The sequence below is a fragment of the Coregonus clupeaformis genome, chromosome 19 (genome assembly GCF_020615455.1).
Source record: "Coregonus clupeaformis isolate EN_2021a chromosome 19, ASM2061545v1, whole genome shotgun sequence".
NCBI classification, from domain to species: domain Eukaryota; kingdom Metazoa; phylum Chordata; class Actinopteri; order Salmoniformes; family Salmonidae; genus Coregonus; species Coregonus clupeaformis.
Genome location: NC_059210.1, coordinates 9,373,020 through 9,445,108, shown reverse-complemented (window position 1 = coordinate 9,445,108; position 72,089 = coordinate 9,373,020). Strand labels below are relative to the sequence as shown.

The 72,089-nt window shown below is 43.6% G+C and overlaps 3 protein-coding genes across 12 annotated transcripts in view; all 3 read left to right on the top strand.

The window, feature by feature from the left end:
• Window positions 1-7,714, top strand: part of LOC121531608 (CUGBP Elav-like family member 2) — a 53,542-nt gene extending 45,828 nt beyond the window's left edge. For 5 of the 10 annotated variants that reach the window (XM_041836905.2, XM_041836904.2, XM_041836914.2 and 2 more), the window contains exons 11-15: window positions 177-359; window positions 780-797; window positions 1,224-1,367; window positions 1,617-1,795; window positions 3,169-7,714. In XM_041836905.2, coding sequence (XP_041692839.1) covers window positions 177-359; window positions 780-797; window positions 1,224-1,367; window positions 1,617-1,744 — 473 coding nt within the window. In that variant the 3' untranslated portion in view covers window positions 1,745-1,795; window positions 3,169-7,714. The remainder of the gene's footprint in view (window positions 1-176; window positions 360-779; window positions 798-1,223; window positions 1,368-1,616; window positions 1,796-3,168) is intronic. The other 5 variants (XM_041836908.2, XM_041836906.2, XM_041836911.2 and 2 more) reach the window with 3 other exon arrangements.
• Window positions 7,715-20,016: 12,302 nt separating this feature from the next.
• On the top strand, window positions 20,017-62,763 carry LOC121531607 (probable 2-oxoglutarate dehydrogenase E1 component DHKTD1, mitochondrial). Its single transcript, XM_041836903.2, has 18 exons — window positions 20,017-20,320; window positions 21,978-22,130; window positions 23,574-23,785; window positions 24,206-24,400; window positions 24,649-24,918; window positions 26,302-26,473; window positions 31,425-31,623; window positions 36,443-36,602; window positions 43,466-43,618; window positions 46,062-46,146; window positions 46,468-46,607; window positions 47,114-47,264; window positions 47,873-47,979; window positions 48,266-48,430; window positions 48,633-48,715; window positions 60,654-60,820; window positions 61,627-61,712; window positions 62,117-62,763. Exons 1-18 carry the CDS (start codon window positions 20,134-20,136, stop codon window positions 62,219-62,221), a joined length of 2,790 nt encoding a protein of 929 aa, XP_041692837.2. The 5' UTR covers window positions 20,017-20,133; the 3' UTR covers window positions 62,222-62,763.
• Window positions 62,764-65,596: 2,833 nt separating this feature from the next.
• The window catches only part of LOC121531606 (calcium/calmodulin-dependent protein kinase type 1D), an 88,869-nt gene continuing 82,376 nt past the window's right edge, over window positions 65,597-72,089 (top strand). Inside the window, exon 1 of the mRNA XM_041836902.2 lies at window positions 65,597-66,152. Within this exon, the coding sequence (XP_041692836.2) occupies window positions 66,055-66,152 (98 nt within the window). The 5' untranslated portion in view covers window positions 65,597-66,054. The remainder of the gene's footprint in view (window positions 66,153-72,089) is intronic.

Here is a 72,089-nt window from a genome sequence, read left to right as displayed (position 1 = left end):
TTTTGTTTGCTTGCCACAATACTAATAATGAGTATCGCGATACTGGTATCGTCCCGGCCCTACTGTACGGTAGAAAGGACTAGGTGTCAAAGCCTGTCTGGCTGTTGTATCCACTTGCGTGGATATAATCTCTATTTTTGAATTGTCAAAAATAAATTCTATGTTTCCGTCTACTGTGTTAGGTATGGCTGCTATGAATGGGGGTCTGGGGGCCTCGATGGCCAACGGCTCTGGGGCGAGCTCCATGGATGCCCTGACCCAGGCCTACTCAGGGATGCAGCAGTACACTGCCTCCGCCCTGCCTTCCCTCTACAGCCAGTCCTTACTGCAGGGAGCAGCCGGCGGGAGCCAGAAGGAGGGTGGGTTTCAGGCCACACCATTTACCAATTATTGTTTTGTGTTGTAGTCATTTAGCAGACGCTCTTATCCAGAGCGACTTATAGTAGTGAGTGCATACATTTTCATACTTTTTTTTTCGTACTGGTTCCCCCGTGGGAATCGAACATATGTGGACCGTACATACAATTTCAAGCTTGTCTAGGATAACACAAAGTAAATTACTTATTTCCATTGGGATCCCTTTAAATTGACGTGTGTGTTTCCGAGTGCCCTGTAAGCCCATATGCGCTGGGCACCTAAAAAGGTGTATGACATTTAAAGAAGATAATTGATTAACCGAAGGGCACAGAGTCGCATGTTTACTGAGTACCACATCATTCTCTCTTTCAAAAAAAATTAAACTTTAAAAAACTGCGTCCTCTCCTTCATTGCTCCTTTAGCCAGGAGCCAGAAGGAGGGTGAGTCAGTCCACAGTCACACTAACCACACCTGGGTTCAGGTAGTATTGGCTTTCTTTCAAATACTTTGAGCATTTCCTTGAGCCTGCCACGAGTATGGTAAGTTAACCCCTAAACTTTAATCTTGGGTCAGTTTTGCTTTTACCCCACTAATGGTTACGGTTAGGTTTGGGGGAGGGTAAACTGGTCCTAGATCTGTACCTATGGGAGATTTTACCAGGGAGCCCTTGAGTGCCAGTTGGGCAGGCTTTGCACTTTTGGGACTATTCCATTGCGCTAGGCGAGCTCGATTTAAGTATTGGAAAGATTTCAAATACTGTTTTGAACCCAGGTCAGTCTGATGGCCGTAGGTGTGCTTTGGTGTTTCTTGATCTGTCAAAATGTTTCCTCCATTGACCTTAGTCTCTCTCTCCTCTCTTCCCACAGGTCCTGAGGGGGCTAACCTGTTCATATATCACCTGCCCCAGGAGTTTGGAGACCAGGATGTCCTTCAGATGTTCATGCCTTTTGGAAACGTCGTCTCTGCCAAAGTCTTCATTGACAAACAGACCAATCTGAGCAAGTGCTTCGGTACGTATGGTCGTCTTCGACCCCCTAAACATGAGCATAGAGATAGATGGATGGATAGATACAGGCCATCGTAAAATTCCAGAAGTGTTCTCTTTTTGTTGCTCCAATTCTAAAATGCATAGATCAATGTTTTATTGCTTACATAAGAGTTTAGTTTACCACAGACACAGCTCTCTCGCTAACTTGCATGCTTAATATAACTTTAATAGCTGTTTACTAGTATTTACCTTTCCCTCGTCCATTCCTCAGGGTTCGTCAGCTACGACAATCCGGTGTCTGCGCAGGCCGCCATCCAGGCCATGAACGGCTTCCAGATCGGCATGAAGAGGCTCAAGGTGCAGCTGAAGCGCTCCAAGAACGACAGCAAACCCTACTGATCGTACCCAGGGCAGGGGCCTTCCCCCTGGCTCTGTGTTAGCAATGCTAGGGTAAGTCTAAGTCTACCCAACCAGCTAGCCAACCCACGACTAGAGCCGAGGCCACCCGATCGCCACAGCAGAGACTTATTTCACTGGGGTATGGTGGAAAGGGGCTGTGGGTGTCATACCAACTCTCACCACAGGGGGGTCGTCGACGATTATTCTCTTAACGTTACGATCTTATCTCTCTACAATGTTTATTATTACACCCATCCATTCCTTTCACAGTTTCATCGTGTCATTTTTGAGTCGTATAAAGTGTTATAATTTATATGATTATTTATAGCTATCGATGGAGCCAATGTTCAAGGGAGTATTTTTGTGTCGTGTGATATAAAAGAGGGATCATACGGTTTCATTACCTCTACAAGGTTTAAAATACAGGTTGACTAAGGATCAGACACACAGGCTTGATTCTGTCAGATTTTCTGAGCTTTTGGTCTTCAGTCTGTCGCATTGATCTCTATGTGAAGCTCCTGTTTACTTTCTCTCTCTGCTTCCACCTTTTTCTCGCATTCTTTCTCTCTTAATCTAAGCCATGTCAAGCTGCTGGGGCTACCTCTGCTCTCATCGCTCTTTCTTAATTAACTTCTTCCAATCATTCCATCCATCTGTCCAAGTCTTCCCTAAAGGGACTGACTGGAGATGGATCAGTGTATGTCTGAGTCTCTCTACCATACATCTAGTGATGTCATTTCCTAATCTGGTGATGTCATTTCCTGTGTCAAACCTGTGTATTGTTTTGTGTGTGGGGAAAGATCATCCCCGATTTGCAGTTAATGCTATGTGTGGTGACTGGCAGTTGTTGGTTGATTGTGCCTCATGGTTGAAAGGTTCTTGTGCTGTGGCTCTGTCTAACTTATCTCTCTCTCTACACCTCTCTCTCTCTCTCTCTCTCTCTACATCTCTCTCTCTCTCTCTCTCTCTCTCTACATCTCTCTCTCTCTCTCTCTACATCTCTCTCTCTACACCTCTCTCTCTCTCTCTCTCTCTCTCTACATCTCTCTCTCTACATCTCTCTCTCTCTACATCTCTCTCTCTCTCTACACCTCTCTCTCTCTCTCTCTCTCTCTCTCTCTCTACATCTCTCTCTCTACATCTCTCTCTCTCTACATCTCTCTCTCTCTACATCTCTCTCTCTCTCTCTACATCTCTCTGTCTCTCTCTCTACATCTCTCTCTCTCTACATCTCTCTCTCTACATCTCTCTCTCTACATCTCTCTCTCTACATCTCTCGCTCTACATCTCTCTCTCTTGCTCATCTCTCTCTCGCTCTCATCTCTCTCTCGCTCTACATCTCTCTCTCTCTCTCTCTCTCTACATCTCTCTCTCTACATCTCTCTCTACATCTCTCTCCGTGTTTTTTCTTCCCTTTTTTTTAGAACAAATCTTCATGCCTGTTTGCTCATCGTTAGCCTAGCATGTCCTCATGGTGTTGAAAGCCAACTCCAAACTCCTCTTCCTCCCGGCTACTCCTCATCATCCTCCCACCATTGGCTCTTTGATGCCGCTCTAAAGCTCACCTGACCAATAGGCTACCTGGCCACACACCCCGCTGACCTTTTGACCTATGACATTTGACCTTAGCTCAACATGATTGGGTGCGTCCAAAATGGCACCCAGTTACCTATACAATGCACTACTTCTGGCCAGAGCCTTTTTGACCAGTGCAAATTACTGCACTATATAGGGAATATGCTGTCATTTTGGATACAGTCCTGATTTTTTTGCATGTAACTTTTTGTTTGTTTTTTCCTGTATCAAATGTGAGGGGAGGTCGGTCAAGCAAAATCAATGTGAAATCTTACCTGCGGTCATTTCATTTAAAATACTTTGAATTTGTAAAAAAAAACTTGCGAATGCAAAAAAAAAAAAAACTTGTTTTAAAAGCCTGTGGGATTGTTTTTTTTTAATTATTTTGTAATTTGCTTGTTTCTGTTGCTTGTTTCTTTTTACCTCTTCTCTCTCAGTATAAAGTTCACTTGAAAGTTTGAATACAGGGACTAGCACAGTGCTGTGCTGCTTTGTGCCATTAGCAATATGTCTGCTTCTGAAACAACAAAATAATGCTGTGTCCAAAATCGCACCCCATCTCCAATGTAGCGCACCACTTTTGACCCGGGCCCTGGGCTCTAGTCAAAAGTAGTGCACTATGTAGGGAATAGGGTTCCATTTCAGACGCGCACCCTAAGACCACTTGACTCGCAACACTTTTAAAAACAAGTCTGATTATCAACCAGAATGCCCCTCAGTGCTCTGTTTAGGTTTTTCACATTTTCCATTTTGTCACCAAGGCTGTTTTAAAAAGAGACTCTTGGCTTTCATTAACGAAAATATGTGTATTTACCTATTTTGCTTTATTTTTTCAAAAATATTGACGGCACAATAGAGGTAGATTTGCTCTTGATTACTAGGGGAAATGACTACCTACATGAGTCTGAACTTTTTTAGAACTGATTCACAAATAGACAATCTGTGGTTTAAATGCACACTTAGATTACCTATATTTTATACCATTGAATCTATAGAAGTTTAAAGCTAAGTAAAACAGAAACCCAGGTTAACTTTGGGGTTCTTTTGTAGATTATGTTGTAACGTCATCTAGGGTCTTTAAGTGTATTCCATTTTTAAGTGGAACAACAACAAAAAAAAATCTGTTTGCTCGATCAACACAACACAGCCTTTCAAAAAAAATTACTAATTTACTAGTGGTGATGTTACTTACATGTGTTGTCAGAATTCCTTTCTGGGTTATTTGCTATTTTAACCTCTGCAAAAATGTATTTTTTGGGGGGGTGGACACATCAGTTAAGTAGATTGTCATTGTCTCATCTTGGGGAATATATTGACTACATTTTGATTTTCATTTTTTTTCCTACATTAAAAGAAAATAGTTTAAATTTAGTGTTAAATTCTTAAGGTCTTGAGAATTTTTTGTGAATTTCTTGTTGAGAATTAATTTCAGAAATTGATGTTTTTGTCTAGTATGGATGCCTCATATTGCAAGATAATGTCCATTACCACAGAAGACAGACGAGGCGTTTTTGTTTAAAGTGCCCATGTGTCAAACTCAGTGTTTTTTAAGTTCTTACAATATGCTTTCATGTGAGTGCCCAATTTTCCTCAAACACACACTTTGTTCTGTGACAGTAAGAACACTGGGAGCCCCTGAACGTGAAATCGCACACAGGGGAATGTTTATTCGATCTCTCTCTCTCTCTCTCACACACACACACACACACACACAAAAATGTATTTGTTGGTGATAAGATAGTTGAAATCACACGTTTAAGAAGAAAAAAAGTAATTTTCTATTCAAAACGGTCACACAGTATCTATGTGTTAACACTGCTGAACCTACCCCCCCCCCACCAAAAGTGTTGGTTTACAAAAGCATTCCATGTTTCGGCATAAAGTTTACTACTCAGATCAGAAGTGTCTTTTATTGGATGATAATGGACTAGCCTACTTTCTGTCAGTTGTACTGAAAAGATGATGGGACAGCTCAAATAATTTACATCCAGCCCCTGCATCTCGATCACCGCCCCCAAAGAAAGGTTCCCCAAAAACATGCGTACTTGGTCCCATATTCACAAAGCGTCTAGGATCAGGTCCCCCCTGTTCATGTAATCTTATTCATTTATATGATACAAAGTCGAAAACTGATCCTAGTTCAGTACTCCTACTCTGATACGCTTTATGAATACGACCCAGAAGGCGCTAAACAAGGGTTGTCAACTCAGGGTCCTTTGTGTTTGAGATTCAGCTGTGTGTGGAAGATGCAAGCACTGCCTACCGTGTCTTTCTCAACAGATTTGGGATTAACAAGCCACAAAATGCATATTTTTTTTTTGCCGTTTTTGTTTAGTTTTTTTAAAACTTACAAATCACCCAAGATGGCACCCGTTTTATCTAGGAGGTTCTAGCAGCACCTGAGGAGTTTTGAAGTGTCTGTTGAATGGGAGTGATTTTTGATTTTGTCCGTTATATAATATTGGGGGAAATGTACATTTTTTTGCTAATCTGTTTGTTTTTGAAGCATGGGTTGGTGGCACTTCCCAGAACTACCAAGGTACCACTAATAAACAATATTTTATGTTGACTATGATGGAGAATGTGCTTTCTGCAGTGCGTTTTTCTATCCAAATGCAATACAAAACTCAGTGCCATATGTCTAGAAACTGCCTATCCAGATGCTAGTAGGCCTTGGTTTAAGGACTAGAGATATGCTGCAGTTAGGAACGCTCAGTTTGCTTTTGTTATAATATAGATACCAGTGTGTCATGAAGGCTAAGTCACCCGCTGATGTGTTGTTTTCCACTTTGTGTCGCGTTATTGGTTCAAATGGTACGTGATTTACTGAATTTTAACACATTGGCAAGTAATTTGTGAATATTATTATTGTACAATAAACACCCTAAACCTTTTGAAGACAAATCCCCCTGTTAGTGAGTGGACAAAGTTGAGTGCTTTGCGGTACGGTCACAGACAGTGTATTGATATAATATGAATGCCTAGTTGTCAGGTAAAATGGTAATGTTATTGTATATTGATTTGATTTATTGATTATAGAATAGTAATATCCTTTTTCACATCAACCAAAACCTGGGAAGTGTGGCATGTTATTAAAATTAACTATAAGACCGTTTGTAAAACAATTTGTTATGTAGGCTACAACGAACTGTTAACAAATGTTAGTAAATATTTAATTGATTATAATGGGTAGTTATACAACTGTATTGTAAAGTGTTACCGTAAATGTTGAAATATAAGCACAATATAAAATCACACATGGGTCAGGGTATAGGAGCTAGAAACTCACTTCGGGGGCTTCCGTCACAACATTCATTTTTAATTACTCATTCCAAATGGCACCGTATTTCCCTACATAGTGCACTACTTTTGACCAGGACCTATGAATCTGTTCAAAAGTAGTGCACTATGCAGGGAAATACGGTGCCACTTGGGACTTCACTCAGTATCTCTATCACTGGTCACGGTTTTTCTGTTCTCTCATACTCTGAAGTGCTAAGTGAGTGGTAGCTTTGCTTCTCTTAGATGTTGTCTTGGTCAAACATCTCTGTCCTCTTTCTGTACCATTTGTCTTATCTGATGATTCATAATTGATAGGACGACTTTGTTCATGTTCTTCTCCACATAAATTATTTGATAGATGTTTGTGTTGTCTTGAGAAAAGCCAAAGTCGTGGTGCATCTTCATGTTGATCTTATCTGTAAAACATTATTACAGTAGTGATTTTCTGTTTTTAATTAAACCTTTGAAACTTGGGTGGGATTTGAAAAAAACGAAATGACGAAAAAAACTGGCTCTTTCCAATTTCTACAATACTGGCTGTGCATATGTATTTTGTACCAGTGAAGCTTTTTTTTTTATATTGGAAATAATTAAAGAAAAAAATATATATTGGAAAAAAAATGTCTGTCCTCTCTAAGGCCTTGAATGTGATAGTGTTGAGTTTGGCTTCTTGATGGTCGTCAATGATAACATTTCTGGTAGTACGTTTTTGTTTCTTAAATAAATAACCTTCATTTTGATTTCATTAACTTGCTTTCTACACGTTCCTCACTACTTTATTCAGTTTCTACTTTTGGGGGTGGGGATCCTCTAAAACCTTGGTCAGTTTCATGTTAGTGCTGTGCTCGCAGTCCACGTGGTTATTAAAAACGACCATCTGGGCTTATTATAGACAACTTGTATGGATAGATAAATGTCTTAGTTTAATAGAAAGTTAATTATTTGTTTTAGTTTCTGGGCTTTTTCCTTTTTACCCGTCGGTAGATATTTCTATTTTTCCCATAGAAGCAGTGGTGTGTAGTTGGAAATCAGAGTGTTTTATTTGGTAAATGTTTGTTCATGTGTGGTGTTTCTTTGCCTCTGTCTCCAAAATTAAACCATTTCCCCCTAATATTCAATGTGTCTGTGTGTTGTGTAGTCCCAGTGCCTGTCCAGTGTTGTGACAACATTTACAAACTCCCCAGTGTCTGTCTCCCTAACTTGTTTCTCTCCATTGTCCTTCTCTTTGCTTATTTATTTTGTTTCCAAGCGTTTGCTGATTTATAATTTGAGTAATAATATACCAGTAAACTAATATACAGTAGCCTATGGATGTAACATATTTGGGGGCCATGAGTGATTTGTGTGTTCTGTTTGTTCAAAAGAAGCCCCACAGGTAAAGTACTCCGTCGTCTGAGGATGCCACCAAATACCTTGGTATCTACTAACGACTGAACTGCAAGAACATCAGCGTTAGCACTACTGAATAAGGGCCATGAACAACTGGAAGTACCCATTGCCACACTATGGGACAAGGCTATTGTGTTTATACATCATTGGACTCTGCTCAGAAAGACCGAGGCCGGCACGTGCAGTGTACCATGGATGACAACCACGTGACTATTTTAAAAACAAGTCATTCTAGATGACAAGTGGCCACTTCACAGGGCCGAAAGAGTAAAGGACTAGACCAAATCGGGGTAATATTTGTCTAAAAGTACACATTTCAAAAACAATTATTACATTCCGATGTATTCGGTTACTAATAGGTTATATAGTATCAGGAACACAGCCTGCTATGGAAATAAGTTGGCTGCCCAGAGGTGGAGCTGGCTACTAAATGAACATTAAGAAGCAAAGTAAGGTTTAAAATGCAGGTTGTTTTGCCCAATGCACTGTGTAGACCGCACTAGGCTACATGCTATGTTGGAATAATTATTTCAAACTATAGGCTAATACACAGTCGACCTGTAGCTACTCAATTTCCTTTCTAATGATTGGTATCACTGTGGCGCTCTAATGGCTACTTAAAATAAAATGTGTATTTACACAATGTAGGCAAGTAGGTAATTCATTAATTGTCTCTGGTCTGGACATTGAACGCCACACTGTCACAGTCGGTGAGAGAGCATGTTCTGACAGACAGTTGGTCTAACACCATTCATCAAAATGTTATATTTTCTCAGCAGTGGGTTCCATCTGTAGTCTTTTTCCCTTTCATGAAAGTCAATTTGGATTTGTTTGTGAACTTTATCCCCTCTTTGTACTTGTTTACTCCAAGTTTCTCGAATGAGATTCCCTTCAACTTTACTGAAGAAAGAGACAGACAGTCAATATTACACCTGTACTATAAACCAGACACGATCAAGCTTATTATACTATAAACCAGACACGATCAAGCTTATTATACTATAAACCAGACACGATCAAGCTTATTATACTATAAACCAGACACGATCAAGCTTATTATACTATAAACCAGACACGATCAAGCTTATTATACTATAAACCAGACACGATCAAGCTTATTATACTATAAACCAGACACGATCAAGCTTATTATACTATAAACCAGACACGATCAAGCATTATACTATAAACCTATACTATAAACCAGACACGATCAAGCTTATTATACTATAAACCAGACACGATCAAGCTTATTATACTATAAACCAGACACGATCAAGCTTATTATACTATAAACCAGACACGATCAAGCTTATTATACTATAAACCAGACACGATCAAGCTTATTATTCTATAAACCAGACACGATCAAGCTTATTATACTATAAACCAGACACGATCAGGCTTATTATACTATAAACCAGACACGATCAAGCTTATTATACTATAAACCAGACACGATCAAGCTTATTATACTATAAACCAGAAAAGATCAAGCTTATTATACTATAAACCAGACACGATCAAGCTTATTATACTATAAACCAGAAAAGATCAAGCTTATTATACTATAAACCAGACACGATCAAGCTTATTATACTATAAACCAGAAAAGATCAAGCTTATTATACTATAAACCAGACACGATCAAGCTTATTATACTATAAACCAGAAAAGATCAAGCTTATTATACTATAAACCAGACACGATCAAGCTTATTATACTATAAACCAGACACGATCAAGCTTATTATACTATAAACCAGACACGATCAAGCTTATTATCCTATAAACCAGACACGATCAAGCTTATTATACTATAAACCAGACAAGATCAAGCTTATTATACTATAAACCAGACACGATCAAGCTTATTATACTATAAACCAGAAAAGATCAAGCTTATTATACTATAAACCAGACACGATCAAGCTTTATTATACTATAAACCAGAAAAGATCAAGCTTATTATACTATAAACCAGACACGATCAAGCTTATTATACTATAAACCAGAAAAGATCAAGCTTATTATACTATAAACCAGACACGATCAAGCTTATTATACTATAAACCAGAAAAGATCAAGCTTATTATACTATAAACCAGACACGATCAAGCTTATTATACTATAAACCAGACACGATCAAGCTTATTATACTATAAACCAGACACGATCAAGCTTATTATCCTATAAACCAGACACGATCAAGCTTATTATACTATAAACCAGACACGATCAAGCTTATTATACTATAAACCAGACAAGATCAAGCTTATTATACTATAAACCAGACACGATCAAGCTTATTATACTATAAACCAGACAAGATCAAGCTTATTATACTATAAACCAGACACGATCAGGCTTATTATACTATAAACCAGACACGATCAAGCTTATTATACTATAAACCAGACACGATCAAGCTTATTTTACTATAAACCAGACAAGATCAAGCTTATTATACTATAAACCAGACACGATCAAGCTTTTATACTATAAACCAGACACGATCAAGCTTATTATACTATAAACCAGACAAGATCAAGCTTATTATACTATAAACCAGACACGATCAAGCTTATTATACTATAAACCAGACACGATCAAGCTTATTGTACTATAAACCAGACACGATCAAGCTTATTGTACTATAAACCAGACACGATCAAGCTTATTATACTATAAACCAGACACGATCAAGCTTATTTTACTATAAACCAGACAAGATCAAGCTTATTATACTATAAACCAGACAAGATCAAGCTTATTGTACTATAAACCAGACACGATCAAGCTTATTATACTATAAACCAGACACGATCAAGCTTATTGTACTATAAACCAGACACGATCAAGCTTATTATACTATAAACCAGACAAGATCAAGCTTATTATACTATAAACCAGACACGATCAAGCTTATTATCCTATAAACCAGACACGATCAAGCTTATTATCCTATAAACCAGACACGATCAAGCTTATTATCCTATAAACCAGACACGATCAAGCTGATTATCCTATAAACCAGACACGATCAAGCTTATTATCCTATAAACCAGACACGATCAAGCTTATTATACTATAAACCAGACACGATCAAGCTTATTATACTATAAACCAGACACGATCAAGCTTATTATACTATAAACCAGACACGATCAAGCTTATTATACTATAAACCAGACACGATCAAGCTTATTATACTATAAACCAGACACGATCAGGCTTATTATACTATAAACCAGACACGATCAAGCTTATTATACTATAAACCAGACACGATCAAGCTTATTATACTATAAACCAGACACGATCAAGCTTATTATACTATAAACCAGACACGAACAAGCTTATTATACTATAAACCAGACACGATCAAGCTTATTATACTATAAACCAGACACGATCAAGCTTATTATACTATAAACCAGACACGATCAAGCTTATTATACTATAAACCAGACACGATCAAGCTTATTATACTATAAACCAGACAAGATCAAGCTTATTATACTATAAAACCAGACAAGATCAAGCTTATTATACTATAAACCAGACACGATCAAGCTTATTATACTATAAACCAGACATGATCAAGCTTATTATACTATAAACCAGACAAGATCAAGCTTATTATACTATAAACCAGACACGATCAAGCTTATTATACTATAAACCAGACACGATCAAATTTATTATACTATAAACCAGACACGATCAAGCTTATTATACTATAAACCAGACACGATCAAGCTTATTATACTATAAACCAGACACGATCAAGCTTATTATCCTATAAACCAGACACGATCAAGCTTATTTTACTATAAACCAGACAAGATCAAGCTTATTAAACTATAAACCAGACACGATCAAGCTTTTATACTATAAACCAGACACGATCAAGCTTATTATACTATAAACCAGACAAGATCAAGCTTATTATACTATAAACCAGACACGATCAAGCTTATTATACTATAAACCAGACATGATCAAGCTTATTATACTATAAACCAGACACGATCAAGCTTATTATACTATAAACCAGACACGATCAAGCTTATTATACTATAAACCAGACACGATCAAGCTTATTATACTATAAACCAGACACGATCAAGCTTATTATCCTATAAACCAGACACGATCAAGCTTATTTTACTATAAACCAGACACGATCAAGCTTATTTTACTATAAACCAGACAAGATCAAGCTTATTATACTATAAACCAGACACGATCAAGCTTTTATACTATAAACCAGACACGATCAAGCTTATTATACTATAAACCAGACAAGATCAAGCTTATTATACTATAAACCAGACACGATCAAGCTTATTATACTATAAACCAGACACGATCAAGCTTATTATACTATAAACCAGACACGATCAAGCTTATTATACTATAAACCAGACACGATCAAGCTTATTATACTATAAACCAGACAAGATCAAGCTTATTATACTATAAACCAGACACGATCAAGCTTATTATACTATAAACCAGACACGATCAAGCTTATTATACTATAAAACCAGACAAGATCAAGCTTATTATACTATAAACCAGACACGATCAAGCTTATTATACTATAAACCAGACACGATCAAGCTTATTATACTATAAACCAGACACGATCAAGCTTATTATACTATAAACCAGACACGATCAAGCTTATTATACTATAAACCAGACACGATCAAGCTTATTATACTATAAACCAGACACGATCAAGCTTATTATACTGTTTGATTTACCCTCTCTTCTCGGCTCCTGAAAAACGTTTTCGTTGCTCTGGTTCCAAAATGAGAATGTCCATCGGCCTAACCGCTTGCTGTAGAACTGCTTGGAAGTATTTCCCCTGGGCCCCTGTCTTCAACTTTGATGTATCCACATGCTGTGGTTTTTCTCATAGTCTTTCCCCCAGGTGATGTCTTCATCGACGTCTTCCCAGGGTTTTTATTTTTCATAGGAGAGTAGTGGTTGGAAGGTTTGAACCTAACAAAAACAATAATACAACAATAATGTCATTTATTAGTCCATAAGGTTTTGCCTCAAAGTTAATGGCCGACAGAGTCCTCTAGTTTACATTCTTTGTTACTTGATGTGTAACCCTTCACAAATTAAAATGAATGTATCTGGTAAAATCATACAGTAAGATGTGCTGTGTATTTGCAGAGGTTAACACTGAAACATTAAAACACTTGTTTACAAAGTGGTTCTCGTTGGTGGTCCTCGATGATAATGGTGTGTCTATCCATTGGGGCTTCCAAGGGCAAAAAAATGGTGTCAGACATTTCATGTACAATTCTACTAACGGCACACATAGTTCATGATTCAATCAGTATGTATGGTAATGAGGCCTGTGGTTGGGCCTGGGGTGTGGACTGTGGAGGATGTGGTTGGCACCGCGTTTGGGGTTGCTGGGTGCCGGGGCAATATCGTTGTTGTTATTACATTAGAAAACGGTATTATGCTCTAATTAAGACATTATTTGAGCAGCATAGACAACAACCAACGTACATACAAAAAAAACAGAAGTTGAAACACAAAACTTTTAAAAGACCCCCCAACAAGATTTAAAAGTATTGTGATATTGAATAGTGGCTACGTTATATAACAATAGTGCATAACACCTCATCAGTTTGCTTTTCTTCAGTCTGGCGAAAGTAGTTCTGATGTCTGGCTGATGGAACAGGGCCAGGATTTACCTCAGGATTTACCTCAGGATTTACCTCAGGATTTACCTCAGGATTTACCTCAGGTCACACCGTTCTTACTGATGAGTGTATCCAGCAAACGGATGATAGAATCATCCGGGGCTGATTTACTGAAGATGTGCAGATTCCTGTATTCGTGTAAAGTTACCCGTTTCTGCTCGTCTACATGCTGAAGGATGTGACTGGGGTCCGCTGACAGGACATCCGTCAGAAACGTCTTCGTCTCTCAATTTATCCATGCTGGACCTGAGACAGAGAGCGAGACGGACACCTAGTGGGTGTTCTAGAATCTATACAACGGAATGGGAAGCAACTGAATTGAAGAATTTAACTTAATAAAATCAATATTTGCTATATGATTGGAATTGAATCATTTATAGCCTACAATAATTAGTCTAGGTAGGTAGGCCTACATTTTCTTTTGGAGAAAAACCTGGGTTTACCCTAGTTCTTCGGGATTACATTATTGATTATGATGGATTTTTCCAAACAGAGAGAGAAAGAATTGCGTTGGCGGGCCAGTTAGACTACGAGGTCACGTTGTGTCACAAAAGTCATAGGCCTAAATTATGTTTTCCCTTTAACTCAAAGATTAGGATACCATATGCCGAGAAATATGTTATGCCAATTATATTAGATATTGGTCTACTAGACAAAGATTAGAAGCTCTTACCTTGATGAAAACCTATATAGGGGATTGCAGAAAGAAATGATGTGTGTTGGCTAGCCTATGTATTTGTGATCAGAATTTCCTTTGGCTTTCATTATATTTTAAATACAGAAATACGTTATAGGCTAGGCCTACTCGTCATTGGCCTAACTAATTCATAGCTCTGCATATGACCAATCATCTCCTACAGGGAAGTTAAGAGAGATTCAAAATGATAACAGCTGTAGCTCAACTCAGACAGCTACAGGCTGTAGGTTAAACAGGCCATAAATACATTGTCACCATCTACTGTTGACAAGTGTAACTACAGTTAATATACAGTATTTGATGCATGAATCATAAGGACATTTTACTGAATAAGAACTGTTTCTAACCCAGTCCCCTCATCTCTGATCACCTACAAAACCACAACTCATATATCATGGTGTTTTTCATTCAAATAAAACATAGCAAATATCTACATGAGTTATCAAGAACAACTTCTCCCTCAACCTCTCCCTCAACGTTAGCAAAACAGAGGAGCTGATTGTGGACTTCAGGAGGAACCAGGCTGGACAAGCCACCATCCTCATCAACAGGGCCGCCGTGGAGATGGTCAATAACTTCTAATTCCTCTGCGTACACATCTCAGAGAAGCTGAAATGGTCTAACCACACAGACACCGTAGTGAAGAACGCACGACAGCGACTCGTCAAACACAGGATGCTGAAGGAATTTGGCCTGTCCCGAGGGCCCTCACAGGGTTCTACAGGAACACCATTGAGAGCATACTGTCTGGCTGCATCACAGCCTGGTACGGCAACTCCACCGCCGCGGACCGCAGGGCTCTTCAGAAGGTGATACGTGCAGCCGAACGCACCATTGGGTACACACTGCCAGTCCTACAGGACACCAACACCAGTTGTCAAGGAAGGCCAGGAAGATCACCATTCCAACGTTTCTGCAACTACCTCCCTCTAACAAGCAATGTTTGAAATATGTTCTAACCTCTTGTGGCTTTGAGTCAGTGACTCTTATCACAGAGTGACATTTTATGTGTTCTACCCCCCCCTATGGACCCCCCCTCTACTCCCCCTATGGACATTCCCCCCCTCCCCATATGGACCCCCCCTCTACTCCCCCTATGGACATTCCCCCCCTCCCCATATGGACCCCCCCTCTACTCCCCCTATGGACATCCCCCCCCTCCCCATATGGACCCCCCTAAAGGGTTAGGGTTAGCTAAAATGCTCTCCTTACCTGCCACGAAAAGTAACTTCCGGTCATAGCTGTACTCCATCTAGACAGATTATGCAATGTGTATGTGCCTGAGCACATCATGTCCGTGGGAGAATCTCAATTGCAGACTCCTCGAGTCCTTCTCAAAACCCATTGGATGAGAAAACCAGAGGTCCGGCCCCTCTGAACTTCTCATCCAATGGGTTTTGAGAAGGAGGCGAAGACGCGAGTAGTATTCAATAGAGTTCGCCAGTTTGTAGTCCTAAAAACCAGAAATGATTTTTTATTTTATTTTTACCTTTATTTAACTAGGCAAGTCAGTTAAGAACAAATTCTTATTTACAATGACGGCCTACAGAGGGCCAATTGGGCCAATTGTGCACCGCCCTATGGGACTCCCAATCACGGCCGGTTGTGATACAGCCTGGAATCGAACCAGGAGGTCTGTAGTGACGCCTCAAGTGAGGTTAGCTGATGTAGATTATCTGATAGAACAAAACGTATAAAATCTCCTAAACCTGTGTTTACCACAGACCTTATTTTCGGCATTTATCCAAAAATCCTACAAAAATTCCATTAATTTCCCTATAGCGCCCCACAGTGGAGGTGTCATAATACCCATAAAACCAATGGTCAAACAGGGAAATGGTTCCAATCGTTTTTCCACCATTCATTTTCCCCATAGGGAGTTTTAGAAACCCTTAAAATAAGGTCTGTGTTTTGTGTAGGCTTACCCTGGTGTGATGTTTTGATAACCATGTAAATCTCTCTCGGACAAGGTGACTTTTATCAATATATTCAGCTCTATTTACTCTCAGATTCGAAAATGCTAATTAGCATCAAAGTAGACATCATGTAAGACTACAAATCCCTGCAAGCTCCTGCATGTCATCTCTAGCTGGCAGCTTTGCTAATAGGTATTGTGTCAATTTAAAACTTGCACAAGAATAAAATAAAAAAAAGCAAAGTTCACAGAATTGTCAGTTTAAAGAAATGTAGCCAATTTATTAATTACAAAATGTAGCTAACATTAGATAGATAATCCAGAGATTCTCACCTTTGCCTCGATTCGGCAGTCTCGTCCAGTTCATCATAGTGTTTGTAGTTCTTTATGATAGACACATTAGCAACTAATTAGCATTTCATTTTTGGGGGGTAAATACAGGCGAATACATTGATAAAAGTAATCGTGTCCTAGAGAGATTTACACAGTTATCAAAACGTCATGCCAGGGTAAGCCTACACGAAACACCAGCCCTTTTTTGCATATTTCAGTTAGAAAATGCCTACTCTGTGAAGTGCGCGTGTGAAATAACTCAATTCGCCCTTGCCTTCCTTCTAAACTTAGTCCACTCTGTTCGTAACAAATTCTAGTTTTGGGAACAGAAAACTGTATTGAGATCAAATCCAAATCTAGGGCGTGCCATGTTTGAACTCCCAGCTGGTAGAGAACTCTGACATATCTTGACTCACCAGCTGTCTTCCATTGTTGGAGCACAAAACATCGGGCACCCCATGCCTTGCAAAGATAGATTGACTTTAGTGCTGTAATTATGTGTTTACTTGGAGATTTCTGGCTATTTTGAATAGTAATCCACACATAGTAGATATTCTGTGTCGTTGTAATGGAAGAGGTCCACTCCAACTTTGGCCCAAGCTCTCTCTGGGATGAGAATGGAGCGGCTCTCTTTGGTTGTTGTTATTGTATCGTAGTCCTTCAATCTGTTTAGCCATGTCTGTTTAGCCATGTCTGTTTAGCCATGTCTGCTTAGCCATGTCTGTTTAGCCATGTCTGTTTAGCCATGCATTGCTTGCTGTTTGGGGTTTTAGGCTGGGTTTCTGTATAAGCACTTTGTGACATCTGCTTATGTAAAAAGGGCTTTATAAATACATTTGATTGAATCAGCATTCTCTGTTGTCTGGCTGGTGCTTTCTGGAGCGACTTCTTGAAGATTGTTTCCAAGGGCTTGTGGTCTGACTCCAACTGGATCTGTACAGGTATTGATGAAACTTCTCGCAGCCATGCACTATCGCCAGTAGCTAATTTTCAATTTGAGCATATCTCTTTTGACAGTCTGTGAGGGACCATGACTCATACACGATTGACTGACCATCTTGCAGGATCACAGCTCCCAAGCCTTCTGAGCTTGCATCCACAGATAGTGTCACTGGTCTTTGCACATCGTAGTACTTTAACACTGGCGCATTGCTGACTAGTGTTTTCAAGATTCTGAAACTCTGTTCCTGTGCAGACTCCCAGTGCCACTGAACGTCTCCTTCCAGCTGTTGTCTCAGTGGTGCGCTGACATCTGAGAGATTTGGGATGAACTCTGAAAAGGTCAGAGCAATACAAGAAATGCCAGAGGACAAAGCAGCGCTTCAGAGATCCATGGGAATGTTGCAGTATCTTGCAGAGTCTGGTTTCAGGCCTTCTTTGCTTAACACGTCCAATGTAGCGAATTTCTGTCATTCTGATTTTGCACTTGTCCTTATTCAGTTTCAAGTTGATGCTTCTCAGTCTATCTAGTAGCTGTCTCAGTCTCCGGTCGTGCTGCTCTGTGTCATCACCCCAGACAAGAATGTCATCCATGATGTTTACGACACCTTCCAGACCTTCCAAATGCTGGGCGAGGCACCTCTGGAACACCTCTGGAGCGGACGCAATTCCGAACGGCAGTCTCTTGAATGAACACCTCCCATACGGCGTATTGAATTTGCAGAGTCGGGAGCTCTCTTCATCCAGTTGGATTTGCCAGAATCCTTGGTTTGCATCAACAACTGAAAATACCTTAACGTTAGGCATTTTAGCAACTACCTCTTCAATGGTACGTAAAGGATAATGTTCTCTCTTGGCGGCTTTGTTTAGATCCTGTGGGACCATGCATACCCGTATTTTGTTTGGCTTCACGATTGTCACCAAGCTGTTTACCCATTCAGTAGGCTCAGTTTGCTTGACGATGACATCCATCTTTTCCATTCAGTTCAGTTCCTTTTCAAGTTTTTCTTTTAGTGCTACAGGAACTTTTCTGGGGGAGTGAATCACTGGTGTGACTTCTGGGTCTATTTGTATGTGATGAACTACTGGAACACATCCAAGTCCTGTGAATAAATCTTCATATTCCCTCCAAATGTGTTTTGTTCAAGCTTGAATATTCTTTGTATTAAGCCCATTTGCAGAAAAGCTGATCTTCCAAGTATTGCAGGTGCATCTTGTTCTATCACTTTAAATTCCAGTTCAAACACTTTTTGTCTTGACATTTGAGTGTTTTCTTGCCATTTGGCTCCATCTGGTGGCCAGAATATGTCACTAGCTTGCGGTTGGATTTTTGCATGGAATCTCCACTCACTTTCACTTTAAGCGTTTTCAAGTCTCTGGTGGACAAGACTTTACACTCAGCTCCCGTATCCAGCTTAACAGTACGTTTCTGGTTGTTTATTTTCAGTGTTTCTGTCCACTGCTCTTTCTCAGTATTTTTCTCATTGATATTCACTAGCTGAGCTACATTGTACTTCACTCTGTTTCACTTCAATTGTCCCAATGAACATGTCCTCATTTTCTGCTGTCATCTCCCTGTCAATGCATTGAATGCTACGGTTTTCTGTCCGTTTGCGTGATGAGCAGGTTGAGGTTTCCAGGGTTAGAGTAGTGCAGAAGTTGTCATATGCTGAGGCATTGAAGAAAGTAGAGGAAGATGGGTCAAAGGGGAGGGATCCTGAGAGGAGGGGTGTGAGTAGTAGATCTGTACCAGTACAGAGGGATATAGGCCAACAAGGGATGTACACTACCAGTCAAAAGACACACATACTCATTCAAGAGTTTTACTTTATTTTTACAATTTTTTTACATTGTAGAATAATAGTGAAGACATCAAAACGATGAAATGACACATATGGAATCATGTAGTAAACGAAAAAGTGTTAAACAAATCAAAATATATTTTATATTTGAGATTCTTCAAATAGCCACCCTTTGCCTTGATGACAGCTTTGCACTCTCTTGGCAAAGTATAAGGGAGTTGTACTCCAGTCTTGTAGGTGGCGGTAATGCAACATTTATTGGATGCCAACCGCCGTTAAACCTCATCTAAGAATAAAGAAGAACGTAAACGCTCCTCCTCACCACTGGCTTTGGGCAAAATGGAGGGTTTACGAGGCCAAACCCAACTGCACCAGCATGATGGAGACACTTGTTGCGCAAAATCATCTGGGACGCCAATCATACCTGATATAAGCGTGAAAGTGATACATTACAATCTGATTCTACAGGCTACACACGCACCTTAATTGATTCAACATTAAGCTATATATCCATGTAATTTGGATGGATATACATAATTCCATTTAACCCGAACACTTTCTGCGCTTCCACGAAACACGCCGACGGCTAAACCAATCAGCTTGCAGTATGGTGTCACCTCCTGTCTTTCACAAGCAGTGTGGCTGCTGCTCTGAAGTGTGTGTAACCGTCTAGCTAGCTAGCTAGCGTCGTTTTTTAACTTATTTTATTCATTTCAAATCATGTCAGCGATACTATTCCTGAAAAACTTGCACCGCGTCAGCCGAGTACCTCTCAGTGTCTTTCGACCAGTCGTCAGTTGTCTGTATCACACCCAGAAAGGAGTCTACGGGTACCGACCCAAACAAAGCCAGGGGCACCCGGAGTTGCACGGTGACCCAGTCTCGTATATCACTGCACTCAATCGAGGTCAGTAGGTTTTGCTGATAATGAACATCTTAAACCTTTAGCAATTATTCTTTGTCATTATCAATTGGAAAATAACTATTGGACAACATTCCCAGTGGGCAAAAACTGGTTGAAAAGACATCCGTATGACGTCTTATTCTGGTCGCAAACTGTTAACCCCCCCGGTCTTTTTACTGAGCAGAATAGGACGTATTTTTCTGACCACAATATGACCAGCTGGTCATAATTCGGCCCGCTATATTATGTAGCCTGCTGGTCATAGTTAAGACCTCATCATAACCTGGTAATGACTAACTGACTACAGTGTATTACCTACTGTAAAAAAAAGTATTGCAGAGGATAAAGTTGGACATTGAAAACATTGTTAATTGCATTTCTATTTGTTTCCATTATCACCAATTAAAGTTTAAATCTGCAACATATTCTTACATTTCAAATAGGTCAAGCAATGGCAAAAACAAATCTACATGAACATTTTTTGCACATCTGCATACAGTAATGTTTCATAATTCACCCACAGACATTACATACATAGAAAGACTGGGACACAGTGTATATAACGGTCCAATGTTTTATTGTATTAATTATTAATAAGAGTGGTGTGATGGGGTGGATCCTCATCAAGGACCTTTGAGCGTAGAAGGCAATCTGGAGTGTAGTGGCCCCGTTGAACAGTGGTGTGATGTGTCAGATCTGCAGTGAAGAGAATCAGTGCATTACAACTTTATCAATTTGAGATTTTAAAATAACTAGACAATGACATTTCTGAAGAAACGTTGTGGACTTAGCTGGCTAAAAGTATTTCCATGGTACCAGTTGAATTAGTTTGTGGCAGTTATAGCTTGGAGATGTCTTCAAAAAAGAGCAACTTGCTTATATACATACTTTGCATCCTCCACCACCACCGCGGTCAGGGGCATATTTTAGGACTTTCCAGAGGGTCCACAACAGCCTTTTCTGGCTTTTCATGACACTTACGTGCTTAATTAGCTATCTAGCGTGCTCCAAACACCTGTGTGTAACTGGGGAGGAAGTATAGTTTGTCAACTGGAGGCACACACAGCTTGTGGATCTGTACAAAACTTCAACAGTAAGTATATTTTTTATTTGAAAGATTATTTATCGCTGATATGAAAGACAAGGGGCATATGCTTCGAAAAACCGGTATGAAAGCGATGATTATAGACATTAAAACACAGCGTTGGAATTGTAGTTCACACGGAGCAATCAGTGGGCGACTGTAACTGTTGAAAACTCTAGATATGGAGAAGGGTTTTCAAGAGCTAGCTTGGACCCTACTTTACATCATCGGAGGTTTTGTGTTGTGCCCGCCATCGGTTGAGACACAACATGCTCTTGAATACTAGATGGTTGTCATTTCAATCATAGAAATATAATGAATAGAATGGACCTATCCTTACAGACCACTGCAGTTTAGGCTAGCTGGTACGCCATTAGAAAGGTGGCCGTTTATCATGGATGTCTCATGGTATGGTGGGGTATGCAAAATGGGTCAACTTTGAGCACCTTTATCTGTTGAATGTTTTGGCATTCAGGTCAAAAAAGTCACGTTCTGAGCACTTCTACAATGGGCAAATATGTATGGAAGGTTTCGTTCAAATCAAAATGGATTTACCCCCCTCCTCCGTTTACACAGACCATGGGCTAGCACGTCTGGTGGAGGCTTACCGAACACATGGACACAAGGCTGCTAAAATTAACCCTCTGCTGCCCGACGACCCAGTGGAGGACAGTGTGCCAGAGATCAACATGTTGACTGGGGCTGTACAAGGACCCCTCAACACATCAGGTAGGCTATGGCTATGTGGTCTATTGACTTCTTCATTTTAAAGGAGTTTGTAATGGGATGGGTAGAACTCTTCATTGATTTAAATCAATCTATCAATAAATACACTTCACATTGACAGCGTTTTCTGTCTACTAATACTATCTTCATACTCCTACTAGGCTACTAGCTAGCTACTACTAGGCTACTAGCTAGCTACTACTAGGCTACTAGCTAGCTACTACTAGGTAGTTCTACTGTAGTGTAGGTAAGAGGGAAGCCTTACGGAGAGGCCAATGTTAAACCCATCACCAAACATTTGAATTGCTAAACCAACCATACATTACAGTTAGACCAATTAAATGGGAAGCGCATCCCTGTGTGCCTGGAAATGGCCCAAACTTCTAATGCTAATTTGTATGTTGACTTGCTCGCAGCACGTCAATTTAACATCAATACATCAACTTAACACAGGCTCTCATTCTGAGTGGATGGTGTCGCATTCTGAGTGGATGGTGTCGCCTGGGGATGAAGCAATTTCAGTGACAGTCAATAATAATATCTCACACCTCAGTAATTACTGTTTATGCCATGGCATTGTTGAATACTAATTTCTGATTGGCTTGAAGGGAATTCTAGAGCGTGCATTATTTCCCTGTAACGCACGGGATATTTGCACGATATAATTCAATGGCTATAGTTCATTCTTGTTCCATGTTTGAGCTGCTTTTGAAAGCAAAAGTCAAATTGAAAACATTATCGGCATTGTTTAATTAGATTTCTGTAATAGCAAGCTAGACTGATGGTTTGGTTAACTAAACTAGCAAGTCTGTATGTTTGGTTGCCAAGGCAACTACTGTTACTATCTAGTAAACTTGCTAGCTACTTTTGGATCTTGAACACATTTCTATCTGCAAATGAATTCATTTCTAGCGGTAAATTAGTTAAATTGTAGCCATGGTATAAAAGGGATAATCAGCTTGGGGCTCTATGCGTTCTCTGGAAAATAATGCAACTCCGTGGAAGGTCTGTTCCACTCCACTAGCGCGTTGTGGAACACACCTTTCACGTCGTTCATTGTTTTCCAGAGAACGCATAGAGCCCCAAGCTGATTATCCCTTACATAAGCACTCCCAAATTAATAGACCACTCAAATGCAGGTAATACACATTAAATAGTGGATATGATTCAGAGGGTAAAAGCACTTTCTGAAAACTGGGGATGTAAAAAGGGCTTTATAAATACATTTGAGTTATTCAGGGTGTCTATAATATCCATCACCTTCATCCCTACATGGAGATGAGGAATTCTTAATTCTATTGCGTCACATGTACAACACAAACACACATGATTTGTCCTGCATACTGCAACACATTTGCGACCAAACAGATCTTTCTCAGGCAGGGTTCACCTGATAAAAAGAAAAAGCCTCAAGGGAGACTCTTATATGAACTCCTTTTCATCCAGGACTACAGCATTTTGGTAAAGCCGAGGCGTCGGTGGAGGAGGTGATTGCCTACCTGGAGGGGGCCTACTGTGGCCGCATTTCCATAGAGACCAGTCAGCTGACCAGCCTGGAGGAAAGGGAGTGGCTCGCAGACCGCTTCGAGGAGCTGAAGAAAGAGATGTTTACTGTGGAGGAGAGGAAAAAGCTGGCCAAGCTCATGCTGGAGTCACAGGTAGATGGATGGAGGGAGGGATAATGGATAAATGGAAAGAGACATCCACAGAGGAGAGAACGGGCCAAGCTAATGCTGGCATCACAGGTAGATGGATGGAGGGAGGGAGGAATGGATTGATAGAGAGACGTTGTCGTACTGTATTTATAGTCTGAGCTTTAATAGCCTAACTAATAAAAATTATGATCTTATCTAACATCAGAGTAATTGGCATCTAGTACAAATCTCCCCATGAGAATAATAAAGTCATTATCTTATTAGCGAGAATGAGGTGGTATTGTTTTTTTTGTCCTATTTCCAAGAAAGACTGAGACAGATCTTGCTGACTTATTTATTTTAGTATTTTGCCTTTATTTAACCAGAAGTAATCGAGAACACGTTCTCTTGTACAATAACAACCTGTTTCTTGTGTTACCTCAGGAGTTCGATCACTTTCTGGCCACAAAGTTCTCCACGGTGAAGCGTTATGGCGGTGAGGGAGCAGAGAGCATGATGGGAGTGTTTTACGAGATGTTCCGTCTGTCTTCCCACAGCGGGGTGACAGACATCGTCATGGGGATGCCTCACCGCGGAAGACTCAACCTCCTCACGGGGCTGCTGCAGTTCCCACCAGAGGTCAGGGTTCAGACATCTTCCAGGTCAAAGGTCATGACTGTAATGGCTACCATGAATGACCCTGGGATGACTAATAAAGATGGTCTCACACTCCCAATCCATATGAATGAACCAATGTTTTGACACCAATTGCCTTCCTCAGGGTTCGCTCCTTGGACTTTAAACTTGTATTTATTCATATATTGATTGATTGTTTTATATTTATTTGGGATGTGCACCTCCTGTCTCCTCTGTCCCTCCACCTCCAGCTGATGTTCCGTAAGATGCGTGGCCTCAGTGAGTTCCCAGCAGACTCTCCCTCCATCGGGGATGTCCTCTCCCACCTCACCTCCTCTGTAGAGCTGGACTTCGGTGCTGCCCACCCACTCCATGTGACCATGCTGCCCAACCCTTCCCACCTGGAGGCCATCAACCCAGTAACCCAGGGGAAGACCCGCGCCCGCCAGCAGCTCAAACAGGAGGGAGACTACTCCCCAGATGAGAACGCTCAGCCTGGTGATAAAGTTGTCTGTCTCCAGGTATGGTACTGAGACCATAGACATAGCCGTACGTAGACACATATCTAGACGCGGCTCAACAGGAGGGAGACTACTCCCCTGAAAGACAATGTTCAGCCTGAGGACAATATAACCTGTGGAGTATTGTCTGGAAAGCCAATATAACCAGTATGAAGTGTGGCCCTTTGGACCTTGGTGAGGATGGAATGTGGCCCCCTGGGCAAAAATCTAATCAAAATGTATTTGTCACATGCGCCAAATGAAATGCTTACTTACAAGCCCTTAACCAACAATGCAGTTTAAGAAAAATAAGTGTTAAGTAAAATAGATAAGTAAAAAAAATTATAATAATTAAAGAGCAGCAGTGAAATAACAGTAGTGAGGCTATATATAGGGGGTACCGGTACAGAGTCAATGTGTGGGGCACAGGTTAGTCGAGGTAATATGTACATGTAGGTAGAGTTAAAGTGACTATGCATAGATAATAAACAGAGTAGCAGCAGCGTAAAAGAGTGGGTCAATGCAAATAGTCCGGGTAGCCATTTGATTAGCTGTTCAGGAATCTTATGGCTTGGGGGTAGAAGCTGTTAAGAAGCCTTTTGGACCTAGACTTGGCCCTCTGGTGCCGCTTGCCGTGTGGTAGCAGAGAGAACAGTCTATGACTAGGGTGGCTGGAGTCTTTGACAATTTTTTGTGCCTTCCTCTGACACCGCCTGGTATAAAGGTCCTGGATGGCAGGAAGCTTGGCCCCAGTGATGTACTGGGCCGTACGCACTACCCTCTGTAGTGCCTTGCGGTCGGAGGCCGAGCAGTTGCCATACCAGGCAGTGATGCAACCAGTCAGGATGCTCTCGACGGTGCAGCTGTATAACCTTTTGAGGATCTGAGGGCCCATGCCAAATCTTTTCAGTCTCCTGAGGGGGAATTAAGGAGTTAGTCAGATAACTTGCCTAAATATTATGAAAGAAAGTTTATATTTTTGAGAAATATAAGCTTGAAATGGGCATGGTCTAATTGACTCGACAACCAAAAACACATATCGAAGTTTAGCTTTCTTAATGAACCAGAAATCTATAGTTATTTCTGGTTGTTTATCAAAGTTAGCTGGCTAACTTGTTAATCCTGCTTACCCCTCTGAACTAGAAACACATTCACTCAGCCAAACCTCTATAGAATAGGATACTTTATTGCTCTCTAGTGAATTTGCCTTGCACAGTTGAAAAGCACTTATGGTACAATATGTAATAAAGAGGGATAGTGGAAAGGGATTATGACACTGAAGTAAAGTTTATATAGACATACCGGCGTGGTCCATCGTTGACGTCAATTATGAAGGATATTTTCCAACTTTCAGGCCTGCAATTAACTGGTGATTATTGTGGAACCTATCCTTCGTTTTCTCAGGTCCATGGGGATGCCTCATTCTCGGGTCAAGGAATTGTTCCAGAGACATTCACCATTTCACTACTCCCCCACTTCAGAGTCGGTGGGAGCATCCACCTCATTGTAAACAACCAAGTGGGTTATACCACTCCGTCTGCGAGAGGGAGATCGTCTTTATACTGCAGCGATGTTGGTATGTAAAATCTATCACTGTATCTAAAAATCTTAATTGGAATTTTTATATACAGTGAGGGAAAAAAGTATTTGATCCCCTGCTGATTTTGTACGTTTGCCCACTGACAAAGAAATGATCAGTCTATAATTTTAATGGTAGGTTTATTTGAACAGTGAGAGACAGAATAACAACAAAAAAAATGTTATAAATTGATTTGCATTTTAATGAGGGAAATAAGTATTTGACCCCCTCTCAATCAGAAAGATTTCTGGCTCCCAGGTGTCTTTTATACAGGTAACGAGCTGAGATTAGGAGCACACTCTTAAAGGGAGTGCTCCTAATCTCAGCTTGTTACCTGTATAAAAGACACCTGTCCACAGAAGCAATCAATCAATCAGATTTCAAACTCTCCACCATGGCCAAGACCAAAGAGCTCTCCAAGGATGTCACGGACAAGATTGTAGACCTACACAAGGCTGGAATGGGCTACAAGACCATCGCCAAGCAGCTTGGTGAGAAGGAGACAACAGATAACTGTAACTGTCAATCTCCCTCGGCCTGGGGCTCCATGCAAGATCTCACCTCGTGGAGTTGCAATGATCATGTGAACGGTGAGGAATCAGCCCAGAACTACACGGGTGGATCTTGTCAATGATCTCAAGGCAGCTGGGACCATAGTCACCAAGAAAACAATTGGTAACACACTACGCCGTGAAGGACTAAAATCTTGCAGCGCCCGCAAGATCCCCCTGCTCAAGAAAGCACATATACATGCCCATCTGAAGTTTGCCAATGAACATCTGAATGATTCAGAGGAGAACTGGGTGAAATTGTTGTGGTCAGATGAGACCAAAATCGAGCTCTTTGGCATCAACTCAACTCGCCGTGTTTGGAGGAGGAGGAATGCTGCCTATGACCCCAAGAACACCAGCCCCACGTCAAACATGGAGGTGGAAACATTATGCTTTGGGGATGTTTTTCTGCTAAGGGGACAGGACAACTTCACCGCATCAAAGGGACGATGGACGGGGCCATGTACCGTCAAATCTTGGGTGAGAACCTCCTTCCCTCAGCCAGGGCATTGAAAATGGGTCGTGGATGGGTATTCCAGCATGACAATGACCCAAAACACATGGCCAAGGCAACAAAGGAGTGGCTCAAGAAGAAGCACATTAAGGTCCTGGAGTGGCCTAGCCAGTCTCCAGACCTTAATCCCATAGAAAATCTGTGGAGGGAGCTGAAGGTTCGAGTTGCCAAACATCAGTCTCGAAACCTTAATGACTTGGAGAAGATCTGCAAAGAGGAGTGGGACAAAATCCCTCCTGAGATGTGTGCAAACCTGGTGGCCAACTACAAGAAACGTCTGACCTCTGTGATTGCCAACAAGGGTTTTGCCACCAAGTACTAAGTCATGTTTTGCAGAGGGGTCAAATACTTATTTCCCTCATTAAAATGCAAATCAATTTATAAAATTTTTGACATGCGTTTTTCTGGATTTTGTTGTTGTTATTCTGTCTCTCACTGTTCAAATAAACCTACCATTAAAATTCTAGACTGATCAAATCAAATCAAATCAAATCAAATTTTATTGGTCACATGCGCCGAATACAACAGGTGCAGACATTGCAGTGAAATGCTTACTTACAGCCCTTAACCAACAGTGCATTTATTTTCAACAAAAAAAGTAAGAATAAAACAACAACAACAAAAAAGTGTTGAGAAAAAAAGAGCAGAAGTAAAATAAAGTGACAGTAGGGAGGCTATATATACAGTAAAATAAAGTGACAGTAGGGAGGCTATATATACAGGGGGGTACCGTTGCAGAGTCAATGTGCGGGGGCACCGGCTAGTTGAGGTAGTTGAGGTAATATGTACATGTGGGTAGAGTTAAAGTGACTATGCATAAATACTTAACAGAGTAGCAGCAGCGTAAAAAGGATGGGGTGGGGGGCAGTGCAAATAGTCCGGGTAGCCATGATTAGCTGTTCAGGAGTCTTATGGCTTGGGGGTAGAAGCTGTTGAGAAGTCTTTTGGACCTAGACTTGGCACTCCGGTACCGCTTGCCGTGCGGTAGCAGAGAGAACAGTCTATGACTAGGGTGGCTGGAGTCTTTGACAATTTTGAGGGCCTTCCTCTGACACCGCCTGGTATAGAGGTCCTGGATGGCAGGGAGCTTTGCCCCAGTGATGTACTGGGCCGTACGCACTACCCTCTGTAGTGCCTTGCGGTCAGAGGCCAAGCAGTTGCCATACCAGGCGGTGATGCAACCAGTCAGGATGCTCTCGATGGTGCAGCTGTAGAATTTTTTGAGGATCTGAGGACCCATGCCAAATCTTTTTAGTCTCCTGAGGGGGAATAGGCTTTGTCGTGCCCTCTTCACGACTGTCTTGGTGTGTTTGGACCATGATAGTTCGTTGGTGATGTGGACACCAAGGAACTTGAAGCTCTCAACCTGTTCCACTACAGCCCCGTCGAAGAGAATGGGGGCGTGCTCAGTCCTCTTTTTTTTCCTGTAGTCCACAATCATCTCCTTTGTCTTGGTCACGTTGAGGGAGAGGTTGTTGTCCTGGCACCACACGGCCAGATCTCTGACCTCCTCCCTATAGGCTGTCTCATCGTTGTCGGTGATCAGGCCTACCACTGTTGTGTCGTCGGCAAACTTAATGATGGTGTTGGAGTCGTGCCTGGCCATGCAGTCATGGGTGAACAGAGAGTACAGGAGGGGACTGAGCACGCACCCCTGAGGGGCCCCCCGTGTTGAGGATCAGTGTGGCAGATGTGTTGTTACCTACCCTTACCACCTGGGGGCGGCCCGTCAGGAAGTCCAGGATCCAGTTGCAGAGGGAGGTGTTTAGTCCCAGGATCCTTAGCTTAGTGATGAGCTTAGAGGGCACTATGGTGTTGAATGCTGAGCTGTAGTCAATGAATAGCATTCTCACGTAGGTGTTCCTCTTGTCCAGGTGGGAAAGGGCAGTGTGGAGTGCGATAGAGATTGCATCATCTGTGGATCTGTTGGGGCGGTATGCAAATTGGAGTGGGTCTAGGGTTTCTGGGATTATGCTGTTGATGTGAGCCATGACCAGTCTTTCAAAGCACTTCATGGCTACAGACGTCAGTGCTACGGGTCGGTAGTCATTTAGGCAGGTTATCTTAGAGTTCTTGGGCACGGGGACTATGGTGGTCTGCTTGAAACATGTTGGTATTACAGACTCAGTCAGGGACATGTTGAAAATGTCAGTGAAGACACTTGCCAGTTGGTCAGCACATGCTCGGAGTACACGTCCTGGTAATCCGTCTGGCCCTGCGGCCTTGTGAATGTTGACCTGCTTAAAAGTCTTTGTCAGTGGGCAAACGTACAAAATCAGCAGGGGATCAAATACTTTTTTCCCTCACTGTATATCTATGGGAATAATATCTATTGGAATTATAATGTGTGTGTGTGTGTGTGTATACAGCACCTTCAGAAAGTATTCAGACCCCTTGACTTTTTCCACATTTTGTTGTGTTACAGCCTTATTCAAAAATGGATGAAATAATAATATAATAATAAGCCATTTAGCAGATGCTTTTATCCAAAGCGACTTACAGTCATGTGTGCATAAATTTTTACGTATGGGTGGTCCCGGGGATCGAACCCACTACCATGGCGTTACAAGCGCCATGCTCTACCAATTGAGCTACAGAGGACCACCCATAAATAAATACAACATCTTCCTCATCAATCTACACACAATACCCCATAATGACAAAGCAAAAACAGGTTTTTAGAAATGTACCTTATTTACAGAAGTATTCAGACCCTTTGCTATGAGACTTGAAATTGAGCTCAGGTGCATCCTGTTTCCATTGATCATCCTTGAGATGTTTCTAAAACTTGATTGGAGTCCACCTGTGGTAAATTCAATTGAATAGACATGATTTGGAAAGGCACACAGTTGACAGTGCATGTCAGAGCAAAAACCAAGCCATGAGGTCGAAGGAATTGTCCGTAGAGCTCCGAGACAGGATTGTGTCGAGGCACAGATCTGGGGGGGAAGAGTACCAAAAAATGTCTGCAGCATTGAAGGTCCCCAAGAACACAGTGGCCTCCATCATTCTTAAATGGAAGAAGTTTGGAACCACCAAGACTCTTCCTACAGCTGGCCTCCTGGCCACACTGAGCAATCGGGGGAGAAGGGCCTTGGTCAGGGAGTTGACCAAGAACCCGATGGTCTCTCTGACAGAGGACAACCATCTCAGCAGCACTCCACCAATCAGGCCTTTATGGTAGAGTGGCCAGACGGAAGCCACTCCTCAGTAAAAGGCACATGACAGCCCGCTTGGAGTTTGCCAAAAAGCACCTAAAGACTCTCAGACAACGAGAAACAAGATTCTCTGGTCTGATGAAACCAAGATTGAACTCTTTGGCCTGAATGCCAAGTGTCACGTCTGGAGGAAACCTGGCACCATCCCTACGGTGAAGCATGGTGGTGGCAGCTTCATGCTGTGGGGATGTTTTTCAGCGGCAGGGACTGTGAGACTAGTCAGGATCGAGGCAAAGATTAACAGAGCAAAGTACAGAGAGATCCTTGATGAAAACCTGCTCCTGAGCGCTCAGGACCTCAGACTGAGTGGAAGGTTCACCTTCCAACAGGGTAACGACCCTAAGCACACAGCCAAGACAACACAGGAGTGGCTTTGGGGCAAGTCTCTGATTGTCCTTGAGTGGCCCAGCCAGAGCCTCTGTACGCCTATGTAGATATTCCAATAAAAATCAGCCGTTTCCAGATACAATAGACATTTACAACATTAACGGTAGTGTGTATATATACTTTAGTTTCATAAATAAAATTGGGAATTATAATATCGCTAACATAATTATAACATATTTCAAGTATATCTCTATGGGAATTATAATCAGTAATATATTTATATGGGAATGTCAATACATCTGTAATATCTCACTCTGTGTGTGTTCTCCCCTCTCCAGGTAAGATGGTGGGCTGTGCGGTGATCCATGTGAACGGTGATGATGTAGAGGAGGTGGTGCGAGCCACGCGGCTGGCGGTGGAGTACCAGAGACGCTTTAGGAAGGATGTCATCCTGGACCTGCTCTGCTACAGACAGTGGGGACACAACGAGCTGGACGAACCCGCCTTCACTAACCCTGCCATGTACAAGGTCATCCGGTAGGTTGTTCACTTCACTAACCCTGCCATGTACGAGGTTATCCGGTAGGTTGTTCAATTCACTAACCCTGCCATGTACGAGGTCATCCAGTAGGTTGTTCACTTCACTAACCCTGCCATGTACTAGGTCATCCGGTAGGTTGTTCACTTCACTAACCCTGCCATGTACGAGGTCATCCGGTAGGTTGTTCACTTCACTAACCCTGCCATGTACGAGGTCATCCGGTAGGTTGTTCACTTCACTAACCCTGCCATGTACGAGGTCATCCGGTAGGTTGTTCACTTCACTAACCCTGCCATGTACGAGGTCATCCGGTAGGTTGTTCACTTCACTAACCCTGCCATGTACGAGGTTATCCGGTAGGTTGTTCAATTCACTAACCCTGCCATGTACGAGGTCATCCGGTAGGTTGTTCACTTCACTAACCCTGCCATGTACGAGGTCATCCGGTAGGTTGTTCACTTCACTAACCCTGCCATGTACTAGGTCATCCGGTAGGTTGTTCACTTCACTAACCCTGCCATGTATCGAGGTCATCCGGTAGGTTGTTCACTTCACTAACCCTGCCATGTACGAGGTCATCCGGTAGGTTGTTCACTTCACTAACCCTGCCATGTACGAGGTCATCCGGTAGGTTGTTCACTTCACTAACCCTGCCATGTACGAGGTCATCCGGTAGGTTGTTCACTTCACTAACCCTGCCATGTACGAGGTTATCCGGTAGGTTGTTCAATTCACTAACCCTGCCATGTACGAGGTCATCCGGTAGGTTGTTCACTTCACTAACCCTGCCATGTACGAGGTCATCCGGTAGGTTGTTCACTTCACTAACCCTGCCATGTACGAGGTCATCCGGTATGTTGTTCACTTCACTAACCCTGCCATGTACGAGGTCATCCGGTAGGTTGTTCATTTCACTAACCCTGCCATGTACGAGGTCATCCGGTAGGTTGTTCACTTCACTAACCCTGCCATGTACAGTGGGGAAAAAAAGTATTTAGTCAGCCACCAATTGTGCAAGTTCTCCCACTTAAAAAGATGAGAGAGGCCTGTAATTTTCATCATAGGTACACGTCAACTATGACAGACAAAATGAGAAAAAGAAATCCAGAAAATCACATTGTAGGATTTTTAATGAATTTATTTGCAAATTATGGTGGAAAATAAGTATTTGGTCAATAACAAAAGTTTCTCAATACTTTGTTATATACCCTTTGTTGGCAATGACACAGGTCAAACGTTTTCTGTAAGTCTTCACAAGGTTTTCACACACTGTTGCTGGTATTTTGGCCCATTCCTCCATGCAGATCTCCTCTAGAGCAGTGATGTTTTGGGGCTGTCGCTGGGCAACACGGACTTTCAACTCCCTCCAATGATTTTCTATGGGGTTGAGATCTGGAGACTGGCTAGGCCACTCCAGGACCTTGAAATGCTTCTTACGAAGCCACTCCTTCGTTGCCCGGGTGGTGTGTTTGGGATCATTGTCATGCTGAAAGACCCAGCCACGTTTCATCTTCAATGCCCTTGCTGATGGAAGGAGGTTTTCACTCAAAATCTCATGATACATGGCCCCATTCATTCTTTCCTTTACACGGATCAGTCGTCCTGGTCCCTTTGCAGAAAAACAGCCCCAAAGCATGATGTTTCCACCCCCATGCTTCACAGTAGGTATGGTGTTCTTTGGATGCAACTCAGCATTCTTTGTCCTCCAAACACAACGAGTTGAGTTTTTACCAAAAAAGTTCTATTTTGGTTTCATCTGACCATATGACATTCTCCCAATCCTCTTCTGGATCATCCAAATGCACTCTAGCAAACTTCAGACGGGCCTGGACATGTACTGGCTTAAGCAGGGGGACACGTCTGGCACTGCAGGATTTGAGTCCCTGGCGGCGTAGTGTGTTACTGATGGTAGGCTTTGTTACTTTGGTCCCAGCTCTCTGCAGGTCATTCACTAGGTCCCCCCGTGTGGTTCTGGGATTTTTGCTCACCGTTCTTGTGATCATTTTGACCCCCACGGGGTGAGATCTTGCGTGGAGCCCCAGATCGAGGGAGATTATCAGTGGTCTTGTATGTCTTCCATTTCCTAATAATTGCTCCCACAGTTGATTTCTTCAAACCAAGCTTCTTACCTATTGCAGATTCAGTCTTCCCAGCCTGGTGCAGGTCTACAATTTTGTTTCTGGTGTCCTTTGACAGCTCTTTGGTCTTGGCCATAGTGGAGTTTGGAGTGTGACTGTTTGAGGTTGTGGACAGGTGTCTTTTATACTGATAAGAAGTTCAAACAGGTGCCATTAATACAGGTAACGAGTGGAGGACAGAAGAGCCTCTTAAAGAAGAAGTTACAGGTCTGTGAGAGCCAGAAATCTTGCTTGTTTGTAGGTGACCAAATACTTATTTTCCACCATAATTTGCAAATAAATTCATTAAAAATCCTACAATGTGATTTTCTGGATTTTTTTTCCTCAATTTGTCTCTCATAGTTGACATGTACCTATGATGAAAATTACAGGCCTCTCTCATCTTTTTAAGTGGGAGAACTTGCACAATTGGTGGCTGACTAAATACTTTTTTTCCCCACTGTACGAGGTCATCCGGTAGGTTGTTCACTTCACTAACCCTGCCATGTACGAGGTCATCCGGTAGGTTGTTCACTTCACTAACCCTGCCATGTACGAGGTCATCCGGTAGGTTGTTCACTTCACTAACCCTGCCATGTACGAGGTCATCCGGTAGGTTGTTCACTTCACTAACCCTGCCATGTACGAGGTCATCCGGTAGGTTGTTCACTTCACTACCCTCTGAGGTATTTAACGATCAATTAATTGGACAGGGTTCTACTAATAAGTGACATTCTGGAAAGTGCAAACTGCCAACGTAAGGTTTTCCAGTGATTTATCCAACCAGGTAGCCTAAGTCATTGAGAACAAATTATCTTGTTTATTTCCTTGAACTGTTTAAAAAATATATATATTTCACCTTTATTTAAGCAGGTAAGCCAGTTGAGAACAAGTTCTCATTTACAACTGCGATCTGGCCAAGATAAAGCAAAGCAGTGCGATTTAAAAACAACAACAACACAGAGTTACATATGGAATAAACAAAGCGTACAGTCAATAACACAATAGAAAATCTATATACAGTGTGTGCAAATGTAGTAAGTTATGGAGGTAAGGCAATAAATAGGCTATAGTGCAAAATAATTACAATTAGTATTAACACTGGAATGATAGATGTGCAAGATATGATGTGCAAATAGAGATACTGGGGTGCAAATGAGCAAAATAAATAACAATATGGGGATGAGGTAGTTGGGTGGGCTAATTTCAGATGGGCTGTGTACAGGTGCAGTGATCGGTAAGCTGCTCTGACAACTGATGGTTAAAGTTAGTGAGGGAGATAAGTGTCTCCAGCTTCAGAGATTTTTGCAGTTCGTTCCAGTCATTTGCAGCAGAGAACTGGAAGGAATGGCGGCCAAAGGAGGTGTTGGCTTTGGGGATGACCAGTGAGATATACCTGCTGGAGCGCATACTATGGGTGGGTGTTGCTATGGTGACCAATGAGCTAAGATAAGGCGGGGATTTGCCTAGAAGTGATTTATAGATGACCTGGAGCCAGTGGGTTTGGCGACGAATATGTAGTGAGGACCAGCCATCAAGAGCGTACAGGTCACAGTGGTGGGTATTATATGGGGCTTTGGTGACAAAACGGATGGCACTGTGATAGACTACATCCAATTTGCTGAGTAGGGTGTTGGAAGCTATTTTGTAAATGACATCGCCGAAGTCAAGGATCGGTAGGATAGTCAGTTTTACGAGGGCATGTTTAGCAGCATGAGTGAAGGAGGCTTTGTTGCGAAACAGGAAGCCGATTCTAGATTTAACTTTGGATTGGAGATGCTTAATGTGAGTCTGGAAGGAGAGTTTACGGTCTAACCAGACACCTAGGTATTTGTAGTTGTCCACATATTCTAAGTCAGACCCGCCGAGAGTAGTGATTCTAGTCGGGCGGGCGGGTGCAAGCAGCGTTCGATTGAAGAGCATGCATTTAGTTTTACTAGCATTTAAGAGCAGTTGGAGGTCACAGAAGGAGTGTTGTATGGCATTGAAGCTCGTTTGGAGGTTTGTTAACACAGTGTCCAATGAAGGGCCAGATGTATACAAAATGGTGTCGTCTGCGTAGAGGTGGATCTGAGAGTCACCAGCAGCAAGAGCGACATCATTGATATACACAGAGAATAGAGTCGGCCCGAGAATTGAACCCTGTGGCACCCCTATAGAGACTGCCAGAGGTCCAGACAACAGGCCCTCCAATTTGACACATTGAACTCTGAGAAGTAGTTGGTGAACCAGGCGAGACAGTCATTTGAGAAACAAAGGATATTTAGTCTGCCAATAAGAATGCGGTGATTGACAGAGTCGAAAGCCTTGGCCAGGTCGATGAAGACGGCTGCACAGTACTGTCTTTTATCGATCGCGGTTATTATATCGTTTAGGACCTTGAGCGTGGCTGAGGTGCACCCATGACCAGCTCGGAAACCAGATTGCATAGCGGAGAAGGTACGGTGGGATTCGAAGTGGTCGGTGATCTGTTTGTTAACTTGGCCTTCAAATACTTTCGAAAGGCTTGATTGTATACTTAATTACAGTATAAGAATGAACTGACCATGAAGCCATGTGACATCACTAAACCCTGACCTTACCTTATTGTTTTCCAATTGTATATTATTTGCTTTAGACTGTTTGCCCTTGTATGCTCTTGACTACAGAACAATGTCCAAATGACATCAAATACCTACCCTTTCCTCATTCCCCCCAGCTCCAGGAAGAGCACCCCAGACTCTTACGCTGACCAGCTGATCTCAGAGGGCCTGATGACCGAGGAGGAGCGTGTTGCTATCAGGACAGCCCACTACGGCATGCTAAACGACAAGCTGGCCAACATGATCTTCTACAGCCCTCCACCCATCAACCTGCAGGTAACATTACTCTCTACAGCCCTCCACCCACCAGGTAACATTACTCTCTACAGCCCTCCACCCACCAGGTAACATTACTCTCTACAGCCCTCCACCCACCAGGTAACATTACTCTCTACAGCGTTCCACCCACCAGGTAACATTACTCTCTACAGCGTTCCACCCACCAGGTAACATTACTCTCTACAGCCCTCCACCCACCAGGTAACATTACTCTCTACAGCCCTCCACCCACCAGGTAACATTACTCTCTACAGCCCTCCACTCACCAGGTAACATTACTCTCTACAGCCCTCCACCCACCAGGTAACATTACCCTCTACAGCGTTCCACCCACCAGGTAACATTACTCTCTACAGCGTTCCACCCACCAGGTAACATTACTCTCTACAGCGTTCCACCCACCAGATAACATTACTCTCTACAGCCCTCCACCCACTAGGTAACATTACTCTCTACAGCCCTTCACCCACCAGGTAACATTACTCTCTACAGCGTTCCACCCACCAGGTAACATTACTCTCTACAGCCCTCCACCCACCAGGTAACATTACTCTCTACAGCCCTCCACCCACCAGGTAACATTACCCTCTACAGCCCTCCACCCACCAGGTAACATTACTCTCTACAGCCCTTCACCCACCAGGTAACATTACTCTCTACAGCCCTCCACCCACCAGGTAACATTACCCTCTACAGCGTTCCACCCACCAGGTAACATTACTCTCTACAGCCCTCCACCCACCAGGTAACATTACTCTCTACAGCCCCCCACCCACCAGGTAACATTACTCTCTACAGCCCTCCACCCACCAGGTAACATTACTCTCTAATAATAATAATAATAATAATATGCCATTTAGCAGACGCTTTTATCCAAAGCGACTTACAGTCATGCGTGCATACATTTTTGCGTATGGGTGGTCCCGGGGATCGAACCCACTACCTTGGCGTTGCAAGCGCCGTGCTCTACCAGCTGAGCTACAGAGGACCACTCTACAGCCCTTCACCCACCAGGTAACATTACTCTCTACAGCCCTCCACCCACCAGGTAACATTACTCTCTACAGCCCTCCACCCACCAGGTAACATTACCCTCTACAGCGTTCCACCCACCAGGTAACATTACTCTCTACAGCCCTCCACCCACCAGGTAACATTACTCTCTACAGCCCTCCACCCACCAGGTAACATTACTCTCTACAGCCCTCCACCCACCAGATAACATTACTCTCTACAGCCCTCCACCCACTAGGTAACATTACTCTCTACAGCCCTTCACCCACCAGGTAACATTACTCTCTACAGCGTTCCACCCACCAGGTAACATTACTCTCTACAGCCCTCCACCCACCAGGTAACATTACTCTCTACAGCCCTCCACTCACCAGGTAACATTACTCTCTACAGCCCTCCACCCACCAGGTAACATTACTCTCTACAGCCCTCCACCCACCAGGTAACATTACTCTCTACAGCCCTCCACCCACCAGATAACATTACTCTCTACAGCCCTCCACCCACTAGGTAACATTACTCTCTACAGCCCTTCACCCACCAGGTAACATTACTCTCTACAGCGTTCCACCCACCAGGTAACATTACTCTCTACAGCCCTCCACCCATCAACCTGCAGGTAACATTACTCTCTACAGCCCTCCACCCACCAGGTAACATTACTCTCTACAGCGTTCCACCCACCAGGTAACATTACTCTCTCAGCGTTCCACCCACCAGGTAACATTACTCTCTACAGCCCTCCACCCACCAGATAACATTACTCTCTACAGCCCTCCACCCACCAGGTAACATTACCCTCTACAGCCCTCCACCCACCAGGTAACATTACTCTCTACAGCCCTCCACCCACCAGGTAACATTACCCTCTACAGCCCTCCACCCACCAGGTAACATTACCCTCTACAGCCCTCCACCCACCAGGTAACATTACCCTCTACAGCCCTCCACCCACCAGGTAACATTACTCTCTACAGCCCTTCACCCACCAGGTAACATTACTCTCTACAGCCCTCCACCCACCAGGTAACATTACTCTCTACAGCCCTCCACCCACCAGGTAACATTACTCTCTACAGCCCTCCACCCACCAGGTAACATTACTCTCTACAGCCCTCCACCCACCAGGTAACATTACTCTCTACAGCCCTCCACCCACCAGGTAACATTACTCTCTACAGCCCTCCACCCACCAGGTAACATTACTCTCTACAGCCCTCCACCCACCAGGTAACATTACTCTCTACAGCCCTCCACCCACCAGGTAACATTACTCTCTACAGCGTTCCACCCACCAGGTAACATTACTCTCTACAGCCCTCCACCCACCAGGTAACATTACTCTCTACAGCCCTCCACCCACCAGGTAACATTACTCTCTACAGCCCTCCACCCACCAGGTAACATTACTCTCTACAGCCCTTCACCCACCAGGTAACATTACTCTCTACAGCCCTCCACCCACCAGGTAACATTACTCTCTACAGCCCTCCACCCACCAGGTAACATTACCCTCTACAGCCCTCCACCCACCAGGTAACATTACTCTCTACAGCCCTCCACCCACCAGGTAACATTACCCTCTACAGCCCTCCACCCACCAGGTAACATTACTCTCTACAGCCCTCCACCCACCAGGTAACATTACTCTCTACAGCCCTCCACCCACCAGGTAACATTACTCTCTACAGCCCTCCACCCACCAGGTAACATTACTCTCTACAGCCCTCCACCCACCAGGTATCATTACTCTCTACAGCCCTCCACCCACCAGGTAACATTACTCTCTACAGCCCTCCACCCACCAGGTAACATTACTCTCTACAGCTCTTCACCCACCAGGTAACATTACTCTCTACAGCCCTCCACCCACCAGGTAACATTACTCTCTACAGCCCTCCACCCACCAGGTAACATTTGTGATGTCACGAGAGGCTGTGTCCTGGAGGGACGTTACATCCCCCTGAGATTGCTGCAAACCCAGACAGCTATGGCTCCATCTGCTGGTATGGTCGGGAACTCCAACCCTCTATGGCCAATCTTCCCACGCAGCTGAAACCAATCAGGAGCTGATGAGCTGAAGGTTTGTTGAAGGGAAGAGACACGGTCTCAAGGCTGGGCTCTCTGGAGGACAAGAGTGCTGCACGTCCACTTCCATGAGGAATATAAGGATTTGGAGATACTTACCTTTGGGAAATACTCACCTTTGGATATATGCACCTGTGGAAATACGTGTGGGACATTTGGAAGGACGTTTTGCTGGGTTGGCCACTAGCTGCAACGTGGAAGACAGTAAGACTGGGGAAAAGTTATTTGAGCGAGGGAGAGTTATGATTTTGGATGTGGAAGAGACATCCCTGAACTGTTAACCCTTAAGAGCCACCAGAGAACAGTATTGTGTTATACTTTCGTTAGTTTCCCAAGACCTTTAATAAAATCCTTGTTTTGGTTGAACCTGGCCTCCTTGCACTACTTGAGCAATCCCGCTGAAAGCTGTGTAGCCTCTCGTGACATCACAGATGGTGGAGAATACGGGCACGCTCAAGCGTTAATAGTGCATGTCAGAGGAGGATACCGAAGGTTTGATCACCCAGTTTTCCAAGTTGGCCGTAGGCTCCCCGCCCGACTGAAATGGAGGACATATTGAAAGCCCTTGTTGCTGGCCAGCACGCCCAGATGCAAGCAAACGTGGCTCTCTTGGAGGAGCAAAAGAAAGCCAACCTTCTGAAGGCAGAGGAATTGCAGTTGCAGAGACAGAGGGTGGTCCAAAATACCCGCCCAATAAAGGCAAGTGACTTTATATCTAAGATGGGAGCTACCGATGACATTGAGGCATACCTGCATGCATTTGAGGCCACGGCCACTAGGGAAGCCTGGCCCAAGCAACAGTGGGTTGGTCTGTTAGCCCCCTTTCTAACCGGGGAAGCGCTGAATGCTGTCCGGGACCTGGGCCCTGACCAGGTTACTGACTATGATGCCCTGAAGTCTGAGATCCTCAGCAGATATGGACTCACAAAGTTTGGTATGGCCCAGCGCTTTCACAGCTGGACCTTCCAACCAGACCAACCTCCTCGGGCGCAGATGCATGAACTTGTCCGAATCGCAAGGAAATGGCTGGATCCGCAGAGGAATACAGCAGCGGCGGTGGTGGAGGCCGTTGTGGTGGATCGTTACCTACGCGCCCTGCCTTATGAGGCAAAACGGTTCATCAGTCAACAGGCCTTGACCACGGCTGATCTGACCGTGGAAGCTGTGGAAAAGTACCAGGCCACAGCGGAGATGCTGAATGCTTCCCGAAAAGACCCCAGGAGTGCGGCCCCACCACAAATGGGAAGAACCCGTCCAAAGGACCCCAAGGTCTCGAACCCAGCCACGTCAGGACTTATCCCGGCTCCAGGGGGAGCCAGAAACCAGGCGGGTCCAAGAAGAGTACACCAGGAGGGGGAAACTCGACAGTGTTACCGGTGTGGGGGAGATGGGACATATCTCCTGGCAGTGTGGGAAACCAGCCGATGAACCTATGCCCACTGCGGAGTCCTCCGGCTCAGCACCCACACACCGCTTTTGCCTCGCTCCTGGGAGTCGTAGATGGCGGCCCAGATCGACCCCCACCTGCCCGGTAACTGTGAATCACCATGATGTGGAAGCCTTACTGGATTCTGGTAGCCGGGCCACCCTGGTGCGTAAGGATTTGGTGGGCCCAACGTGTCTGACCCCGGGGAAAGTCCTCCCAGTTTCCTGTGTCCATGGGGACACCAGAGAATACCCCATTACTGAACTTACAATGACCAGCACACGGGGAACCATACACACGACGGCGGGGGTGGTTGATTCCCTCCCCGTCCCTGTCCTAATTGGACGAGACTGCCCAGCCTTTTACCCACTCTGGAGAGAGTCTCAGGAGAGGATAACCCGAGTACCTCGGAAACGGAGAGGCAAGACTCATCCTGGGAAGGCTCCGGTGCAATCCTCCGAGTTACTCACTCCCGCCCCGGGCTCTGATAGGGATGGCAGGTGCCCAGACCGACACAGAGACGGAGCTACAGAATCTGGACAAGGAACTGTCTGGTCTGAAAGCGACCGCTGAGAGGTATCGTTTGTTAAAGCAACAGTTAGACATGAAGACAGAAGAGTTAGATATCCTCCAGGCTAAACTCCAACAGAGCTCCTTCCATAAGCAACAGGAGGAGCTGGAGAGGCTGCGCAGGACCATCGAGGAGTGTGAGGAGACCCTGCGCAGTAGTAAGGAGGTCCAGAAAAGGCAGAGGAGAAGTACAAGGTGTTGGAGAACAAGATGAAGAATGCGGAGGCAGAGAGAGAGAAGGAACTGAAAGCTGCTCAACAGAAGCTAAACTCTGCTAAAACCAAGGCTGATGCGTTCAGTAAGAAACTCAAGGAGAGACAACAGGAGGCTGAGTCCCTGGTCCTAGAGGTGGAGGAGTTGAAGAGAGAGCAGGCTGGCAAGCACCACGGCAATGCGGACGCCCTCTCCCGGCGTGATGCCTTCTTCGCTGCCTTTACCCCGACGAGGACGTCGGTCCCGAGGAGGGGGATGTGTGATGTCACGAGAGGCTGTGTCCTGGAGGGACGTTACATCCCCCTGAGATGGCTGCAAACCCAGACAGCTATGGCTCCATCTGCTGGTATGGTCGGGAACTCCAACCCTCTATGGCCAATCTTCCCACGCAGCTGAAACCAATCAGGAGCTGATGAGCTGAAGGTTTGTTGAAGGGAAGAGACACGGTCTCAAGGCTGGGCTCTCTGGAGGACAAGAGTGCTGCACGTCCACTTCCATGAGGAATATAAGGATTTGGAGATACTTACCTTTGGGAAATACTCACCTTTGGATATATGCACCTGTGGAAATACGTGTGGGACATTTGGAAGGACGTTTTGCTGGGTTGGCCACTAGCTGCAACGTGGAAGACAGTAAGACTGGGGAAAAGTTATTTGAGCGAGGGAGAGTTATGATTTTGGATGTGGAAGAGACATCCCTGAACTGTTAACCCTTAAGAGCCACCAGAGAACAGTATTGTGTTATACTTTCGTTAGTTTCCCAAGACCTTTAATAAAATCCTTGTTTTGGTTGAACCTGGCCTCCTTGCACTACTTGAGCAATCCCGCTGAAAGCTGTGTAGCCTCTCGTGACATCACACATTACTCTCTACAGCCCTCCACCCACCAGGTAACATTACTCTCTACAGCCCTCCACCCACCAGGTAACATTACTCTCTACAGCCCTCCACCCACCAGGTAACATTACTCTCTACAGCCCTCCACCCACCAGGTAACATTACTCTCTACAGCGTTCCACCCACCAGGTAACATTACTCTCTACAGCCCTCCACCCACCAGGTAACATTACTCTCTACAGCCCTCCACCCACCAGGTAACATTACTCTCTACAGCCCTCCACCCACCAGGAAACATTACCCTCTACAGCCCTCCACCCACCAGGTAACATTACCCTCTACAGCCCTCCACCCACCAGGTAACATTACTCTCTACAGCCCTCCACCCACCAGGTAACATTACTCTCTACAGCCCTTCACCCACCAGGTAACATTACTCTCTACAGCGTTCCACCCACCAACCTGCCGGTCTGTGATGTGCAATAATTTCAAATACTTTAGATGGGCTTGTTTGAGTTTGCCTCGTACAATGGAACCAATAGAATAGTTGGCACTACAGGCAGACTAAAGCAAACGCTCAAAATATGTGACCGTTTGTACCCAGGTCTGCTGATGAGAGCATTCTGAGGTGTTGGAGAAACGAGCAGAATGCATGCTTCTATTGTTTGCTGTAACAAATGGACTAATAAAGTTGTGTTGTTGTTGTTGTTTCAGGGGCGCTGGGGAGGTCTGGTGGAGCCCCAGGCCAGGGTCACTCACTGGGACACCGGGGTGCCTGCCCCCCTGCTGCAGTACGTAGGGGCCAAATCTGTGGAGATCCCCGAAGGGGTCCAGCTACATGGTCACCTGGGGAAGATGCACGTGGCGGTAGTAACACTTTATAGAATATACAGTTGAAGTCGGAGGTTTACGTACACTTAGGTTGGAGTCATTAAAACTAGTTTTTCAACCACTCCACAAATGTCTTGTTAACAAACTATAGTTTTGGCAAGTCGGTTAGGACATCTACTTTGTGCATGACACAAGTAATTTTTCCAACAATTGTTTACAGACAGATTATTTCACTTATAATTCACTGTATCACAATTCCAGTGGGTCAGAAGTTTACATACACTAAGTTGAATGTGCTTTTAAACAGCTTGGAAAATTCCAGAAAATGATGTCATGGCTTTAGAAGTTTCTGATAGGCTAATTTACATCATTTGAGTCAATTGGAGGTGTACCTGTGGATGTATTTCAAGGCCTACCTTCAAACTCAGTGCCTCTTTGCTTGACATCATGGGAAATTCAAAAGAAATCAGCCAAGACCTCAGAAATCAAATTGTAGACCTCCACAAGTCTGGTTGATCCTTGGGAGCAATTTCTAAACGCCTGAAGGTACCATGTTCATCTGTACAAACAATAGTATGCAAGTATAAACACCATGGGACCACGCAGCCGTCATACCGCTCAGGAAGGAGACGCGCTCTGTCTCCTAGTGATGAACGTACTTTGGTGCGAAAAGTGCAAATCAATCCCAGAACAACAGCAAAGGACCTTGTGAAGATGCTGGAGGAAACAGGTACAAAAGTTTGAGTTTGAGTTTGAGTTTATTTTTACAGGGACAGTGCACATTAATCAACGTTTCAGTAAAAGTGCCGGTTTTAGCCAGCCGGCTAATTTTCAACCGCAGTCCCTGGGCAAAGTATCTATATCCACAGTAAAACGAGACCTATATCTACATAACCTGAAAGGCCGCTCAGCAAGGAAGAAGCCACGGCTCCAAAACCGCCATAAAAAAGCCAGACTACGGTTTGCAACTGCACATGGGGACAAAGATCTTACTTTTTGGAGAAATGTCCTCTGGTCTAATGAAACAAAAATAGAACTGTTTGACCATAATGACCATCGTTATGTTTGGAGGAAAAAGGGGGTTCCTGCAAGCCGATGAACACCATCCCAACCGTGAAGCACTGGGGTGGCAGCATCATGCTGTGGGGGTGCTTTGCTGCAGGAAGGACTGGTGCACTTCACAAAATAGATGGCATCATGAGGAAGGAAAATGATGTGGATATATTGAAGCAACATTTCAAGACATCAGTCAGGAAGTTAAAGCTTGGTCGCAAATGGGTCTTCCAAATGGACAATGACCCCAAGCATACTTCCAAAGTTGTGGCAAAATGGCTTAAGTACAACAAAGTCAAGGTATTGGAGTGGCCATCACAAAGCCCTGACCTCAATCCTATAGAACATGTGTGGGCAGAACTGAAAAAGTGTGTGCGAGCAACGAGGCCTACAAACCTAACTCAGTTACACCAGCTCTGTCAGGAGGAATGAGCCAAAATTCACCCAACTTATTGTGGGAAGCTTGTGGAAGGCTACCCGAAACGTTTGACCCAAGTTAAACAATTTAAAGGCAATGCTACCAAATACTAATTGAGTGTATGTAAACTTCTGACCCACTGGGAATGTGATGAAAGAAATAAAAGCTGAAATAAATAATTCTCTCTACTATTATTCTGACATTTCACATTCTTAAAATAAAGTGGTGATCCTAACTGACCTAAGACAGGGAATTTGTACTAGGGTTAAATGTCAGGAATTGTGGAAAAACAGATTTTTTATGTGTTTGGCTAAGGTGTATGTAAACTTCCGACTTCAACTGTATATATAGATATATACAGTTGAAGTCCCCAAGTCGAGTGGGGCGACCCCCGATTTAGCTACCATATATATATATATATATATATATATATATTTTATATATATATATATATATATATATATATATATATATATATATATATATATATATATATATATATATATATATATATGGTAGCTAATTCGGGGTCGCTCGACCGGGACGCAAACCCAGGTCCAGTGACTGTCAACATTAGCCATTATGCCAACAGATCTGAACCTCCTGGATGAGGTTGCTAGGTGTTGCGTTAAGGTCGCTACAATATAGCGCTTTTCTTTTTGTGAACAATGATTTGTTTTTCATGCATATCCTACACAATTAAAGATTCAAGATACAATACATACAGTATGTACTGTTCAATAGGAGAAAAACAAACAAAATGGAAACAAAACTAAAAGAACACCATACAAATGAAAAAGGACAAAATTGATTAAAGACCACAAGTACAGTATGTTTCAGCAATATAGCGCTTTTCTAAAGCCCAAATGTAATTGGGTGAGCGCAGGCCTCACTAGGGTGAACAGTGCAGTCTGTTGTTGCTTGTTAGAGCTGGATGAAGCTGTTTCATCTCGTTTTAAAGACTATCTGAAGCTCCATGACAACAGATCTGTTGTGTTCTTCTCTCAGGGTCGTCGTGCGAAGGTGGAGAATGGAACTAATCTGGACTGGTCCACTGCTGAGGCCATGGCGTTCGGCTCTCTGCTCTGCCAAGGTCGATGGCTTTTTACACTACAGAGCCAAACCAAGCTGTACTGAGCTGGCCTGGTTACGTATCCACCATAGTTGTTGGATATACCTGAGCCAGCACAGTTTGGTGTGGGTCGGCATGATAGTGTGAACAAAAAGGGATTGATTTTCATTTAATTGTATTTTACAGAAATTGCTTGTTAGATTTTGTTTTCCAGGTTGAACATTTCCATACAATGTCAATATTTACAACAACACATTTTTTGTTGTTGTTAGTCATTTCTAAGTGTAATTCGCTCATGTCCCTGGCTTTGTGAGAATGTGTTGTGTTTATTCTGTTCTGCAGGGTTCAACATTCGCATCAGTGGGCAGGACGTTGGGAGAGGGACCTTCAGTCAAAGACATGCCATGATAGTTTGTCAGGACACAAATGATATGTACATCCCCCTCAACCACATAGACCCTGACCAGAAAGGATTCATGGAGGTATATGACACAGACCGATGACTATGTACCTCCCCATCAACCACATTGAAAATATTCCTGTAGCTAATACTGCTGCAGGGGTAGACAACTAGATTCAGCCGCGGGCCGAACATCATTATTATCATTTGTACACTGCAAATTGACCACAACTAAGCCTAAAAAGAGATTGTTATTTTCAAAAACAATCATTTCATACCTTGAATTACATTGAGACACGATCACATTTCTCTCTTGGGGACAGATTTCCTAAATTAAACTCATTTTTAGCTGAATTCTTGGTGATTTTATTATTTTGACTACTACAAACTTTGGGTGGGGCAAAAAAAAATCCCTCCTGTTGCCAACCCCTGTACTACTGAAACGACTAATCTGAAACAGTCACATGCTCATTATAAATAAACCATTACCTTGCTTACAATATGTTATGCTGGTATAGAGCGTGCACTGTTTGACGTCTGTGTGTGTGTGTGTGTGTGTGTGTGTGTGTGTGTGTGTGTGTCGCCCAGGTGTGTAACAGTGCCCTGTCTGAGGAGGCCGTGCTGGGCTTTGAGTACGGAATGGCCATCGCCCAGCCTAAACTCCTGCCCATCTGGGAGGCTCAGTTTGGAGACTTCTTCAACGGAGCTCAGATCATCTTCGACACCTTCATCTCTGGAGGTATAATACTCTGGTTAATTAATGGAATTAATGTCACTTCCTGTAGCCAAGGGCTATTTTTAGGTTAGTTCCTGTGTGTGCAGACAGTTGTACATGATGGACAGGGTTCATTCTAACCCCTCGTGGTGCACTTACAGTATACCTATCGGGACGGTTTCCTGGACACAGATGAAGCCTAGTTCTGGACTAAATAACATGTTTACCATTGAAAGTGGTTTTGAGTCCAGGGCTCGGCTCAACCCGTGTCCAGGAAACCGGCCCAGCAAGCTTTAGAACTGAATGAGGAGAGCATGAGGTGGGTTTGAAGGAAGTAGCTGAATGAACGGAATATGGAGCCAACCCATTTTCTCATCTTCATGTCAGAGTAGAAATAATAGGCGGTTGTCTAACGACAACATATAAAGGCTTTATAGAGCCTTGATAAACACTACATAGATGCTCTCACAGATAACTGAGCTGGGTTTGTGGTTCCTACTCCAAGAGGCATAGTAGCTGCTGCATTGTGGGATACGTAAAGGCTTCATATAGCGTTCATAAAACCTTCATAATCACTAGATGGAGACAGGTTTCATTAGGTGTTGATTGAAACGTTTCCCTGTCTCTCCCAGGTGAGGCTAAGTGGCTCCTGCAGTGTGGGATGGTGATCCTGCTGCCCCATGGTTATGACGGAGCGGGACCTGAACACTCCTCCTGCCGCATAGAGAGGTTCCTACAGGTGAGCGGGACAGACGGTCCCAATAGGTTTGGCTGGGCTTCTTTGTCAAAAGTCTTTCCCCTTCAGTTTCTCTGCTCTCATCGCTTCCTTCTCAAAAACCCAATAGGGGAGGAAGGAGGGAATGGGTGAGGAAAGGAGGTGAGGAATTGAGGAAAGTCTTTTGATTAAGAACCTGGGTCTACTATCTCTGTTATAGCTACCGAACACTGCTGGTCGTATGATGATAATTGAAACGTATGGTTTCTTGTCTATCTAAATAACCATTGTCTCTCTCTCTGTCTCCCAGCTGTGTGACAGTAAAGAGGAGGGGGTGGATGGTGACAATATCAACATGGCCGTGGTCAACCCTACGACACCGGCACAGTACTTCCACCTGCTGAGACGACAGATGATACGCAACTTCCGCAAGCCGCTCATCGTGGCCGGGCCCAAGACACTGCTCCGATTCTCTGTAAGACAGAAGAATATTCAACCTCTTAATACAAGCAAGCCATAAAGTAGTAATTTAGGCTATTTGAGGGGATCAGTTTGAGCAAGGCACGATGCAGAAACACTCATCTTGATCACATAGAGCGTAGTTATTTGGGATGGAAGGTGATTTGTAGATCAGGGAATATTTGAGTGAGTTGTATTTCCTTCCTGTCTACCTGTAGGGAGCAACATCCAGTCTGGCTGACATGGCTCCTGGAACATATTTCAAGCCTGTGATTGGTGACCCCTCAGCCACACCAGCAAGGTAAAGAAGGACCCACAATACACTCTCCACCAAATAGTACACTCTCCATCAAATAGTACACTCTCCAAAAATAATTTCAATATGGAACCAAAAAAAGGTTATATGATGTGATAGAAGCAAAGTATTCAGACCCCTTGACCGTTTCCACATTTTCTTACGTTACAGCCTTATTCAAAAATGGATTAAATAAAAAATATTCCTCATCAATCTACACACAACACCCCATAATGACAAAGCATAAACAGGTTTTTAGAATTTTTTGCAAAAAAACAAAAACAAAAACAAAACAGAAATACCTTATTTACATGTATTCAGACCCTTTGCTATGAGACTCGAAATTGAGCTCTGGTGCATCCTGTTTCCAATTATCATCCTTGAGCTGTTTCTACAGCTTGATCGGAGTCCACCTGTGGTAAATTCAATTGATTGGACATAATTTGGAAAGGCACACACCTGTCTATATAAGGTCCCACAGTTGACAGTGCATGTCGGCGCAGAAACCAAGCCATGAGGTCGAAGGAATTGTCCATAGAGCTCAGAGACAGGATTGTGTCGAGGCACAGATCTGGGGAAGGGTACCAAAACCTTCTGCAGCATTGAAGGTCCCCAAGAACACATTGGCCTCCATCATTCTTAAATGGAAGAAGTTTGGAACCACCAAGACTCTTCCTAGCGCTGGCCTCCTGGCCACACTGAGCAATCGGGGGAGAAGGGCCTTGGAAGGTGACCAAGAACCCAATGGTCACTCTGACAGAGCTCTAGAGTTCCTCTGTGGAGATGGGTGAACCTTCCGGAAGGACAACCATCTCTGCAGCACTCCACCAAACAGGCCTTTATGGTAGAGTGGCCAGACGGAAGCCACTCCTCAGTAAAAGGCACATGACAGGCCGCTTAGAGTTTGCCAAAAGGCACCTAAAGACTCTCAGACCATGAGAAACAAGATTCTCTGGTCTGATGAAACCAAGATTGAACTATTTGGCCTGAATGCTAAGTGTCACGTCTGGAGGAAACCTGGCACCATCCCTACGGTGAAGCATGGTGGTGGCAGCTTCATGCTGTGGGGATTTGTTACGTGAATTATTTAACAAACTATTTCAGTGTCTCTGTGCGTCTCCCAAAAGGTTTTTTGGGATTTAAGTAACGGCCAGAGTCCCGGTCTGCATAGTCAGAGATATTTATTCATTGAGAATTCTGCCATCACAATTTCAGAGTCCATCTTTTATACTCATACGTCATACAAAAAAATCCCTCCCCTCTGTAGGCGGGCTGTAGTTTTCCACTCTAAAACTGCTCTACTGACCATCAGTTCACACACACACACATATACACACATGCATACACACATACATACACACACACACACACACACACACACATATCCTACTCCCTGCATTACTCAGTTATTGCCGTTGTCACAATATTCTGCACCATGTTTTCATAACAGTTTCTCCCCTCCCTAAATTAGGAGGCCTCTTTATCTTAGTTTCTCAGTTGTCTTTGTTGTCTGGCCTAACTCTTACTCACATTGCTAAATAGTGGCTCAATGCCATAGCCTTTACTGGTCCTACACTCACACATTTCTAACACATTATACACAGTTTCAGGGTGTAATAATGAATCTATCAATTCCACCCAATTCCACAAAATATATGTTGTTATAGAAATGAATCACACTCATTGAAGTATATAAGTTGGTTTGCATATAAAAACATTACAGGTTCATCAGAGTTACCCCATGATTAAAAGCGTAACGTTACTTTTTAGCAATGGTAACTAGTACATCATACTTAAAACGAGACTTTAATACACAAAAGATCATTACAATAACTTTTAAACTAGAGATTTATAGTTCTAGGAAAACATCCAGTCTCAAACTATCTGGATCGTCGTCGTCCTCCACCAAGCCTGGTAGGTCATATCCTTCATTCCTTAGGTCGGAGTCCGGGATTGGGCCGTATCTCACCATCTGTTGGGAAACCGCCTTCTCCATCGCCTTGCTCACCAACCCTCGGACACAGGGAATAAGACAACATCCACAAAGAACAAGTATACCCATAGAAGCTATAACTGCACCCAGAATAGTTACAACAATAGTTTTCCATTTACCAAATATGTTATCAAACCAACCGTTTAGGGAGCTATCAATACCAGAATTCTCAGCCAGTTCGTTCGCCAGCGTGGTGAGTCCCTGAAGCGCTTTGGTCACGGACCCGTCCGGTGCTGTATTGTTGGGGATGAAAGTACAGCACATAGATCCAAACAGAACACAAACTCCGCCCCGCTCAGCCAAAAGCATATCTAAAGCTATTATATTCTGCCATGCCATTAAGCTAGTTGCCGCTGTCTGCTCAGCCAATCCCTTTATTGCATCACGAGTGTGGTTTATAAATCTTTGCTGGTTATAGTAAATATAATTTATCCAATCTACGTTTTTATTAATTGTTGACCACCAGTAAAGACTTGATTCAAACCCAGCTGCGATCTGATTCCTAGCTTTGAATTCTTCTGGAACCCCTCGAGGTACTCCTATCCCATCAATATATATCCTTTCATCAAAGGATCCCGGGAGGAGGTCCCGCTTTCTACGTGACAACTCACCAGTCTCTGACACGTTTGATTGTTTGCGTATGTAGGTGAGTTCACAATCTGTTATCACCACACAACCACCAGATGTCAGCACAGGCCTGATTTTGGTTCCTAAAATCCTCTGGCTGCAACAAATTGGAGAGATTAGTCATGGTCTCTTTAGTTGTGACATTCTCTGTGTGGGAACAGGAGCTAAGATGCCCTACCCTGTATCCTATCTTACTAGTCCTAGAAAAACAATAATAAGAATCCCCTGAGACTTCAAACGGAGGCCACCTAGGTCGGGGTGACTTTGTTATCGGGGGATACAGATAGTGCAAGTTACTACAAGACTCCTTCACCACATTCCCAGGTGGCTTGAACAATTTTAACCTGACGGAGAGTTAAAGCCTGTCAAGGGGAACGAAGTAGTTGTTAACCTTGGTTTGGCTGTCCCACAGGCATAACAGTCCTCTTTAGACATAGTTATTGCCGTATACTGAATCCATTCCAACCACAGGTTAGGATCTCTATACCCCGTCTCCACCTGTACAACTTCCTTCAGGTCTATAGTTTGCACTATCTTCACCACAGCCCCGGTCTCACTACCTCCCTCAGAGAGGTTTACTCTATAGGGTGCCCCAGTTGAAGAGGATATCTCACTTGTCAGGTCTGTAACCTGTTTTAGCATAATTCGGACTTTCAGACAGTACCTACCCTCATATGGGTCGCACTGCCATTTCTGATAATTCCCTACTTTCACAATACTCCACCTGTCCTTAAACTGTGTATGGAGATTGACATATCCCCCCCCGCTCGGTATGAGCAACTACATAGTCCCAGGATGTACATGGTGACATACATATATATCTCCCATCCTTTACGATACTACCAGCCAGTAGTCCCCAACTCCCCAACTGGTCCGCAAAGACCTCAAAAGGTGATGTCCTTCCCTACAGTCCCTAGTACTTCCCCTTTCCCTACGTCCTAGCTGTCTCCTATGCCTTCGTAGACTGTGCTCAGGTATTATTTTATCAACTTGTGTTAGGTTAACTACTACTTCTGGCGGATCAGGAGGGTTTGAGTGTGTTAGGAATATGGCCCCCACAATCAGACAGCTACCTACCGTCAGGAGACCTGTGAATCCCCACCCTCGCCCTGAGAACATGTCAGACGCCAGAGGCCAACCCGTTGCTTTACCTTCTATCGAACTCACACAGGGATGATCAGACAGGGTAAGGGAATCTTCGTTAAGGAGCCAACCCCCGAGCCCTAGTGGTGATCGGTTCTTTCTCCTAACTCTGTGTTTGTTCGTCAGGTGTAGCTGGGTTTACCTTTTTGCAGTGTGTGACATGCACCCAGGTGGATCTTTCGGCGATTCTTACAGCGAAGGCCGTCACCAACAGGACCTGATATAGACCTTCCCAACGGGGCTGCTTACAGTTTTTCTTCTTTAAGGATTGGATCCACACCCAGTCACCTGGTTGGATGGAGTGGGTTACCTTCTCCTTTAGTTCACCTGTGGGGCACAAAACCTCTGACATACAGGTGTGGTTAATAAACTACCTTCTCACATGTTCTGCTAGGGTGCTCTCTAGTTCTATGTCTGCCTGTCTGGTCCTGCCAACTGTGGCATTCTGTAAGGTCTTCCAAACACTTTCTCAAAGGGGGATAACCCATCTTTATCTGGGGTTACTCTAAATTTCTTCCCTTCACTCCGTGATAACTCTATAAAATCCATTTCCAATTGCTGTAAAGGGTACTTAGCCGGAGGATACTCAGCCTGAGGTGCCCTTTGTCTGCCCTGGTGATTATTTTGAGCACAGATAACACATCTTGAACAAAAGTTTTATTTTATTTTATTTTTTATATAATTAGTAATCCCATATGCAACAAAGTGTTGTCTAATCTGCTCTACCATCCATCCCTCCTTTTGACACGTCACTGCCCATGTGTCAATATTACCACCTACCTAAACAATCACTTAGGTAATATTGGTAATTTATCATCCAATCGCCATCCCTTATTTTTTTTATTTTTTTTAGACTGTCCCTTGCTTCTTTATTGCTCCTCCCACTTCCTGATCTCATTACTAAATAAATGATCTAGGTAATAGCTGTTTCGCATTAGATTGTGCCTTCCTCTGATTACTGCAGCTCATTGCATTAATTTAAATACCAACTTGTTGTTTATTAAAGCATACTAAAAATGAAATTTAAATGACAACATTTGATAATACCTCAACTTACTTCTATCCCGTAAAAGTAATCCAAGATTAGTACAATTGACTAGCAACAGGTATCCCTCATTCAGGGAAAGCTCTCTCTCTCTTCTGTTATTTTATGGTTCAAATCAAATATATTATTACCAAATTATAATCTTCCTCACACTTTTCACAGTATTATAAATTACCCTCAACTTGGTAAGTAACACCAGAAAGTTAAAACAGAGTTCAGAGGCAATTGAAATTATTCAACGAACTGTTCCATCCCATAGTATACCAAACATTACCATTATTCTAAATATTTCATAAATGTTACTTATCCCAAGTGTTCATTAAGTCCTCATGACATTCATTCTCATAAGAAATCATATATACCCCAAACTCAGCCAAAACCGAAAAACTCCATAAAATTCACTGTGTGCTCCTCCAAGACCTATCACCCTTGACCTGCTGAAAACCCCCCAAAATTGAAACAACAACCCTTTATAAACATCATACTAGGTGTGTTGTTTTTTATTTGAAAACCCCAATTAAAAAACAACAACCAAACAGCCAGGTCATGAGGACTCCTGATTTCTCTCTTCCCTTTCTGCCTACAGTTTCTTAACTGGTGCCCTTTCCTTGCACAGTAACTACACGGTTCCTCACATTCTCTAGCAAAATGTCCCGTTTTGTCACAATTGTAACACTTCCACTCACTCCTGTCTCCACTATTACCATTTCCTTCTTGTCTGTCTTTGCTACCGTAACCTCTCTTGTCTCCTAGGTATTGACTAATAGTCTCACTGTCTCTAATTCAACACAAAACCCCATCATCAAATGAACTCCCAACAGAACTGAAAAAAACAAAACAGACTGTGATTTCCAGGACACTGCACCTTTGTTTCTGGTCTCACTATCTCCCCGAGAATTGGCCCTCCCTCAAGGTCCCTCCCAATCTACTCTTGGTAAACTGCAAACCTTTTATTGCTTCTGGTTTCATAGGGTATTGCTTCTGATACGGCCTATGATTAGATGTGGGTATCACCTGTACTGGAATTACCCCTTTTATTAATCCTACGTCTGCTGGACCCCGGGACCACAAATGCTCTGGAACTTCTTTTAAGTCTGACTCCTGTTGTTCTGTCAACAGGTATTCCTCTCCTCAGCATCTGCTATTCTCATCTAAATGTACTATCTGTGGATGGGCTGTGTTGATCGCCACTCACAATATTGACCCAATCAGTGATCCTCTTACCCTTGGATACCCACTGGCCCATGTCTTTCCAGTCCTCTGCTGGCTCCTTTGCTAGGGACACATGTGGGCTCCATCTTTCCCTGAACTTTGGGGCCCTAGTTCCACCTCCACTGCTGCGTGGGTGTTGTCATAGTGAAACCATTTCAAGGCTATAGTCCTTTCTGTGGTTTTAAATAATGCTTCCTCATAGATTGCATCTGGACCTGGGTGTTTGTTATACCAGAGAGTACAGTGTAGGTCATCGGGGGACATTTTAGTGGGGCCTGGTACTACATCATCAGCAAGTTCCATCAAGGTTCGGGAATATCAGTTATTCCCCCCCTTAACAAATCTTGCCTATACCAATAACATGGCTCCCCTTCCCCACAGACCACCATATTGTCTTTGACTATGTGTACTTTCATTCCCCTCTCTGGAAATGACGGCCACATTCAATTTAGTCATTACATCACGTCCTAGTAAATTTACCGGACACAGCTTAGATATCAGGACGGGTATGGTTGCCTCTCCTCCTGATTGGTCATGTTTTAGGGTTATTGGGGCTGATAACCTTTCAATAAATTGATGACCAGAGGCAGATCGCACTATGATTTTCTCCCCATCAATCCTGACTCCATCTGGCTTGTCTGTTGCACAGATTGCTGTCCTGCAGGCTCCCGTATCACAAAGGAATTTAATTTTCTTACCCATTACTGTCAATGTTAAATAAGGTTTCTGTTCCTGTTGAAGTGCTAAGTCAATAGTAGCCAATTCAAACACCTCACAATTTGGATCAAAGGGCTCCTTAGTCTTCCCCTCACTAGAGGCTACTATTTCTCCCTCAAGGACTAGTCATGCCTTATCTTCCTCTTCCTCACGCTCAAAGCTGGGGGATGGACTTCTCTCTCTCTCTTCTCTCTTTTCTCTCTTTTCTCTCCCCGGTTTCCCTTCTTGCCCTCTCCTTTATGTTTGCAGCGGGAAAAGTTATGGCCTATCTTGCCACAGTATTTACACGGGGCCTCACATTCTTTGGCGAAGTGCCCTCCCTTGTTACAGTTAAAGCCCCTATTCTCCCCCCGTGGCCTTCACTCTTTCCTGCCTTATCTCCTCTCTCCTAAGTTTCTAGTTCTACCCGCCATCTCTCCCAGAGTGGCAATTAGTTACTCTGCATCTTCCTCTTCTTTCTTGGCTCTGTCCTGTCTGTTATTCTGCTCATGATGGATTGCATGTCTCTCTGAGGCTATTACACAATTCAGTTATTTTCCCAACATACTCTCCGTGATCGGCCCATGGCAAAAGTGTCCTCTGGGCATCCCCTGAAACCCACTGCCCTCTAACGGCAGCCCAAACCTTACTATTCCTGTTTTGGGGTGGGTAATTCCTTCTACCGCTCTGGCCACGTCCTCTGTGTTCATGGTCTGTCTGCTAAATGGCATATTTTTATTATTACTGTATACATCTAAGGTTGCTTGGGCCCCTTTCATTCCCCGCCAATAGATTAGGTAAGGCTATCAGTGTGTAATGGCCCCCTCCTACTCTCTCTCTCTCTCACTGCTTATTTCTCCTTTACACACCTTATGTATCTGTTTAAGCATGGATTCGAGTTAATCTGCATCTAGACGTCCCTCAAAACCATACCTCTCCCTCCACCTGGTTACATAATGGAGATTTCTTCTATCCCTGGATTCCATTTTAATTACATCAAGTATTTCTCGTCCCCAGTAAATTCTGGGACCTCTTGTGAGGATTTGCCCCCCATGGTTGGTACTGTTAAAAATCCCTTAGCCACCTTCTATATAACAAGTCAATTTAACAAGTAATTCAAAACAGCTTCACACAACAACACCTTGAATCACCCCTTCCTGTATATGTAATCTTGACTAGTCCCCCAGAATTATCTCATACTTTACAGAGGGATTTATCCCCACAATGTAATCTTGATAATTCCTGACAGTCTCATACAACAGGAATGGGTTCTCCCTCCTCTATACAACCACCTGGAATTATTCATAGATGTGACTTTTGAGCAAACATTAGGTCTCACACGTATACAACCTTACATGATTATTGGTTAACACCATCGGTAACCCGGAGTTTATAAGGCTCCAGAACGGATAGAGTTACAGCAAAATCTACAGTTGTTTGTGACTTTTGACTTTACTAATATTCTATTTCTCACACATGCTATTTTAATTCCTTCTGGTGTACTTTTTGTATTTGTTTAACCCGGATTATTTGTTGACTGTTCTATAATCTCTTACAGGTTACATCCCATAGGTGTACTTTTAATAGTTCCTTCTATTTCAACACCGGGTAGTTTTTATTTGGTAATGGCCTATTACCGTGAATCGTTACGGACCCACCAACAGGTTGACTAGTCCCCCAGAATTATCTCCTACTCTACGGAGGAATCTATCCCCACAATGTCATCTTGATCATTCCTGACAGTCCCCTACATTTCACTTAAAATGGCTACGCATTGATCAATTTGCTACTTTTCAATATTTTAGCAAGTTCTCAAATCAATTTCACCAAGTAATGAATAAAGACTACTGACCTTATCCTTGCAGCCGAGATTCAATGTAGGTTTGGATTCCGTCACCGTCTCTGTCATTAATCAGGTGTCCTCTGGCCTGTTTTAACCCTTAATGTCAAAGGGCAGGACATTCTATTTACGAATGTATCATTTGCCCGTCTACGGTTTTCAGAGTTACCTGGAATGACAGAAACAGGGTATTGGAGTCCGGCTCAGAAGGACCAAGCTGTTACGTGAATTATTTAACAAACTATTTCAGTGTCTCTGTGCGTCTCCCAAAAGGTTGTAAGTCTTTTGGGATTTAAGTAACGGCCAGAGTCCCGGTCTGCATAGTCAGAGATATTTATTCATTGAGAATTCTGCCATCACAATTTCAGAGTCCATCTTTTATACTCATACGTCATACAAAAAAATCCCTCCCCTCTGTTTGGCGGGCTGTAGTTTTCCACTCTAAAACTGCTCTACTGACCATCAGTTCACACACACACACATATACACACATGCATACACACATACAGTGGGGAGAACAAGTATTTGATACACTGCCGATTTTGCAGGTTTTCCTACTAACAAAGCATGTAGAGGTCTGTCATTTTTATCATAGGTACACTTCAACTGTGAGAGACGGGATCTAAAACAAAAATCCAGAAAATCACATTGTATGACATAAGTATTTGATACATCAGAAAAGCAGAACTTAATATTTGGTACAGAAACCTTTGTTTGCAATTACAGAGATCATACGTTTCCTGTAGGTCTTGACCAGGTTTGCACACACTGCAGCAGGGATTTTGGCCCACTCCTCCATACAGACCTTCTCCAGATCCTTCAGGTTTCGGGGCTGTCGCTGGGCAATACGGACTTTCAGCTCCCTCCAAAGATTTTCTATTGCGTTCAGGTCTGGAGACTGGCTAGGCCACTCCAGAACCTTGAGATGCTTCTTACGGAGCCACTCCTTAGTTGCCCTGGCTGTGTGTTTCGGGTCGTTGTCATGCTGGAAGACCCAGCCACGACCCATCTTCAATGCTCTTACTGAGGGAAGGAGGTTGTTGGCCAAGATCTCGCGATACATGGCCCCATCCATCCTCCCCCTCAATACGGTGCAGTCGTCCTGTCCCCTTTGCAGAAAAGCATCCCCAAAGAATTATGTTTCCACCTCCATGCTTCACGGTTGGGATGGTGTTCTTGGGGTTGTACTCATCCTTCTTCTTCCTCCAAACACGGCGAGTGGAGTTTAGACCAAAAAGCTCTATTTTTGTCTCATCAGACCACATGACCTTCTCCCATTCCTCCTCTGGATCATCCAGATGGTCATTGGCAAACTTCAGACGGGCCTGGACATGCGCTGGCTTGAGCAGTGGGACCTTGCGTGCGCTGCAGGATTTTAATCCATGACGGCATAGTGTGTTACTAATGGTTTTCTTTGAGACTGTGGTCCTAGCTCTCTTCAGGTCATTGACCAGGTCCTGCCGTGTAGTTCTGGGCAGATCCCTCACCTTCCTCATGATCATTGATGCCCCACGAGGTGAGATCTTGCATGGAGCCCCAGATCGAGGGAGATTGACCGTCATCTTGAACTTCTTCCATTTTCTAATAATTGCGCCAACAGTTGTTGCCTTCTCACCAAGCTGCTTGCCTATTGTCCTGTAGCCCATCCCAGCCTTGTGCAGGTCAACTATTTTATCCCTGATGTCCTTACACAGCTCTCTGGTCTTGGCCATTGTGGAGAGGTTGGAGTCTGTTTGATTGAGTGTGTGGACAGGTGTCTTTTATACAGGTAACAAGTTCAAACAGGTGCAGTTAATACAGGTAATGAGTGGAGAACAGGAGGGCTTCTTAAAGAAAAACGAACAGGTCTGTGAGAGCCGGAATTCTTACTGGTTGGTAGGTGATAAAATACTTATGTCATGCAATAAAATGCAAATTAATTACTTGTGATTTTCTGGATTTTTGTTTTAGATTCCGTCTCTCACAGTTGAAGTGTACCTATGATAAAAATTACAGACCTCTACATGCTCTCTACATGCTTTGTACATGCTTTGTAAGTAGGAAAACCTGCAAAATCGGCAGTGTATCAAATACTTGTTCTCCCCACTGTACATACACACACACACACACACACACACACACACACACACACACATATCCTACTCCCTGCATTACTCAGTTATTGCCGTTGTCATAATATTCTGCACCATGTTTTCATAACAGTTTCTCCCCTCCCTAAATTGGGAGGCCTCTTTATCTTAGTTTCTCAGTTGTCTTTGTTGTCTGGCCTAACTCTTACTCACATTGCTAAATAGTGGCTCAATGCCATAGCCTTTACTGGTCCTACACTCACACATTTCTAACACATTATACACAGTTTCAGGGTGTAATAATTAGTCATTAATAATTAATCTATCAGGATTTTACTCTGATTAGGCTTAGCCAGAGTCATTTATTTCTTAATATATGGTTCTGGGCTTAGCTATACCACAGCCTCTGCCATAGAAACAACCGGAGCATGGCTTGGTGCCTGTGGTCGCAACTTTACAATGAAAAAAACCAGCTCGTCTGTAGCCCACACTGTTCAAAACTAAAGACCTATATATATTTTTTTTCTGGGCAGATTCTCGGGATGCTCTTAAAGGGGTACACACAAATTAACCATCATGAGTAAGGAACTATGAAAACATTTAAAATAAACCCTATTTATTCTATATAAAAACGTTTGTCACAGATAATCGATGATTTGCAGTATGGATCAGATAAGATGGAGGTCATTACCACTAAATCAATTTAAAGGGAAAATCTTAGGTTTGCCGCAGAATTGTATATCCCGTCAAGGTGTGCCATGGTTCCAAAAAGTTTGAGTAGGAACACCTTCCTAATATTGAGTTGCACCCCCTTTTGTCCTCAGAACAGCCACAATTCGTCGGGGCATGGACTCTACAAGGTGTCGAAAGCATTCCACAGGGATGCTGGCCCATGTTCACTCCAATGCTTCCCACCGTTGTGTCAAGTTGGCTAGATGTCCTTTGGGTGGTGGACCATTCTTGATACACACAGGAAACTGTTGAGTGTGAAAAGCCCAGCAGCGTTACAGTTCTTGACACACTCAAAACGGTGCGCCTGGCACCTACTACCATACCCTGTTCAAAGGCACTTTAATCTTTTGTCTTGCCCATTCACCCTCTGAATGGCACACATACACAATCCATGTCTCAATTGTCTCCTCCATCTACACTGATGTGGATTTAACAAGTGACATCAGTAAGGCGTCACAGCTTTCACCTGAATTCACCTGGTCAGTCTGTCATGGATAGAGCAGGTGTTCCTAATGTTTTGTACACTGTGTATAATATTGCTCGGGTTTGATAATAATCCTCCTCCTGTTGTCCTGCTATCCCTGTAGTGTCCAGCGGGTGGTGGTGTGCTCAGGGAAGCACTACTATGCCCTGTTGAAGCAGAGGGAGGCGTCAGCCGCCAGTCAGACCACAGCACTGATCAGACTGGAGGAGCTGTGTCCCTTCCCTCTAGAGGCCCTGCAGCAGGAGCTAAACAAGTACACCAACGCTAAAGGTAGACTATACCTGACCTGGCCACTACTTACCGCAGACACTACGATCAAAAAAATATAGCATCATGTATTGGTCACGTACACATATTTCGCAGATGTTATTGCAGGTGCAGCAAAATGCTTGTTTCTAGCTCCCCAACAGTGCAGTAATACCTAACAATACAAAACAATCCACAAAAATCCCAAAAATGTATAGAAAGGAATTAAGAAATATTAGAACGAGCAATGTCAGAGTCCGGAATATAAATATATATGTAGATGACGGTGTGTATAGACATTATGGACAGTAGATGAATAGAAAAGGTGTGTACTGCAGTAGTTATATAGGATGAGCCTTGACTAGAATACAGTATATACATATGAAGTGGCTCAAACAGTATGTAAACATTATTAAAGTGACCAGTGTGCCATGACTATGTACACAGGGCAGAAGTCTCCTAAGGTGCAGGGGAGAGTATCTAAGTCTAAAATGGCCGCTTAGCAGTGGCTTTTATCCAAGTACACCAATACTTAAGGTACCCTGACCTGACCTCAACCTCAACTGGCTTGGACCACACTGGTCATCACTACTTACCACAGACACCATAGGCTGGTTTCCCAGACACAGATTAAGTCTCGTCCTGGTCTAAAAAGCTATTCCAATGGAAATTATCCATGGAGCATGCTTTTTTCCTCCAGGACTATGCTCTGCTCTGAGAAACTGGCCCTTACCACAGAAGCCATCTGGTCCCTTTACTTCTCTGCGGCAGCATTAAATCAATATGAATGGTCACTGACTGTTTGTTTTTTTTGTGCGTCTTCCATACAGAGTTCGTGTGGAGTCAGGAAGAGCCTCAGAACATGGGCCCCTGGTCGTTTGTGGCCCCCAGGTTTGAGAAGCAGCTGGCCTGCAAGGTGAGCCCCTGTCCCTGTCATTGGTTGGTTGTATTTGTGTGGATGTTTGACACTTTTATTGAGACAGTTTAGAAATCCGGTCTGCGGTGGGGAGTCGGATAAATGACTTGTGCTGGGGAGTTTTACCATTACATCACGGCTATGCACGTCCTGCCCCTGTCTAAAGGACCAGGAAAACACAGTATAGATTTAACTGGGTTTACATCTTTGGATATTACTTACCTTGAATGCTAACTTACTTAGGCTAATCTCCTTCCTCCCTATTTGGGACATAAGGACACAATGAGTTAGAAATCTTTGGACGTTATCTAGTCTGTTCTCACAGTGTCTCCCACATGGGTGAAGTGCCATGAGTCTGGTGAGTGAGACTAAATATTAACCGTGCATTTATTTTCTCCCCCCAGCTTCGATTGGTCAGTCGGCCTGCTCTGCCCGCCCCGGCTGTGGGCATCGGAGCGCTCCACCAGCAGCAGAACGAGGCCGTCCTCACCGCTACCTTCTCCTCCTGAGACACTGGAACCACTGGGTCCCAAGATGGACGCTCTAGTTCATGAAGCTCCAGTAAAACCACATGACATCTCTTCTCTAGCCTGGAAATCCAGACTGAATTCAGCTCCGTTTTCACATTTGTTTAACTTGTTTCACTGTTCGCGATTCAGTCTGGCTTTAGGGCGTTGTTAGGGTACTGAAAAAGAGCAAAACCTTAAATATGGTTCAGATTGAATCAAGGCGTTAGACACTAAGTTTACGGCATCATTGTTTTATAAATTCATTTTTGATTGATCATATAGCCACACAGCAGAGCATTATGATTTGATTTCAGTGACCTGACATATGACTATCATCTAGTTCAGTTTATCATCTTGTTTCTTCAAGGTAGAAGATTGTCTCAGGTTGTCAATCAAAAGGGCTTAGGCATTCATCAGTGTTGTCTATGCATGAGTTGCTGTAGTTTTTCTACTGTTTAAATGTCAGCCTCAACATCAGTTTGTTATAAAAAATAAAATGTCAAAATACTGTTAAAATGGGACATTTTAACTTGAAAATATTATTTGGTGTATTTTTGTTTGTGTGTAGAAATCCAAAGCCTTTCATTTTGTTTTAGATTGTGAAAAAACACTATTTCCGAACAACTTCTGCACAAATGCACTTTCAGCACCACGGCTATTTAATATATATTTAGGAAAGTTAGGGTTGCTATTTCTCAACAAATTAGTCATATTAGTCCCATCTTAGTAGTATTTCTGTTTCATTTTCAGAAGGTTGCATTTGTTGTGGATTCTGTCTTTACTGCTGCAGGTTTAGATTTTAAAAGCGCAATGTGAAAACTGACCATTACTGGATTAGAGTTTTAATTTACTATCTAGTGGTATAAAACTAATGCCATACTCAGACCATTCCTAGACAGTCCTAGCAAAATTCTTGCTTGAGAAATTGCTCTTTGCTAAGAAGCTATTTTTGTTTCTTTTTGACAACTTTAATTGAAAACAATCACAGTAGGGTACTTTAATTGTTACCCAGAAATGGTGATATTGAGATAAAAAACGGTTACATTGGATCTTTTTTTAGGCAGTTCACCCCTGCATAACACACGTCTCCTTTTCATTTAGTTTCCTTTCAGTAGCTACCTTCCATGTTATTACAACATAACACTATATCACACTAGATACTATTCTCAGACAGTTGTGCATATGTTGTGGGAAGATTTCTGCTGGTTATCTATAGCAGATGTTAGACCTAGTCTTGTAATTCCTCTGTTCTTCCTATTGTCAGTAATATAGTAGCATCCTTGAGCTTCTTTAGGGTGACTCAACTGTACTAGGAATCCAAATCAGCCCCTACCCACTAAGCCCTTCTGATAGGATTGGTGTAAGCAATATGGTAGTAAATCCATCTTACTCATGAGACAAGTGGAATTGTTGCCATATTGCTTATCTCCTTGCTTACACCCATAAAATCCTCTCAGATCTCCACAGGTGTCTGGTTGTAGGGGCTAGGCCCTCATTTGGGATGCAGGTCTGCCCAGAAAACACAGTCTGTTCTGTGAGACAGGATTCAATCTGACCCTGAATCCTGTGTTTAGGGGGTAGGTGCCAGGGATTGTTTCTGGGCATGGCCTAAAGCGTCAGACTGCTGCGTTACTACTGCTTGATTTGGGATTCAGGGTGTAGTAGCAAGGGGTTGATTTGGGATTCAAGGTGTAGTAGCAAGGGGTTGATTTGGGATTCAGGGTGTAGTAGCAAGGGGTTGATTTGGGATTCAAGGTGTAGTAGCAAGGGGTTGATTTGGGATTCAAGGTGTAGTAGCAAGGGGTTGATTTGGGATTCAAGGTGTAGTAGCAAGGGGTTGATTTTTATTTTATTTTATTTCACCTTTATTTAACCAGGTAAACCAGTTGAGAACAAGTTCTAATTTACAACTGCGACCTGGCCAAGATAAAGCAAAGCAGTGCTATAAAAACAACAACACAGAGTTACATATGGGGTAAAACAAAGTCAAAAATACAACAGAAATACATATATATACACAGTGTGTGCAAATGTAGCAAGTTATGGAGGTAAGGCAATAAATAGGCTATAGTGCAAAATAATTACAATTAGTATTAACACTGGAATGATAGATGTGCAAGAGATGATGTGCAAATAGAGATACTGGGGTACAAATGAGCAAAATAAATAACAATATAGGGATGAGGTAGTTGGGCGGGCTAATTTCAGATGGGCTGTGTACAGGTGCAGTGATCGGTAAGGTGCTCTGACAACTGATGCTTAAAGTTAGTGAGGGAGATAAGTGTCTCCAGCTTCAGAGATTTTTGCAATTTGTTCCAGTCATTGGCAGCAGAGAACTGGAAGGAATTGCGGCCAAAGAAGATTTGGGATTCAAGGTGTAGTAGCAAGGGGTTGATTTGGGATTCAGGGTGTAGTAGCAAGGGGTTGATTTGGGATTCAGGGTGTAGTAGCAAGGGGTTGATTTGGGATTCAGGGTGTAGTAGCAAGGGGTTGATTTGGGATTCAGGGTGTAGTAGCAAGGGGTTGATTTGGGATTCAGGGTGTAGTAGCAAGGGGTTGATTTGGGATTCAGGGTGTAGTAGCAAGGGGTTGATTTGGGATTCAGGGTGTAGTAGCAAGGGGTTGATTTGGGATTCAGGGTGTAGTAGCAAGGGGTTGATTTGGGATTCAGGGTGTAGTAGCAAGGGGTTGATTTGGGATTCAGGGGCCCAGAGATGAATCAGTCTGTCCAGGGAAACAGACAGGAGAGGCTCCACCATCCCATTAACACCTTGTAATAGAACAGGAGACTCATTTCACTTCCTTTTTAGATTTTCTGACACTTTAACAGATCTAATTGGTTTTCTAGATAGACAACCATTGCCGTTTACTGAGATTAGTCTATGTCCCTTTTGTTTTTGGGAAATAAAAATGATACTCATAAGTAATTAAGATAGGAGAAGACTGTTGAATGTGATCTATTCTAAACGGGCCAAGTTGGTAGCCTAATGCTTCACATGCATGCAGAGAACTGTGACAAACAAGCCTTTTGGATTGGCTGAGGCCATGCATGTTGGATGTGTTATCCATTCTATTGTATGCATAAGTAGGCAGGCCTTGGGCAAAAGCAATGCCAGGGGATTTTGAAATACTCCATCAGGGTTGTCATTTTGTTGTGAGGATTTAACATAGTTCACTGTCATCATAGTTGTATTAATGTACATCTCCGTTACTTACTCCAATGACATGGGTCGTGGATTTGGTGCAATGCGAACACTAATCGTTCACTCATACATCCTCATCACGCACACTTTCAGCTACATAGGCATGAGAGGAGAGCGGCCTCCCCAGCCACCCACTCCTTATTGCTATAACAACCGAAGGGGCGGTCAGCAGGCAGACAGCGTGACTCAATAGAATAGCGTTTCAGTTCAGACCGACACCAACCGGAGTCATCTTTCTGTCAAGTAACATATCCTAAACAGAATCCGGAGAGCTATAATTAATTGTTGCAAAGCAAAGGAGACAGAATAACGAAGGAGCTCCCAGTCTGTTACGTCAGAGATTAGGCCAGTGTTATAACCTGTAGGTAGGCTGCTACGTGTAACTGGTGGTAGGGCTGTAGCCAACTGTAGAGTAGGACACCTTTGCCTTCGCAGCGCAGCGGTTGAATGGATGGGCTGAGCAACGCAAGGTAGAACTAACTGGGCGACAATCAGGAAGAAACTCTTATTCAGTCCTACTTTTGTCGGCACGAGACGGGGGACCATCCCCACACTGAGTCAGCACGAGAAGGTGACCTGCTTTGTAAAAGCGGTACTTCTAATCTTCTCACGTCTGTTCACCGTGACGACATGGCGAGTGACAACGGAGAGTCTGTGGGGGGGGGATCTTGGAAAAAGAATGTCGATGATATCAAGAAGGTGTTCGAGTTCAAAGAAGTCCTTGGAACGTGAGTAATAACGGAAATGTGGTTTACTGTATATTAGAATCTTGTGACAGGTCCTTCAATTACAACTTTGTTGTCGGCTGTCAAGGGTTTCCACTAGATAGCACATCCATAAAGTCTATCGTAAAACTTCATGAAAACCAAAATGAGCTTTTTGGTTTTAATATAAGGTTAAGGTTAGGCATAAGGTTAGTAGTTTGGTTAGGGTTAGGTTTAAAATCACATTTTAAGAAGATGAATTGTAGAAATAGGTGGGGTTTATGACTTTGTGGATGTGGTAACTAGTGACGACCGCTGTCAATCGATGATACAATGTAGCGGAAATGGCAATTGTCATTATGTTGCTATCTGTTGCACGTTACATGAAGTCAGATTACTCTACTCTTGTCAACGAAGCCTAGACAATACGGCATGTGATATTGCCAGCGTACGTGCGATTTTTGCAAATACGAATGTTTTGAATGATGCTTTATTATGTCCTACAAATGTTTATGACATCGAAAATGACTTACTGGATGCAACAATTCAACAGCACGTGCGCAAACTGTCAATAATAGGTCTAGTCTATGGCAGGAGTTCGATGGAAAAGCGGTTTGGCCCGCCTCAATACAATTCGACAGCTACCTCTAGGTCCCGTGTGGCTCAGTTGGTAGAGTATAGCGGTTGCAACGCCAGGGTTGTGGGTTCGATTCCCACGGTGGACCAGTATGAAAATGTAGGTACTCACTGCTGTAAATCGCTTTGGATTAGAGCGTCTGCCAAATATTTTTTTATGTACTTATCAATATTAGAATGGAATGTTATTTTGATCAGAGACCAAAAGGTTATAGAACGGGTCCAAGGTGACATGTCAAGGCACTTGCATGACAGAATAGATTATCTTGAGGTTTTCTTATTAATATACATGCCATATGTAATCAGAAATACATTAGCTAGCACCTGTTATTAAATGCATTGACGGGACTCTGTGAGTGGTAGTCATTGTTTCAGCATCAAAATGGTTGTCAGCTTCTGCCTGCTGATGAGAATCAATCAATCAATCAATTTTATTTTATATAGCCCTTCGTACATCAGCTAATATCTCGAAGTGCTGTACAGAAACCCAGCCTAAAACCCCAAACAGCTAGTAATGCAGGTGTAGAAGCACGGTGGCTAGGAAAAACTCCCTAGAAAGGCCAAAACCTAGGAAGAAACCTAGAGAGGAACCAGGCTATGAGGGGTGGCCAGTTCTCTTCTGGCTGTGCCGGGTGGAGATTATAACAGAACCATGCCAAGATGTTCAAAAATGTTCATAAGTGACAAGCATGGTCAAATAATAATCAGGAATAAATCTCAGTTGGCTTTTCATAGCCGATCATTAAGAGTTGAAAACAGCAGGTCTGGGACAGGTAGGGGTTCCATAGAATGGATCTTCTGATGTCTGGTCGGACTGGATAACATTAAATAGGTGTAGAAGATTCCTGGTGCTGAATTATGATCATGTCTAATCTGTATTTCATTATGATAATATGAAAGGCACTTACTTGCACATTGGGCAAGTCAGGAGTATTTTTTGGTTGCCCGAAGATTACGTCCACTTCACTTGTCCGAAAAATAAATAAAAATAAGTAGCTATTTTCACCTACACACAGGGGGAAAAACAGAAAGACTGGACTACTGGAATTCTTTGCATTTTGGTTGTTATCAGGATAGAAAAAAATCACCTGTCCAATGGGGGCAACCTCAGAGCAGGCTCAACTTGTATAACTGCTCAGGTCACTTGCCCCAGGCAATACACTCTTAGAAAAAAAGGTGCTATCTAGAACCTAAAAGGGTTTTTCAACTGTCCCCATAGGATAACCCTTTTTGGTTCCAGGTAGAACACTTTTGGGTTCCATGTAGAACCTTTTCCACAGAGGGTTCAACGGTTCTACATGGAACCTAGAAGGGTTTTACCTGGAACCAAAAAGGGTTCTACCTGGAACCAAAAAGGGTTCTACCTGGAACCAAAAAGGGTTCTCCTATGGGGACAGCCGAAGAACCCTATTGGAACCCTTTTTTCTAAGAGTGTAGGGTCAATCCCTGCATGTAATGCTATCTTCTTTATCAGCAGTCATGAATGCAGTGCTATAACATCATCTATAGTCTGACATTTTGCCTGGCAATTTACAGATCCCTCTGGGAGTATGGAACATTTCTATTATCATTATCATCAGAGACTAACTTACAAATACACACACAGACACACACACACAGAGACACACAGACACAGACACAGACACAGACACAGACACACACACACACACACACACACACACACACACACACACACACACACACAGAGAGACAAACACACACATACACACACACAACCTTGCAACAAGTCAGTCTGAAGCTGGTGATGTTTGTGCATGGCTTTCATCAGCTGTTAGTTCTTCGTTCTACTCTAATAGTTCTGTTATTCTCTTGTGCTTCCTCTACTGCACTACCTTAGAGCAGATAAATTATTCCAGAGTTTATTTTTGTCTTCCAGTTGGTGCTGCTTGACTTAATGGCAGTTCTGCTCTGCTCAGTTCTGCTTTTGGTGAGTTATGATGCAGACAGGAAGCATGCTAGTACTCACTTAGAAGGGCAAATTCCCCAAATGGTAGACTGGAAGACGAGCCTTCCTAAAACTCTCTCTGCCTCTAAACGATTTTCACGATTTTTCGACACGGGCCGGGGTGTTACATGCATAGGCTAAATAGCGCTGCTTGGTTCCTTCTCCAATGACTGACTTGGTTTTAGTGCGTTTTGATCTTGTAGTTAAAATCTATCTACGCCTTTGATAGATGTTGAATTGATAAACTGTGTGTTATAGAAAGTTAAAGACTAAGTCCTTTGACCTACAGATGGTTCTTTTTCTTCTGTTTATTTCCCTCCATGTAAGCAGCAACACAACCAACCCTCCTTCTCTTAGGGAGAATGGGATTTCATCTGGTATTGAAGGAGGCCTGTGTCAGACGGGGGAAATATTGTTTTTTGGCCAGTCCTGGGAGATTGGTGTCAAGCAGGAAAAGTATGCCGCTCTTAGCGTCAATAAACTGGCCATGCTGGTCTCCATTCACCAGTGTCAACATAGGGGGTCAGGATTTGGGGTCGATTTCAATTCAGTCAGGAAGTGTAAACTGAATTTGAATTGGAATGTCAGGTTGCTTCCTGAATTAACTGCATTGAAATGGAAATAAACCCAACCCTGATGGGGATGGCTATTTGCCTGGACTAGAGCTAAACCATAAACAGCTATGGGGATATCGCTTCATTGCGGCTTAGCCTGTTTGTTGTTCAGAGTCCGAGATAATTCTCAATATGCTACAACTCTTAGGCTAAGCCACATTCAGACTGCACACTTGTTGGCTTAGCCCAGGGCTAAGAAAGAACATACGGTGTGAAAGCCCTTAATTTCCCCTAACTGCCCCCCCCCCCCCACCCCATATCAGTCTGTGCTCCACCCTGTCCTACGGAGGTATAGCCTGTGCCTCTCATCACCGTCAGGGAGGAGCTCCTTGTTCCCATCAGCATCTTGACTTGAACACACGACTGTGACCCCCAGCTTGGGTCACACGATGTCACGATCGTTCATGAACGAGAAGGACCAAGGCGCAGCGTGATATGCATTCATATTTATTTCACAAATAAACGCACAACCAAAACAACAAACGAAACGTGACGTCCAAGGTAGACAAATAACATACCTCACACGGAACAAGATCCCACAACCCACTAGTGCCAACAGGCTACCTAAGTATGGTCCCCAATCAGAGACAACGAGCTACAGCTGCCTCTGATTGGGAACCACCCTGGCCAACATAGATCTACACGATCTAGAAACTAACATAGACAAACCCAACACAGAAAATACACACCCTGACTCAACCAATACAAGTCCCTAGAGTCAGGGCGTGACAGTATCCCCCCCCAAAGGTGCGGACTCCGACCGCGCCACATAAACCTAACAGGGTAGGGGCCGGGTGGGCATTCCGCCTCGGAGGCGGATCCGGCTCCGGGTGTGACCACCACTTACTCTCCACCTCCCCGTTGCGCCCCTGGTCTGGTCTGGACCTTGGCGCGCTGCTTCCTCTCTCCTTCCTCCCACAAAGTACCACGCCCTGTCTGGACCCTGGTGTGGGAGACCCCGAACCTGGAGAGGGGCTGACGTCTGGGTCTGGACTGGAACCGCTGACTGGAGCTGGACCCGACGACGTTGGATCGAACTGCTCTGGCTCCGGGGTGGAGCCGCTGACCGGAACTGGATCAGGCACTGGTGGAGCGGACTGCTCTGGCTCCGGAGTGGAGCCGCTGACCGGAGCTGGACTGGACCCCGGTGGAGCGGATTGCTCTGGCTCCGGAGTGGAGCAGCTGACCGGTGCCGGACCAGGCACCGGTGGAACAGGCACGGGCCGTGCCGGACTGGACACACGCACCACTGGCTTGGTGCGGGGAGTAGGAACGGGCCGGACTGGGCTGACGACGCGCACCCCTGGCTTGGTGCGGGGAGCAGGAACGGGCCGGACTGGGCTGACGACGCGCACCACTGGCTTGATGCGAGGAGCAGGAATAGGCCGGGCCGGGCTGGCGACGCGCACCACTGGCTTTGTGCGAGGGGCAGGAACAGGCCGGGCCGGGCTGGCGACGCGCACCACTGGCTTGATGCGAGGAGCAGGAACGGGCCGAACCGTACTGGGAACACACACCACTGGCTTAGTGCGGGAAGCAGGAACGGGCCGGACCGGACTGGCGACACGCACCACTTGATTGGTGCGAGGAGCGGGACTGGGTTCCTTCATTAACCCCCGCTCCTTCTGCTGCCTAACCAGCTCCTCTCGCCGTGCCTCTACACTTTCCTTCTGCTCCCTCTGAACCAATGGCCCCCCTAATCTGGTGGCCTCCTCTGCTAACCAGCGGAACCGCCCTGTCGCGGCCTCCTGCTGCCTCGTCGTCCACGGCGTGAGCCCCCCAATTTTTTTTGGGCTTGTCTCTCCACCGTGATCAGGGCCTCCATACTTCTTGCCAGCCTCTCTCTCATCTCCTCCCAAGTCCATCCTCTCTCCTCGTCACGCTGCTTGATCCAGGATTGGTGGGATCTTCTGTCACGATCGTTCATGAACGAGAAGGACCAAGGCGCAGCGTGATATGCATCCATATTTATTTCACGAATAAACGCACAACCAAAACAACAAACGAAACGTGACGTCCAAGGTAGACAAATAACATACCTCACACGGAACAAGATCCCACAACCCACTAGTGCCAACAGGCTACCTAAGTATGGTCCCCAATCAGAGACAACGAGCTACAGCTGCCTCTGATTGGGAACCACCCTGGCCAACATAGATCTACACGATCTAGAAACTAACATAGACAAACCCAACACAGAAAATACACACCCTGACTCAACAAATACAAGTGCCTAGAGTCAGGGCGTGACACACGAAGCCCTAACATAATTAAATTCCACTCCATTCCACTCCACCCAACTCCATTCCACTCAACTCCATTCCATTCTATAAAATTCTATTCCACTCTATTCCACTCCATTCCATTCCATTCAACTATATTGTCCTTGCAGGGAAATTCATCCAGGAGTACATAAGACCATTAAGTAAGGTTACATGCACACACTAATGCGATTATTGTGGCTAGTCAGATTAATATAATAGTTTGTTTCAAACGTTTAAGTGCTTTGCAAGAATAATGATTTCCCTAATAATCCTGTTTACACGGACACATCTGAAATCAGGCGACCTGATGGCTTTCTGATAAATGCAGAACATTTCCAATCAAAATAAACGTTATACCACAGCGACCATGTTATTTTTGGGAAGCATATTTGATTCTGGATTCAGACATACAGTATGAAGTTTTTATGTGAAAACTACTTCTAAGACGCATACATTCAGTTGTTCCAAACTCACTTCACTC

Coding starts and splice junctions, on each gene's coding strand:
- LOC121531607 (XM_041836903.2), top strand. CDS start 20,134: ATGTCAGCGATACTATTCCTGAAAAACTTGCACCGCGTCAGCCGAGTA. Junction 47,265..47,872: donor CGACACCTTCATCTCTGGAG/GTATAATACTCT, acceptor TGTCTCTCCCAG/GTGAGGCTAAGTGGCTCCTG. Junction 48,716..60,653: donor CCCTCAGCCACACCAGCAAG/GTAAAGAAGGAC, acceptor CTATCCCTGTAG/TGTCCAGCGGGTGGTGGTGT.